Raw genomic sequence first — 72,089 nt, 5'->3', positions numbered from 1 at the left:
AAAAATAAAACCTATTCTATACAACCACTTTAAGAGCTAAAGCAGGAAAAAACAAGATTAGCATATATTTTCAGCTGAATCTATTGAGTTCTTTGACATATGGTTTCCACAGAAGGTAACATCTGCTTAAACTTTTTTTCATCACATAAAACCGATGTAATATCTTCGTGTCTACAGGTTTAATAGAAGGCAGTTTGGTATCTCACATTTGACATTTTTATATCCATATTCTAAGAAAGATGCTTTGGTTTACCAATGATTTAATTATGAAATTAATATATCATGTTGGACAGACATAAACATGCAAAAAAACCAGAAACACTAAGAGGATAAGAAAGCAATGTATTGTGGTGCAAACTTTAGGTTATCTGAATAAACACTTCCATAGACCCTACACATAGTCCAAGGTGAATTGTACTCTTAAATAGATGGCTTGCTGGAACTTAAAGTGTTACTAAACCCACAACAGTAAAATCAGTCTGTGTATGCAGTATAGCATGCTTGTTATGCTCACTGTGGAACCCAAGGGGTTAATCCTCTGCATTGTGTAAACAGGCCATGTGATCCTGTCTTCTCTGCTCCTCCTTTTGTCCAAATGTACACGTCTTATCTCTTATATTGCTAGAGAGGTTTTTTTTCTTGGGAGAGTGCATGTGATCAGCAAAGGGCCAATCAGCACTGTCCAGACAGAGGTCAGGGGTTTTGTATCCTCCTAGAGCAGAAAGAAAACTTCTTCTACAAGCTTTAACTACTTGCTCTCCAGAGGATTCACCCCCCTTAATGACCAGGCCTCTTTTTGCTATTTCACGCTGCACTATTTCAGGCGATAATTGCACGGTCATGCAATGTTGTCCTTTTTTTTCAAACAAATAGAGCTTTCTTTTGGTGGTATTTGATCACCTTTTTATTTTTCAAGCTATAAAAAAAAAAGACCGAAAAGTTTGAAGAAAAACTACCGTATTTGCTGGCGTATAAGACGACTTTTTAACCCATGAAAATCTTCTGAAAAGTCGGGGGTCGTCTTATACGCCGGTATACGGCAAGCCGGTGTCAGGGTGGCACTTTTTCGAGGGGCGGCGCGGTGGCGGAAGGGACACTAAGTACAGGGCCGGGCAGGGGGCTGCTGTACCTTACCTGGCTCCGGTCCCGGTCCCACGATGATCCGGTCCAGGAAGCGCGGCTGCTCCTTCTTTCAGTTCGGCCGCTCGATGGTCGCGCGGCCGCTCGGCTCCACCTCCTCACCGGTGATTGGGCGCCAGCACTGGAAAGGCACACAGGCGACCAATCACCGGCGAGGAGGAGGAGCCGAGCGGCCCCGCGAAAATCGAGTGAGGGAGCGGCCAGTAAGTGTGCAGCAGCACCAGCACACTCTTGGCACTATTCCTCTCCCCCACTGGCACTAACAATGGGGTACTGTTCCTCCCCCACTGACACCAACAATGAGGCACTGTTCCTCCCCCACTGACACCAACGATGAGGCACTGTTCCTCCCCCACTGACACCAACGATGGGGCACTATTCCTCCCCCACTGACACCAACGATGGGGCACTATTCCTCCTCCCCAATGACACCAATGATGGGGCACTATTACTCCCCCACTCACACCAACGATGGGGCACTATTCCTCTTCCCCAATGACACCAATGATGGGGCACTGTTCCTCCCCCACTCACACCAACGATGAGGCACTATTCCTCCCCCCACTGACACCAACGATGAGGCACTATTCCTCCTCCACACTGACACCAACGATGAGGCACTGTTCCTCCCCCACTGACACCAACGATGGGGCACTATTCCTCCTCCCCACTGACACCAACGATGGGGCACTATTCCCCCCCCCCCACTGACACCAATGATGGGGCACTATTCTCCCCACTGATACCAATGATGGGGCACTTTTCCCGCCACTGATACCAACGATGGGGCACTACTCCTCCCACTGATACCAATGATGGGGCGCTATTCCTCCCACTGATACCAATGATGGGGCGCTATTCCTCCCACTGACACCAATGATGGGGCGCAATTCCTGCCACTGATACCAATGATGGGGCGCAATTCCTCCCACTGACACCAATGATGGGGCGCTATTCCTCCCACTGACACCAATGATGGAGCACTATTCCTCCCACTGACACTAATGATAGGGCACGATTCTTCCCACTGACACCAATGATGGGGCACTATTCCTCCCACTGACTAATGATGGGGCACTATTCCTCCCACTGACACTATTGATGGGGCACTATTCCTCACACACTGACACTAATGATGGGGCAACGTCATTGGTGTCAGTGGGAGGAATAGTGTCCCATCATTGGTATCAGTGGGAGGAATAGTGCCCTATCATTGGTGTCAGTGGGAGGAGTAGTGCCTCATCATTGGTATCAGTGGGAGGAATAGTGCCCCATCATTGGTGTCAGTGGGAGGAATAGCACCCATCATTGGAATACCATACTGAAATAGCATATCATATTGAAATCAAATCTGATGTTTTTTCATTTTTATTTGGTGTGTGTTGGAAGAGGGGTAGTCTTATACGGCGAGTATAGCTCAAACCCTATATTTTAACAGGAAAAGTAGGGGGTCGTCTTATACGCCCAGTCGTCTTATACGCCGGCAAATACTGTATATTTTTTACTTTTGGCTACAAAAAATATATAGTAAACTCATAGTTAGTCATAAATTTAGGCCAAAGTGTATTCTGCTACATGTTTTTGGTAAAACAAATCCCAATAGGTGCATATTGATTGCTTTGTGTGAAAGTTATAGCGTCTACAAACTATGGTATAGATACTGCAATTTACGCCATTTTTTGCTATGCAGCGCTGCACTAGTTTAACTGAGAATTGCACGGTTATGCAATATGGTACATAAATTAAATTTTTTGTCCTTTTTTTCACACAAATAGAGCTTTCCTTTGGTGGTATTTTATCACATGTACGCTTTTTATTTTTGGCGCTATAAACAAAAAAATGTTTGAAAAAAAAACATGAAAAAACGATATCTTCTCATTTCTGTCATAGAAAACATCCAAAAAACTCAAATTTTGTCAAATGTAGGCCAAAATGTATTCTGCTACATGTTTTTTGTTAAAAAAATCAGAGTAAGTGTATATTGATTGCTTTGTGTGAAAGTTATAGCGTCTACAAACTATGGTATAGATAATGGAATTTACACAGCTTTTACTTTATGACTGCCCATCACATTTCTTGAGGTGCTAATATACCAGGACAGTACAAACACCCCCAAATAATCCCTTTTCGGAAAGTAGACAACCTAAGCTATCTGCTGAGAGTCATGTTGAGTCCATGGAAGATTTATTTTTTTCTATATGTTTTTGGAAAATGACTAAAACTTTTTTTTTTTACACAAAGTTGTCATTTAAATTATATATTTCTCCCACAAACCATGGGTATATGAAGAATTACTCCCCAAAATACATTCTGCTACTTCTACCGAGTATGGGGATACCACGTGTGAGATTTTTTAGGAGCCTAGTCATATAAAGGAGTCTGAAATCCAATGACCACTTTGAAAGCCTGAAGGTGCGTAACTTCCTTATTTCACTTCCTCACTACCTATCACAGTTTCAGAGGCCCTGAAATGCCAGGATAGCACCAAACCCTCCCAAAATGACCCCTTTTTGGAAAATAGACACCCCAGGGAATTTAAAAAGAGGCATGGCGAGTATTTTGCAGATCTATTTTTTTCTCACAAGGTTTTGAAATATAAAAAAATAAAAGAATAAATATGTTTTTGTCTTCTTTCTTCATTTTCCAAAAACTTGTGGCAACAAACGAGATCTGCAAAATCTTATCTTCTTATCAAATTTCTTGGGGTGTCTACTTTCCAAAAAGGGGTCATTTGCTACTTCTCCTGAGTATGGGGACACCACATGTGAGAGACTTTTTGGCAGTCTAGCCAAGTACAGCACTCCAAAATCCAATAAGCACCTTCAGGCTTTTAAAGGGCTTTATTTCCTTATTACACTTCCTGACTACCTATCAGTTTTGGAAGCCCTGAAATGCTAAGATAGCACCAAACTCCCCCAAAGACCCAATTTTGGAAAGTAGACACCCCAAGGAATTGAAAGAAGCATGGTGAATATTTTGCAGATCTCGTTTGTTGCCACAAGTTTTTGGAAAATGAAGAAAACAAAAACATATTTTTTCTTTTCTTTTTTTATATTTCAAAACCTTGTGAGAAAAAATGAGATCTGCAAAATACTCACCATGCCTCTTTTTAAATTCCTTGGGGTGTCTACTTTCCAAAAAGGGGTCATTTGGGGGGGTTGGTGCTATCCTGGCATTTCAGGACCTCCGAAACTGTGACAGCTAGTCAAAAAGTGTACAATAAATATAAATTCCTCCTGCGCTATTAATAAGTAGTTCACTAAGCAGCCAGCACTCAAGTGCCACAACCTAGGCACAACACACGTTAACAAGCAAATAACAAATAATAGTGCAGCGCTATGAATAGATGTACATAAAACTTAAGTGGAAAATACAAGGAGAATAGGACAATCAATACACTGCCCCTTCCAAACCCTCACGTATAGCAGGGGGTTACTCCTTATAACATAAACAGTCCCACATAGGTAGATATCCAATATATAAGTGTTGTAGGTGAAACACAGCACACTCTAAACACTCTTCATGCAGGTGCTTCAAACTCTGTGTGTATCCACATTAACAGGGGTGCCCCCTCACCTTCCTGCCCAGGCCCCTCAGGACCAATGAGCTAGATATGCCTCTTAGTGATCCTCCAGAAGGATTAAATCCTTCTTAGCTGGGGTGGTAGAGCTCTTTCCTCCTCTGGTGAGTGAATATCCAGATCTGTCTCCTAATACTCAGACGAGTATTACTCCATGGACATTCCCAGTAAAGCAAAGAGATCCAACATAGTGTAAAATCATTTAATTAAATCCTTCAATATAAGAAATGCTTACTCACATGTAACAAGTACAATCTGGCGTTTTCACCACACTATGGGTGTACTGCATACATGAATACTGTTTCGGGTGCACCAAGATGGCGCCCACGCCGGATATGACATCACTACGATACCTCGTTCAGCCCCTCCTACTGGCGTATCTACGCGTTACGTCACGATTAAAAGCACGTGACTTCGTCAGGATATACGCCTACCGAAGGGCAGAGCTCTATTTAACTCTCCTCCTGGCCAATGGCCTATTTGGGGGCGGTGACTCGGCGGCCCTACTGTTGTAGTTCGCATCAATGCCATAATACAGGGACATCTCTTGTGTGTAAGGACAGAGTGTGGGAATAACATATATAACCCGCTGGTAATGTATTTAATGCCCAATCTTAATAACGAAGAAATGGGAGTATAATCTCACCATTAACAAATAAAAACAGTGACTTTAATATATGGGATGAATAAAATCAATAAATAAAATCCTCATGTTGATATAAAAAGAATAAAAACTGCCCCCATAGGAGCATATGGGGAATGACACTATCAGCAAATACACAGATAGTGTGGTGTCACAAATGAATAAATCCAAAAGATCATAAAAAATCATAAAAACATAAAAACAGATATCACCTGAAATAAACCAGATCTATTAACATAAAAACAAGCTTATATAAAATATACATATGAACCCATTCAAATATACTACCTACCCACCAGTGCTGGATCCTTATTAAACTCTCCATTTACCCAATCCTTAGATGTTCCTACATATATCAATATACTCCCTAATAGCAAGCGGGATGGGACCTAAAAGTCACTGATGAAACAGTTAAGGTCGAAATCCACATTCAGACCTCTTGGTGTCTGTGATTTCATCAAAAAAATCCATTTGGACTCCGTCTGGCTCAGACTCTTAACTATATTGCTCCCTCTCCAGTGACCCTTATATTTTTCGATACCCCAGAACCTGAGTGATGAGGGGTCATTGTGATGATGTGTGGAAAAATGTCTGGAGACACTGTGCGTCAGATTCTTAATATTTTGCACATGTTCTCTAATTCTTTTCCACATAGGTCTCTTAGTCCTGCCCACGTATTGTAGGCCACATTTACACTCAAGACAGTATACTACCCCTTTTGTCCTACACTTTAGTCAAAAAGTGTAGTGAGGAAATAAAGCACTTTAAAAGCCTAAAGGTGCTTATTGAATTTTGGAGTCCTGTATTTCGCTAAACTGCCAAAAAGTCTCTCACAAGCGGTACCCCCATACTTGAGAGAAGTAGCAGAATGTATTTTGGGGAGTAATTCCTCATTAACCCATGGCATGTGTGAGCAATAATTTATTTAAATGACAATTTTGTGTAAAAGAAATTATTATTTTTCTGATCTCTTAGACTATACCGATGTTTGGCACCATTCTGGTCTCCAATCAGCTCTATGGTAAGCTGGCAAAACACCAGCTGCATTCTCAGGTTCACTCGATTGCACGGGACTGCCTTAGAAGGCCGTGGAAGGCAGCGGGGAAGGGGGGTCATCGTCCTGCTGCTTGTAAAAGCAATCCTGCAGCTAATTAGCCACTAGGATTGCTTTTACATGAAAGCCGATCATCGGCTGAAAAAAATGATACCAGGATGATGCCTTCAGCTGTAGGCATCATCCTGGTATAACCAAAGTCCAGTGATGTACAAGTATGTCGCTGGTCCTCGTTGCGTATATATACTATATTCTTTTTTTTTTTTTTATGAAGCCTGTGGGCTGAATGAAAAGAGAAAAAATCTATGCCAGAAAAAGTGTGTGGTATGCCCACCATTAGAATATACCACCCTGCATCCACCCGCTTCTAATGGTGGGCACATATTAGGTCGCACGGTGCCACATGCGCCAATTCAAACAAATGTACAAATGTTTAAGTAGTGGCACGCTTGAATAAACATTCTCCACATATAAGTGGTACCCCATATGGAAAGAGGATGACACCAAGTCCCAAACTATCTTGCCAGTGTTCCCATGTAGTCTGGGCATCCGGGGGGCTCCACGTGACTATCTTTTCTCTCATAAATCCGAAATCTATATGTATAGCCTGTTGCCCTCTCACAGATCTTATACATCTTGTCCCAATATCTGGCACGCTTGATGGGGAGAAATTGTTTGAATGCAAGGTGGCCAGAAAAATTAATGAGGGACTCATCAACACAGATTTTTTGCTGGGGAGTATAGACATGTGCAAATTTTTGGTTACGGTGATTTAAGAGGGGCTGAATTTTGTGGACCCAGTCAAATTCAGGATCACCCCGAGGACAACAGAGTGTGTTGTCATTGAAATGCATAAAACACATTATACTCTCATATCTATGCCTGGCCATGGCAGCAGAGAACACGGGCATATGATGAATCGGGTCTGTGGACCAATACAACTGCAATTCAGTTTTTTTAGTAATGCCCATGTTGAGGGTTAGGCCCCCAAAAAAATTTACATTTGGAAACCGCAATAGGTTTCCATGCGACTGGTCTGGCAAGGTTTGAATTTGAGTTGGCGGCAATAAATTGTTGTGCATATAAATTGCTTTGATCCACAATCAATGCATACAGATCTTCCGTGAAAAACCACTCCAAAAAATCAAGGGGAGTAGTTAAATTTGCTGTTTCCACCTGAATTCCTGGTTGGGCAGTGAATGGGGGAAGTACGGGTGCTATATTACAAATCCAATGCCGAGTAATAATCACTAAATTAGTGAATGCAAATAGTATTTATTTAGAACACATACACAGTGTTCCAAATTATTATGCAAATTCTATTTAAGTGTCACAAAGATTAAATATTTTGTTTTTCAGTTTAACTCATGGATGGCATTGTGTGTCAGGGCTCTTTTGATCACTGAAAACAATCCCGGACACCTGTGATAATTAGATTGGCCGGTGAGCCCAATTTAAGGAAAAACTTCTAAAGGAGGGCGTTCCACATTATTAAGCAGAGCACCATTTTCAAGCAATATGGGGAAGAAAAAGGATCTCTCTGCTGCCAAAAAGAGTGAAATAGTTCAATGCTTTGGACGAGGTATGAAAACATTAGATATTTCACGAAAACTTAAGCGTGATCATTGCACTATTAAGAGATTTGTGGCTGATTCAGAGCACAGACGGGTTGGTGCAGATAAAGGCACATTGAGGAAGATTTCTGCCAGATCCATGCATCGGATCAAGAGAGCAGCTGCTAAAATACCGTTACATAGCAGCAAACAGATATTTGAAGCTGCTGGTGCCTCTGGAGTCCCACGGAAATCAAGATGTAGAGTCCTCCAGAGTCTTGCAACTGTGCATAACCTTCTATTCGGCCACCAATAACCAATGCTCAGAAGCAGAAATGGCTGCATTAGGCAGAAAAATACATGAAGACTAATTTTCAAACAGTCCTGTTCACTGATGAGTGCCGTGCAACCCTGGATGGTCCAGATGGATAGAGTAGTGGATGGTTGGTGGACGGCCACCCTGTTCCAAAAAGGCTGCGAAGTCAGCAAGGCGGTGGTGGAGTCATGTTTTGGGCTGGAATCATGGGAACAGAGCTGGTCAGCCCCTTTAGGGGCCCCGAAGGTGTAAATATGACCTCTGCAAAGTATGTGGAGTTTATGACTGACCACTTTCTTCCCTGGTACAGAAGGAAGAACTATGCTTTCCGTTATAAAATCATCTTCATGCATGACAATGCACCATCTCATGCTGCAAATAATACCTCTGCATCAATGGCTGTTATGGGGATAAAAGGAGAGAAAGTCATGGTGTGGCCTCCATCCTCCCCTGACCTCAATCCTATTGAGAAGCTTTGGAGCATCCTCAAGCAAAAGATCTATGAGGTTGGGAGGCAGTTTACATCCAAACAGCAGCTCTGGGAGGCTATTCTGACATCTTGCAAACAAATTCAAGCAGAAACTGTCCAAAAACTCACAAGTTCAATGGATGCAAGACTTGTGAAGCTGCTATCAAATAAGGGGTCCTATGTTAAAATGTAAAGTGACCTGTTAAAATGTTTAAAAAGTTAAAATGTTGTTAAAAGTTTGATTGAAATAGCTTTTGATTTCAGTAAATATGCTGCAAACACAACAAATGACAATTTTCAGTTCTTTACAACCTATAAAGTGTTTTGAAACTGTGGGGTTAGCTCAGGTGGGGGATCTCCTTCCCTGGGACAAAGGTAGACCGCACAGCAGGCTTTCGTCAAAATCTGACTGGATGTCAGTTTTATTAAAAAGGTTTGCAAGAAATATCAAAATAAACATAACATCAAAATAAACCCTTGCCATCCAGGCACTAACTAAACAGCAGATGATTCCTCTCTCAGAGGTGAAGGGCTTCTCCCTGTCACCAAAACAAAAATAACAGCAAACCTTTTCTTGCAGGTATAGTCCATACACACAGCTCTCTCAGAATACCTCTGAGTCCCAGGCCACGAGCAACTCCTTGCTCCAGCCCTGCCCTTTTTATATCACCTGTTGGTGGAGATCAGTGGAGTCCAAACTCTGGTCCGGAACCACCTGCTTAACTGTGGCCCCAAAACCCGGAGTGGACTCCACCTAAACAGTCAGGTATGAGCATATGCGAGGTGACACATAGCGTCCCTCTATCACCTCGCCGTTCATCCTATCACATATCCCCCCCCCCTGCTCAAGCCCCTGCGGCTGAGCAACTGTCCCAACCAGGCAATGGACCCGGGAGAGGGCATCTACATTATTTTGCAGTTTCCCCGCTCTGTGTTCCACTGTGAATTTGAACACTTGTAGCGCGAGAAACCACCTTGTCACTCGACTGTTTTTCTCCTTATTATCACACATCCATTTGAGCGGGGCATGATCAGTAACCAACTTGAACGGTCTTCCTAACAGGTAATATTTCAGGGCCTCCAAGGCCCATTTGATGGCCAAACATTCCTTCTCCACAATGGCATAGTTTCTCTCATGTTTGTTGAGCTTTCTACTTAGGAAGGCCACAGGGTGCTCCTCCCCATCTCTGATTTGGGACAGTACCGCACCTAGTCCCACGTCAGAGGCATCAGTCTGTACCACAAACTCTGTTGTGAACTCTGGGGTCACAAGCACGGGTTGAGCACAGAGAGCTTGTTTCAGCCTTTGAAATGCGGTCTCCGCCTCAGGATTCCACTTAATCATGACTGACCCCCTACCTTTTGTCAGATCTGTCAGTGGGGCTGCAATGGTGGCAAAATTGGGGATAAACCGCCTGTAGTACCCCGTGATTCCAAGAAATGCCCGGACTTGTTTTTTATTTACAGGTTGGGGCCACTTTTGAATTGCCTCAATTTTATTGATCTGAGGCCTAATGAGACCTCGACCAATGATGTAGCCAAGATATTTGGCCTCCTCTAAGCCAATGGCACACTTTCTGGGGTTGGCGGTAAGACCTGCTTCCCGCAGCGAATCTACGTCCGCTTGCAAGAGGGACAAATGAGATTCCCAGTCGGGACTGTGGATGACGACATCGTCCAAGTAGGCAGCTGCATATTGGCGATGTGGTCTCAACGTCTTGTCCATCATCCTTTGGAATGATGCAGGAGCCCCATGCAAACCAAACGGCATCCGCTTATACTGAAAGGACCCCTCGGGGGTGGAGAATGCTGTCTTTTCTTTTGCAGCTTCCGTTAACGGAATCTGCCAATAGCCTTTGGTCAGATCTAAGGTGGTTATGTACCGAGCCGTTCCCAACCTGTCAATGAGCTCATCCACCCGAGGCATCGGGTACGCATCAAACTTGGACACACTGTTCAGTTTCCTGAAATCATTACAGAAACGAATGGTTCCATCTGGTTTTGGGACCAGCACTATGGGACTCGACCACTCACTGTGAGATTCCTCAATCACTCCCAACTCTAACATGTCCTTTATTTCCTTTGCCACCGCTTCCCGCCTGGCCTCGGGTATTCTATAGGGCTTGACATTTACGCGGACCCCGGGCTGGGTAACTATGTCATGCTGTATGACAGTCGTCAGTCCAGGTAGGTGGGAGAAGAAATCTCCATTTTTCCTCACAAACTCCTTAACCTCATTTTGTTGGGCTACTGACAAGGTTTCCGTTATAGGTACCTGAGGGGCCACGGGAACCATGTCCTTTTGGGGTCTTGGTACTGCCAACAAACTTTCCCTGTCTTTCCAAGGTTTTAAGAGATTCACATGATAGATTTGTTCAGGTTTCCTTTTTCCTGGCTGGTAAACTTTATAATTTACTTCCCCCACTTTCTCCCTAATTTCAAAGGGACCTTGCCACTTTGCGAGGAATTTACTTTCCACGGTGGGGACTAGCACCAGCACTCTATCCCCAGGGTTGAAGGTACGGATCCTGGCACCCCGGTTATAAACCCTTCTCTGGACCTCCTGGGCTTGCTCCATGTGTTCCCGAACAAGTGGCATGACAGCTGCGATTCTATCCTGCATCTGTGAGATATGCTCGATGACACTTCTATAGGGCGTGGTCTCTCCCTCCCAGGTTTCTTTTGCGACATCTAGCAATCCCCTGGGATGTCTACCATACAGTAATTCAAAAGGTGAATATCCTGTAGATGCCTGAGGTACTTCTCGTATAGCAAACATGAGATATGGTAGCAAAAAATCCCAATTTCTCCCATCTTTGTCCACCACCTTTTTTAACATATTCTTAAGGGTCTTGTTAAACCTTTCCACAAGCCCATCGGTTTGGGGGTGGTAGACCGAGGTACGGAGATGGGAGATTTTGAACAATTTGCATAACTCTTTCATAACTCTAGACATAAATGGCGTGCCCTGATCCGTTAATACCTCCTTTGGGATACCTACACGACTAAACACCCGGACAAGCTCTTTGGCGATATTTTTAGCGGAGGTATTACGCAAAGGGATGGCTTCAGGATACCGGGTGGCATAGTCAAGTATAACCAGTATGTGCTGATGGCCCTGGGCAGACTTTACTACTGGACCCACTAGGTCCATGCCCACCCTTTCAAACGGTACTTCAATTATGGGTAGAGGTACTAGCGGACTGCGAAAATGGGGTGAGGGCGCAGAATATTGACATTCCGGGCATGACTCACAATGTGCTTTGACGTCTCCATGTAAGCCTGGCCAAAAGAATCTCTGGGTTATTCTCTCCTTTGTTTTCTCTACGCCCAAGTGTCCACCCATTATATGCCCATGGGCTAAATCTAGTACCATCCGGCGAAAGGGTTTGGGGACCACTAACTGTTCTACCACCTCCTCCCCTTGCTTTACCACTTGATACAGCAAGTTATTGTTAAAAGCCATGTAGGGAAAAGACACCGCTACATCATTTTCAACTGGTTCCCCATCAATCATTTTAATGTTTTCACGGGCTCTATTAAGTGTGGAATCTTTCAGTTGTTCCGTACAAAAATCCTCTTTTCTGACCTCTAGGTCAGGCACCACATTCTGTCCACTCTCACTAGAGCCAGCGATCATCTCTTGTTCTATATCCTCACTGTCTGGGGTTGGATCAAACTCCTCCTGCTCCCCAGCCATTACAGAGAAAGGAAAAAGATCTACACCTTCCTCGGATACACCAACAGTTTCCCCTTCCACCTTGCCGTCAAAGGGGTCAGGAGTGAGTTCAGGAGTTTTCGGCGTTTCCCCAGCAGGGGGAGCTCGGTCCTCCTGACTCCCCTCCTTATCCCATAACTTCCAGAAATGGGGAAAATCTCTCCCCACTATGGCTTCATGAAGCAGAGAGGGCACCACCCCCACTGAATGGGTCACAGGGCCCCAGGGAGTACCAATCTCCACCAGAGCAGTCTGGTAATTACGTGTATCACCATGAATACAAATAACCCCAATCGTGCTAGGGTGTAACCTTGCAGGGTTTACCAAATCACCTTTAACTAAGGTCACAACACTACCCGAGTCTAGCAGAGCAGTCACTGGCCTCCCATCAATGGCAATCACACACATTTGCTTTTCCATGCGTTTCTGACATGCTGCAGTACATACCACCTGTGCAAAAAGAGACATGCGTTTTCCTAAATAAGCATTTTCACATTGCATGGGTTCATCATTTAAAGGACAGTTTGCAGCAATATGGCCTAACGCATGACAACGATAACATATTATATGTTCAGTGCTTAGACCTCTAAACGGCTTTGGGGACCTTCCTGACCTATTTGGCCAGTCTCTAGGTCCTAATCCTACAGTCTCATTATCTGACACAATAGTCTTATCGTTTTTTTCTGAGCCTTAGGCCCATGGAACAGTCTTACCGGATCTTCCGGATAGTTTTCCACCCCTAGTGACATTGGGGTACGGCCCAGGTGAATGGAAAAAGTCCTCAGCGGCTGCATATCTCTCCACCAGGTCCACCAGCTCGTTTGCAGATTTAGGGTCTCCACGGCCGACCCACTTCCTCAAAGTGGCAGGGAGTGCACGCAAATATTGGTCCATGACCACACGCTCCACAATCTGAGGGCCTGACAATACCTCTGGCTGGAGCCACTTTTTGGAGAGATGTATCAAATCGAACATCTGAGATCTGGGTGGTTTGTCAGCCCTGAAATGCCACTGATGCACCCGCTGAGCCCGGACTGCAATGGTGACACCCAGGCGTGCAAGGACCTCAGCCTTCAATTTCTCATAGTCCTGGGCATCCCCTGGTTCCAGGTCATAATAGGCTTTTTGGGATTCACCTGTCAAAAACGGTGCAAGCAGTCCTGCCCATTGCTCCTTTTCTCATCCTTCCCGAACAGCAACCCTTTCAAAAGTTGTGAGGTAGGCCTCCACATCATCCGCAGGTGTCATCTTCTGCAAAACATAGCTGGCCCGCGCCATTTTCTGCTCCACTGGCAGCGGATCTGCAGATTCCTTCTTTAATTCTAATAGGTGTTGGGCCACCTGCTTAAGGAGCTCTCGGTCTGCTTGTTGGGCTTCATGTTGTGCCTGTTGGGCTTTATGTTGTGCCTGTTGGGCTTCCGCCAACTGGCGATTTGTCTCCCGTTGTGCTGCGTTGGCCTGCAGCAAGGCTCTTATAACTTCCTCCATCTTCCCACTTGCTCAGGAAGTTGCCCGCATCCTCCACCATATGTGGGGTTAGCTCAGGTGGGGGATCTCCTTCCCTGGGACAAAGGTAGACCGCACAGCAGGCTTTCGTCAAAATCTGACTGGATGTCAGTTTTATTAAAAAGGTTTGCAAGAAATATCAAAATAAACATAACATCAAAATAAACCCTTGCCATCCAGGCACTAACTAAACAGCAGATGATTCCTCTCTCAGAGGTGAAGGGCTTCTCCCTGTCACCAAAACAAAAATAACAGCAAACCTTTTCTTGCAGGTATAGTCCATACACACAGCTCTCTCAGAATACCTCTGAGTCCCAGGCCACGAGCAACTCCTTGCTCCAGCCCTGCCCTTTTTATATCACCTGTTGGTGGAGATCAGTGGAGTCCAAACTCTGGTCCGGAACCACCTGCTTAACTGTGGCCCCAAAACCCGGAGTGGACTCCACCTAAACAGTCAGGTATGAGCATATGCGAGGTGACACATAGCGTCCCTCTATCACCTCGCCGTTCATCCTATCACAAAACTTACTGTGCGTAATAATTTGGAACAATGCGTTGTAAGTTTTTTATGTTTAATAAAAATACTGTTATCATTAGGAGGTTTGTTCAATAAAATGTGAATTGTACTCTTAATAGTTGATAACATGAGAATTATGCTGACTATTATTTACATCAATTATTTAGGTAAATGAGAAAAATATAATTTGCATAATAATTTGGAACACGGTGTAGATCATGGAAAGGTTGACATTATATCATGGTGAACAGTTTTCAATCATAAAAATAAAATTAAAAAAAATATAAAAACAAAAAACGTTCTGCATTCTCCACTTAGCTGCATGATTGAGCCAGATATGATAAGCAAAGACTACTTCTGTATTCATCAATGGAAAGTCCATGTAGAAAATCCAGGTATAAGTAAATCTTCCATATCAGAATCTGTATCTGTTTCAATTCCTCTAATAAGGTAGTGAAGGCTTGTACAATAAAACTCCTGGAGAATAAATGAATGAACAATGAGTACATGAAGTCCCTGAAATGACTATATATCTGTCATAAACCTCCTGTTTCAAAATGATTCCTAAATAACAACAAAGTGGCTTCAAAAATACATAAATATATTGATCTGTTCAGACACTATACTAGCAAATAGAGGTGTATTGTGTATGAGCGTGTTCCTGACAATCAAGGGGTTAAATGTGATTACTGGTGTACTGACAGGCAATCTGATGCTATTTGGGAGGGGCGTGAAAACCAAGAGAGTACGAATCACATATATATATATATATATATATATATATATATATATATATATATACACATGATATAGCTCACCTGTAGCAGTATTTCTGCTATAGGGTGGTCAGGAAGCAGTTAAAGAAGCGGTTTGCGTTACGGCACTGCATTACTTTAACTGGCAATAGTGTGGTCATGCAACACCGCACCTAAATGCAATTTATGTCCTTTTTTCCCCATACATTGAGATTAATTTTGGTGGTATTTGATCGTCTGTGTGTTTTTTATTTTTTGCACTATAAAAAAAAAGACCAATAATTATGAGAAAAAACAATATTGTGGACTTTTTGCTATTAAACATGTCCAGTAAAAAAATTTAAAAATCTAATTTTGTCATAAATTTAGGCCAAAATGTATTCTGCAACATATCTTTGCTAAATAAAAATCCCAATACGTGTAAATTAATTGGTCTAAGTAAAAGTTATAGTGTTTACAAATGGCGCTTTAGATACTGGAATTTTGTTTTTATATTAATAAAGGCGGCTATCAACGACTTATGGCGGGACTGCGGTGGGCTTTCTGACACTGGGGGGAATTGACTTGGTGTCCCTGACATCCCCAATGACACCAATACAGTGATCAGTCGTAAATAAAAAATCACTGACACTGTACTAATGCCACTGGGCAGGAATGGGTTAACTTTGTGATGGGAGTGGTTTACTAGGGGGTGAGGGGTGTGTTCTCTACTGTAAGCACACTGTTCTGGATGGCTCTGCTCAGCCATCCAGAGCAGTGTGCCCAAACTGACAGGGAGGAGGACTGTTGGTAAACAAAGCAGCCCTCCTCCCTGTCGGTGATCGCCGGGTAATCACCAGCCGTGACCCGGTGATTAACACCCGCAGCCACAAATGGCGGTATTTCCTACCCAGAAATGCAAAATGACATTTATATATGTGATTTTGCGCACAGTGGCTGCCCTGTACCAAGTATATCTGCTATAGGGCGGTCCTTAAGCGGTTAACCAGTGCTCGGCTGGTTCGGCTGCTAGAAGTCACAAGACTGCTCTATATTTATATAATCCTCCCGCGCTCAGAATGTTAACCTCTAAATATAGCCACTAACACCCTACCACATGCCACAATGGAAAATATTGAAATATAGTAACTTGGTGCTGCACTAATAATTAATCCTTTGGAATAAAATAATCAGAAAAATATCACAAAAAGAGCATATAAATCTCAAAAATAAATATAGAATAGAATACATATGAAAATAATATATAACCGTAGAACCCCCAAAGTACTAGATCTAGAGTGTTACCTACATGCACATTAAATAGGTGACTAATGGATATAAAATTATATATAAATATATAGAATAGAATACACATGAATGTGCAAAATCATATATGACGGTGAAACCCCCAAAATCTATCTAAGGTATAACCCAACTACACCCTAAATCGGTGATTTATAAGTGACAATCCTTAATAAGTGACAAATGAGTGATAAAATAAAATCCCACCACTACTGTGCTAAATTGCACAAATAGTGATGTAGAAAATATTATTATATTATTATACAGGACTTATATAGCGCCGACAGTTTGCTCAGCGCTTTACAATATGGAGGGAGACAATACAGCAACAATACAGTTCAATGCAAGAGGGATTAGAGGGCCCTGCTTCTTGGAGTTTACAATCTAGGAGATACCTATAGGTATATTCCGTGCCAAACTCGTAATTGTCAATAAATCTACCTGAAAAAACACTTATAGTGCTCATAAGTGAAGAAAAAAGTGGTTAATCGTGAAAACAAAAAAATCGTGGTAAACAGGGTTTACCTTGATGAAGTCACGTGTTAGCGTGATGTAACGCGTGGGACATGGTGAAGCAATTTCCTGTCATGCTGACGTAATTTCCGGCATGGACGCCATCTTGGGACTCCAATAGACATCAATGTAAAGTACACCCACAGCATGTGGTTACACACAGAGCCTATGTAAAGCCAGTTACATGTGAGTGGGACTTGTATTACCTTAGTAATTAATAATAAAACGTTATTACACTATGGGAGCATCTTCTTTTCTTTCTCTGGCTGTATGAGGATAGGCTATTTCCTGGATATCTCTGCGGAGGCTGCTTGCGGTGCCTTTTTCCACCAGTGAAGGGGATTGACTCTGCGTTGGACCTTGTGCCTGTGGGAAGGACCCAGGTTCCAGAATGGTGCGGCACTATTTGAAAAAGCTCTTTGACCCTGTGGAGTCGTTTCAAGGAGGTGAGGGGACATTTCACTCAGTGCAGGATTCCCTATGTCTAACAGTTCATATACGTATATACAATAAGGACTACAAAACACCTCCACCATTTAGGTGGTTTTGGACTTTAGGTTTATTTTGGATGAGATTCACTACAAATTGGATATAATTTTATATAATTTTTGTTTTTTTTATGTCACAGAATCACGTATATATCACTTATTTCCAATTTTTATCCCCTCATTTGGGGTCACATTAAGCAGTTTGTCTTTCCTGTTTTTTATGTTTATAGGCTTCACTACGTACAAAGAGTCTATTAGTGTCACTTAGCCACTCATTTTCACTTTATCCCCAATTAGGGGTCACTGCTATATGATTCTCATTTTTTCTTTTATTAGTCATTTATCTGCAGAATTTGGATGTTCCATTTTCAATTATGGCAGAAAAAATCCTCTTGCGCTAAAATGGAGCCCTAACCCTCAAGCAGCTGACACTAACCTCTTACCAATAGAGTAAAGTGAATAAATATATATTAAACAGTGCAGCGCTATAAATGTGAATAAATAAATATACATAAATATATATATCTCCCAACCAATACAACAAACTCCCCAGTGTACAAAAGGGTTAAACTATTAAAAGTGCAACATGTATATTCCCATCGGGGAATATGTGAATGTGATCCGTGTCGTATCAACACTCAAAAATCAAAAACATCAAATGATCACTCTACCGTGAATAAATTTAGCACAATAATACAACACGTCAAATGTCCATAAAAGATGCTCAAACGATAATATCCATGCAAGTGCTGCTAAGTGCTCACTCCGTGCAATTCCTCAAATAGCCGAAGTGCCCCCTCACCTCCTTAAATCGATAACACAGGGTCAGCTCGCTCTGAAAATCAGAACCCCTCTGAATGGCCACAGGATCCTGTTCACATCCACTCCCAGGTCCTCCGATATGCACAGCTTTGTCAGCAGCAACCCCTCCGGATCATATACAAACAAAAAACCTCCATAGTGTAAAACCACATATTTTTTATTTGGTAAACAGTAAGGAATAAAATGCCCACTCACATGCTGTTTCTCCTTTGACACAGCTCTTTACCTCATGCTATGGATGTATTGCATGGGTATTAATACAGGGATTTCAAATATTGCCCCCATGCCGGAAGTGACGTCACCGCGCTCCCGGAAACCTCCATAGTGTAAAACCGCACATTTTTTATTTGGTAAACAGTAAGGAATAAAATGCCCACTCACATGCTGTTTCTCCTTTGACACAGCTCTTTACCTCATGCTATGGATGTATTGCATGGGTATTAATACAGGGATTTCAAATATGGCCCCCACACCGGAAGTGACGTCACCGCGCTCCCGGAAATGCCTCCTCGTGTACCGACGCGTTGCGTCACACTGCCATGTGACTTCCTCAGGGTAAACGCCCACGGAGGCAGAGACTCAATAAATAGGTCCCTAACACCAATCACAAGCAGGAGGCAGACCCAAGTGGCCATTTTCTCGAAGTCCGCTCACATATTCCCCGGCTCTCAACCTAGAATACCATGGTGGTACTTATAAAATTACACTAAACGGATAAAACACGGAACTTACTCCTGGAATATATCCCTCTTGTATCCCCTAAATACCACACAATAGGCCATACCAAATACCTACTGTATATATTAGTGGAACCAAGTACTCAGTGTATATATATAAATACATATATACACAGGTTGGGGCACTCAAATCTAAATATTAGGATATTAAAATCACCCATACCCCCCTTTTTATATATCACAACTTTATTAACCCCCCTCAATAACAACCTCCCTCAATTCTTTAATAATACATAAAATGACAGCCCATCATAACAAATCGATAAAATATAATATAATAGAGGGAAATAAAATTAATATTAATATTGCAATTAATCACGGTGCAGAAACATACCCATAAAAACCTCCATAGCATGAGTTTACAATAACATATAATAATACATAGATAATACAACCTAAACAGATCACTCCATAAAATCAATCTAAGATAGGGTGTGACCATCTAAGTGTACAATTTTTATTGCACTAAGAGTTAAAAGAATAAAATACACTTGCATGTAACAGTATGGTTATGGGCAGATCATCCTAAGCATTGCCAGGGCAATCCAAGATTGTAATGCATAGCATGATGATCTGCCCATAACCATACTTTTAAACGTAAGTACATTTTATTCTTTTAACCCTTTGTGCAATAAACATTCTATAGTTAGATGGTCCTGCCCTCTGTACTCTTCATTCAAAAACAAAAAACAATGTCAATGTGATACCTTTTAGCAAATAAAAATATTATTAATAAAATACAAGCTTTACAACTTTTGATTTATTTGTTAATAACAATCTATTGTATTTGGTTCATGTCAATTTGTAAGTTAAAGTGATCCTGTCAAGTTTATAAAATGAATCTTGAGGCCAGTACCCTTCAACAGAAGAAGTATACAGTATATTATACTCATCTCTGCAATGTCCTATGTCTCCTTTTCTCAATTCCAGTGCTGCAACCTTTATTAAACTCTTTGGCATTCAACACTTTGAGGTGTTGAATGCCTGTGCACTCTGTGGTTACATCCTCTGACCCCTACGTCACTGCTGTGTCTCCTAATGACATGAGGAAGATGGAAGTGTCAAGTGCCGAAGAGTGACAGAGAAACAAGCCACCGGCTAGGTGAATATAACTCTTCTTCTATTGCAGGAAACTGGCATTAGGGTTTTGTTTTATTTTTTTTGAGACATAACAGGTTCACTTTAATGCAGGGATCATACCATCCATGATTCTTAATATATATTATCTGTATTCAATGTATTTGTTCAGAGAGTGTACACATTTTGTACTCTACCACTCTGGTACCTGTCAATAGTCCTAAGTAGCAAACTCTACATGAGTTCCAGAAACCTGCACTTTTATTTTTTACAGGTACTTATATAGTGCTGTCAATTTACCAAGTGCTTTACATATATATATATATATATATATATATATATATATATATATTGTACATTCACCTAACCCTCAAGGGGCGTACAATCAAAGGTCCCTAACTCACATTCATACATACACATATTAGGGCCAATTTAGACAGGAGCCAATTAACATACCAGCATGTCTTTGGAGTGTGGTAGGACACTGGGGCACCTGGAGGAAGCCTGCGCAGGCACAGGGAGAACATGCACACTCCAGGCAGGTGGTGCCGTGGTTTGGAACCAATGACCCTAGTGCTGCCAGGCGGAAGTGCTAACTATTTAGCCACTGTGCTGCCACACTTTAAATTTTAATTAGTACTAAAAGGTATTACGTTCACAATTTTCTGTTGCCTTTTCTACCTGAACATTAAACATTTTTCTATTTTTCTTTATCTTGGCTTCCTGGTTTGTTTGTTTTTTTACCTTTCAATTATCTTGTTTTGACAATTTCACTTGATTCTATTTATAATATTGTTTAAGCAAACAAGTTCTGGAGGAAGAGAACTGAACAAGTTCTGGCTACACTCTCTGTTTTATGCAAACTGTATTGTCTGATATGATGTGTCCTTTTTCATGTAAACACATGGTCTCACAATATCATCACGAGGAAAAATAAATGATTGACAGCATTGGAGAGAGGGAGACAGGTGTAGGGTCAGTGACCTCAGCTTCTGTCCCCAGCTGAATAACAGGAAGCTCTGTTTCATCGATGATATGATGATCCCATGAGAGCTTAGCCAACGGATGTACACAGTAACTTGCTTTTTTATTAAAAAAATTGTTTATTATCAGCAATGCCTTGTGTGGACTCCTACAGGTTTCTTTCATACTTATAAGTTCTTATACAGCAGTAGATAAAATGTGCATTTCTGGCCATTTAGGTTTTTCCGAAAATGCCACCTTGTCTGTTCCTATTTCAATAGTGTTTTGTTTCTGAATTAAGGCTGACCTTCAGGGGTCTCCTGGTAGATTTGAAGACATACATGTGTCCTATGTGTCTTTAGCCAATAACATTGTTACATTTCTAGTACCAAATTATACTTTCTTTGCTAATGTCAGGAATATATCCCTGACAGTCAAACAAAGATGGCACAGTCAGTATGTGGTTCTAATATTGCTTATACATATAGTTCTCATTTTGTTGAGCTAGTCTCATGAATAGCATTCTTCATAAAGCATTCTTTCCATCCTTAAAATGTACGGCTTTCTTTAGTAATATGTAATAACTGATTTCAGATGTTCTTTTTTTATGGAATAGGATACATATTACTGTTTCTACTATTGTATTACTTTGAAGGACATATTCACTTATGGTCACCCTACTCCAGACTCAGAACTGAGTAAAAATAAATGTAACGATCTAACATTTGTGTATTTTGAGTAAATTGTCAATGCAATTTATAAAGGCACCCCAACAAATAGGCAGTTTTCCTTTTTGTTATTTTTTTTTTTTTAATTTAAATATTTATTTATTTTCCATATAATATACACAATTCTTCATCATTTTCATATACAAAAAACATTTTCCAAACCCTTAATTACTTTTCTACCCCTGATTTATTCCCTCTACCTCCCCAGACCCACTCTAAAAGCCCACCCACCCCCTACGATATCCCCATTTCCCATTAATAGACCCTCTCACTCTGCATACTTCTATTAACTCTTTTCCTAAATAGAGTATACAAGTTCTTCCTCCTCTTTCTCAATTGTTACTTCGTAGTTCTCACTACAAAATCTTCCCATTTTCTCCACTTCTTATAAAATAGCCTCATCTTGTCTTCTTGCGTATAATATAGTTTCTCCAACTTACATGTCTGATTTGTTCTTTCTACCCAATCCTCCTCCCTCGGCGTCTCTGGTCTATGCCAAAACCTAGGAATCAGACCTTTTGCCGCATTCAAGTAATGCCATACACCAGAGTCTTTATATCTATTTACTGGTAGATCTGTACTATGTAATAGACACACCTCTGGGTTCAATTCTATTTTTATCCCAGTGATTATCTCAATTAATTGGACTATTTTCTCCCAGAAGGCTTGTATCATTGGGCACTCCCACCATAAATGATATAAGGTACCTATTCTTCCACATCCCCTCCAGCACTCTGAAGCCTTTTCCCCATTCATCCTGTGTTCCACGTTCGGTGCAATGTGCCATCTCGTTAAACATTTATAATTTACCTCCACCTCTCTCATACTTATATTCTCGTGTATCAATCTATATATTTTCCCTTGTTTATCCTCATCTATCTCTATTTCCAGATCTCTTTCCCATTTTGCTATATACATTGGCTTTGTGTGTGTGTCTAACTCGGTGAGAATCTTATATACCTTAGCTGTGCCCCGTTTCCCATCTCCGCGTGCATCCAACAACCTCTCAAACGAGTTCCAATCCTTTCTCATTCTCAAAGGTTTCGGAAGATTTCCAACAAAGTGTTTTAATTGGTGATATCTCCATTCATCTATTCTAATAAAAAGTTCTCTTTTATCTTTTTTAAATCCTTAAGTGTTCTCAACTGCTGTCCATCCATAATATCTCTCAGTTGAATATCCTCTTTTTTGAACCATTTTCCTATACTCTCTTCCCTACCTGGGGGGAAAAAATCTGTGTTCCTAAGTGATATTAATTGTGAATTGAAGTCCCATTTCATATATTTGTGCAAATTATCCCAAACCTTTAAAACATTCAATGTGAAAACACTCGTGGAATCTTTTAAACCTCTATGTTTTGCTGGGACCCATATAATTTTACTCAAGGTAGTTCCGCTTAATTCATTCTCAATCTTAACCCACTTTTTCCCCTCTGGGTTATGTGTCCAGTTGTACGTTCTCGCTAGGATTACAGCTCTATAGTACCTCTTAGTATCTGGCATTCCCAAGCCTCCCTTCTCCTTATTTCTGCTCAGTAAGTCATATGATATTCTAGGTTTTTTGTTTTTCCATATATATCTTGTTAGCATCTTTTTTATTACTTTAAATAATACATCCGGGATTTTAACTGGGACCATCTGAAATTTATATAGGATTTTAGGTACAATTACCATTTTTATCAGATTTATACGCCCTATCCAAGACGGGTTACCTCTTCCCAATTTCCTTAGTTCCTCCTTAATCTCATTTAAGAGTGGGATTTAATTTAACTTGTATAAGTTCGTATATGAAGCAGATAATTTAACCCCTAAATATTTTATCTCTCTGTTTTTCCATATAAAAGGGAATTCTTTTTGTATTTTTTCTTTTTCGCTACTTGGGAGATTTACGTTTAAAATCTCAGTTTTTGTTGGATTAATTTTCAGGTTTGATAACTCCCCATATTCCTTTAAGCTCTTCATTAAATTGGGAAGTGTTATCTTCGGATTTACCACATAAAACAACAGGTCATCTGCAAAGGCTGCCACTTTATGTTCGTCTCCTCCTATCTGCACCCCTGTTATATCTATATTCTTCCTAATTGTTGCCAGCAAAGGTTCCAACGACAATACATACAGCAATGGGGACATTGGACATCCCTGTCTAGTTCCATTTGACATTCCTATAGTTTCCAACCTCTCCCCATTAACCACAATGATCGCGGAAGGTTCTCTGTACAACTTTCCTATCCACTCTCTCATTCTTGCTCCCACTCCTAAAGTCTCCAGAGTATCCATCATAAAGCTCCAGTTTACTCTATCAAATGCTTTTTCAGCATCAATCGAAAGCACCACTACCGGCGTTTTCCCCTTCCTAGCCTTCTGGATAAGCAACAGAGTTCTCAAACCGTTGTCTCTACCCTCTCTCCCTGGCACAAATCCCACCTGGTCAGCCTGGATCCATTCTGGCATTAGGTCTTTTAATCTATTTGCTAGAACCTTTGCGTATAACTTTGTGTCAATGTTCAGAAGTGATATTGGTCTATAACTGGAGCATTGAGAAGCATCCTTCCCCTCCTTTTGAATTAGTACCACATGGGCCTGTAAAGATTCCCGCCTCATCTCCATCTCTCCTCCCAGGGCATTCATATATTTCTCCATTTTTGGTAGTAACAAGTCACTATATTTTTTATAGTACCTCACTGTATAACCGTCTGGGCCTGGGCTTTTCCCCTTTATGGAACTTTTTAATGCACTTTTTATTTCTTCCTGCGTAATTTCCATATCTAGGGAATTCAATAGATCCTCACTTAACTTCGGTAGTCCTGCGTTTTTAAAATACACTCTTCTTTTTTCTCTGCTCTCTTTACCACTTGTATTTACTAGGTCTTGGGAGGCAATGTTATACAGCTTACTATAGTATTCTTTGAACACCCTAGTAATCTCTTTAGTAGAATAGACCATTTCTCCTTTGGGATTTCTTATTTTTTTCTATATAATTCCTATTTTTCTTTTCTCTCAAAGCTCTCATTAAATATTTTCCTGGTCTATCTGCCCATCTATATCTCTCACTGGCAACTTTGCTAAAGACTCTTCTCTTCTCCTCCTCCAACAATAACCCCAGTTCTTCTCTCTTTTTTACTACCTTCTGTCTTATCTCTTCTGTTCTTTTATTTTTATGTATCTGCTCCAAATCGCTTATTTCTTTTAACAGCCCAGTAAGTTTCTCTCTTCTTTCCCTTTTCTTTTTTGCCCCAATCGCAATCAATATACCTCTTATGTAGGCCTTATGGGTCTCCCACACTGTGGCCACCGACACCTCACCTGTCTCATTCTCCCGAAAAAATCTTTCGATTTCTTCTCTAATTTTCCGATCCACCTCCTGGTCTAGAAGGAGAGCCTCATTCAACTTCCATCCTATCCCTCCGGACGAACATCTCCCCCACCTCACTTTCATTGTAACAGGAGCATGATCAGAGAGAGACGTCGCTTCTATTTCTATTTTGTCCACCATTTCTATGAGTTGATGATCAACTAATATGTAGTCCAATCTGGAATACATCCCGTGGGCATTAGAGAAGTATGTATAATCTCTCTCTTTTCCATGTGTCACTCTCCAAATATCTACCAATTGACACTCATGTATCACACCCTTCAGAATTTTCAAAGCTCTACTTCCCTCTCTCTGCACAGATGAGGTCGTGTCCATTTGTGGGTCCATACAAAGATTCAAATCCCCCGCCACTATCAAAAGACCCTCCTTAAAGGCCATCAATTTTCTCAAAACTCCCTTCAGGTATACCTCTGGTCTCTTATTTGGGCAATAAATATTCACAATTGTACATTTCTGTTCTTGTAATCTACCCTTCAAAAATAAGAATCTCCCCTCTGGGTCTATTTCTCTCTCTTCAATCTCCCATCTTATATTTTTTGCAAACCCTATTGCTACTCCCTTAGCTCTTCTAATCGGGGAATCGGCACAGAACCATGTTGGATAATTTCTTGAGTACAACTTTACATTTGACTTGTTCTCTAGGTTAGTCTCCTGCAGAAAAACCACTGAAGCCTCTCTATGCTGCAACTCCTTGAATACTTTAAATCTCTTCCCAGGGCAGTTCAAACCTTTTACATTATATGTTATAAATCGCAAGTTTTCCATAAATCTTGTATCGATATTTTTTTCCCCCGATCTAACGTGCAGAATCTTGTCCCTAGGACCCCCCCCTATCCCTCTTATCTTTCTAACCATATCCCTCCACCCCTCTCCCACTAGTCCCCTCCCCCCTCCCCCCTCCTACTCGCTCCACCACCCCCCACCCCCCCTTCTTAGGCCTTCAAACTGCCTATCAATCATTTGTGGTGATAAAACCACCTTTGATTTTTTTAAACCTTGGGGTTGAACTCCTCCCATGTACGGCTTACCCACCCTCCAACCACCACGATTTCCCTCATTTACTTTAATTCTTTTAACCTTAGCGGTGCAATTTAAAGAGAAAGATAGGAGTAATATTGAAAAAAAAAAAAAAAAACTCACACTATCCCATCTAACTCCTCGCTACCTCCCCCCTACCTACTTCCTGCCATACTTCTTTTCCCCCAATGCCAATTTCTATCTCTGTTTCCCACCCACTAATCCTCGTTCTCTGCAATTCCAGTCTGTCACAGAAGTCTCTTAAGTCCTCGGGAAATCTCAAATATGCTGTAACACCGTTGTTCCATCCGATTAAACACTCTGGGTTACCCCATCTATATTGCACATTCCTTGTTCTCATCTGCTCTAATAGGGGCCTCAAGGCTCTCCTTCTCCACAAAGTCTCGTACGATAAGTCCGCAAAAATCTGGATATTTATATCTCCATACTTAATAGTTGTTCTTCCTTTAGTCCTTCTCCAAATCTCTTCCTTATCTCCATATTTGTGCAGCTGAACAATCACATCTCTCGGTTTTTCCTTCCCGTTACCTTGTTGGAACTTTCCTGATCTATAGACTCCGTCCAGTTTAATTGCCTCTGTTTCAGGTCTGTCCATAATGGAGTTTAGCATTTTACAGACTATTTCTTGCAGTTCTCCCCCTTTCAGGATATCTGGGATTCCTCTTATCCTCAAGTTGCTTCTCCTAGACCTGTTCTCCTGTACTTCTATTTTATACTGCAGTTGTTTCTGCGTATTCCTCATCATAGCGGACCTTTTTTCTAAGTCTGAAATGAATTGGGTATGTTTGTTAATTTTTCCCTCCATTTCTTCCGTACTCATTAACAGGTGCCCTAGATCCTGTCGTATATTTGTCATTTCTTGCTTAATAGTTTTTTCCAAATCCTTAAACATTTCGGCCATCTCTCTTTTGTTCGGCACTTGTAAATCTTTTTCAAGATCTTTCCTCCCTGGATTTTCTATCCACTGTTGGCTCCTACTATTCAGGCCCAATGACATTCTAGGGCTATTCTCCAAGGTGGTTTCCATTTCCCCATTTTCATTTCCACTATAGGCCCTTTCTGGAGTCGCATTCCCCTGGGAAGTATATTTTTTAATTGTACCCGTCTGGGACCCTTTAAGCCTGCTTCCTTTAGCGCTTTTATTCTTCATGTCTTCTGCACTTGGCTTTGCTCTTTAATCAGCGGGAAACTTTAGGCTGTATATTGGGGTATTGATATTAATCAGTCTCTATCAATTTAACACTTCTTTTCTTTTCCCACTTCTCTTCTGGAGCCACTTAATAATTTCTCTTTCCCTCTTCTTTCTATTTTCACTTTCCAGATCCCCTGGGAATCCCCCTTCTCTCTTTATGAGCAATTTGCAGTCCTTTCCCACAAATCAGCATAGTTATACAGTTACATGTGGGTTTTTACATGTGGACTCACCCTCCTTCACTCGTTCCCTCACCCAGTGAGTCGACTCAGATCCTCAGTCGTCCACTCGTTACTCTTAGCTGGTGTCTCTGGGGGATTCCTGCAGGGTCTCCTGTGGCCTGTGGGTATGTGTCCTATTTCTCTTTCCTCTCCTGTGCAGCAGGTTTAAGGATTGATCCGGCGTCTCTGCTCTCCTGTCAGGGAGCCGGCACTTGTCAGGGAGCCGGCCGGCGCCTCTGCTTCCCAGTGCTCCTTTGCGGCCAACCAGCGTGATCACGCCGCACTGCTCCATCTCCCCGGCAACCCGACAGCTGATCACAGGTCTCCGCAGCGTGATCGCCTCCCGGAGCTCCGTGTCCACACTCGCTCTCCTCTCCCTTCAGTGCTCCGGCAATCTCTCCCTTTGGGGGCCTCCTCACTCAGGTAGGGCTCCGCTCTTCAGACCATAGGGGTTCTCATGGTGGTCTGCTCGTGGGTTATCGGAGAGCACTCACATCGTGCTCTCCGGCGCCGCCATGTTTAGGCTCCTCCCCTTTCTCTTTTTTGTTATTAAACAGGAAAATGTTCACTTTCAAGTATGTCTTGTGACCAGTTGTTCTCTATTTTTAGGCACTGTGCCTAAAATGTAGAGGTTGATTTGCTGACAGCCTAAAGATTTACTGCTGCTCAGAGGCTCTGGACTTCTGCAGAATGGCAGCCTCCAGCAAGAAAAAAACAGGAGCAATCGTGGAGGCAACTTACAGCACACACTAATTTTGGTAGCATGGTTATTAATGTGGAATGTACAGTATGTTCCTTGCTAAAGAACATTAATTTTTATCAAGCTGTTACGGGTAAAGTTCCGCTTTAACAATGTAAGCCAGAACAACAAAACAAAGCCTGGGTATAAACTTGTAAACAAGTTATATTTTGAAACAGACCCAAACTTACTAGAATGGAATCTGCTATTCAATGCATGAAAACATGAAAATGAATAGCTCCCAAATGTTCCTCATTTGGAGGGACACTCTGTTTTTGAACTAAATCCGTGTCTGACTTTCCTCGTCATTTGTCTCTCTTGGCCTGATATATGGACCTCTATTAAAAAAAACTACTGAAAGTGTTAAATTACACAAAACATTTTTATTCCAACATTTAAATGACTGCATTTGTTAATATAAAAAAGTTTGTATAAAGTAAAAATTGGGATGAAAAATAGCATTCGTGTTTTTAACCAATTATATTTTGCATACTAATTCTTCATGATCTATGTAATTAGGGCCATGGCAGGGGTGCATCCATTGCTTCCATACAAGGTGTCCCTCTTTGCCATCTCAGAAAATTGAGAAGTATGAAAATGTTTTTGACGTATCACAATACATATGGGATGATACTCTGTATAGGAATAAATAAATATATACCAATGTAAAACAGTACTAAAAATACAGTAATAATCTAATGGTTAATTTTGAAACATCACAAGAAAATGTTCCGGAAATTCTAGAGATAGTGAAAGTTTTCCATGATAAAGTTATTTTATGTCTACAGAAAAAAAATGACAGATAACTCTAAATGAAAAAACCACATATGATGTCATTTTTTCATGGAAATGTAGAATCATATACTATCCACATTCAGCTGGATTATAATAGGTTACTTACATACCTTAAGTGTGAAGACTAAAGCAAAGAAACAATATTATGGGGTTCTATTGCACCACTTAATGCTAATTAAAATAAGTGTGTTACTAGGCTCTGGTATAAGCAAATGCATAGTATTAACATCTACTATAAGAAAGGACATAATGCCACACTATAAATAAAATAGGTGAAGGGTGAAGCCAATGTTTGACAAGAACTTGCTAGTTTTTGGTTCTAAGTTGACTGCTTTGGTCATCTTTCCTTTTTTATTGTTTTTATTTTTCTATAGATTGTGGAAGGTTTAAAACCCCCTTCTGTGTTTTACTGCTGCCTGTGTTCCACTGAGGAGAGTCACCCTGGTCCTGGTGACCATTGTTTCTGGTGCTTGAAGCACCTACTAAATAAAGTTTTAACTTTACATACATTTCAAGGAAATTTTTAAAAGAGAAGTATGGCAAAAGCTTTTTGGCCACAATTCTCTAGTGGGTCACAGAAGTGCACTTACTTGAGCTTTCCTGTGACCAGAATCAGCTGACAGTGGGCTAAAATCCACCACCAGATGACATCACAGGGCCACTTTAGGCTCTGGAGGGATCCCAACCATATTGTCGTCATCTACCCAGATGCCTGATTGACGGTCAGTCACAGACCGAGAACTGAACGATCAGCAGTTATGTCAGTGCTCAGTTTCTGGGGGACAACAGCAACGGTAGCATAAGACCAATTCTGCAGCATCGAGGCAAATATAAAGGTTTACTTTTTAACAACCTCAAACTTATCCTTTGATGAGTAAAATGTAAGCCACCATTACCGACATAAAATTCCAAAATTGTCAGTTATCTCACCTGCTAAAACAGAGGCTTCAAAGACACAAACCAGGAATGTGCACATTAACCAAACCACACTCTGCTTGCATTTTACATTTTATTTGTAAATCGCAGGGAAATAATGTGGACCATGTGCTGTCTTTTGGTGTGTTTTCTGTATAATGTTGCAGAGGACAGGGGAAAGCCCTGTCACATGTGCTGTCAAAATTATGTGAAAGGTTTCCTCCTGCTCCTAATATATTTTTCTTTATTTCCCCTTCATTTTAAGATCCTGAATCAAATGAAGCAAAATTGCATTTGCTAAGTTTATCACTGTGCTTTATTAATGTAGTAGAGTGTTTTTTATATAATGCAGCAATGTGGCTTCAGTTAGTCTATACTGCTGATTTATAAATGAGCCCCTAAGTACTGACTTTACTACAACTTTATTTGCAGACTACCTGTTTCAGTCAAAGACATCAGAAGCCTAAGGTGCTTTGTAATGCAAATACTGATTTATACTGACGGCAATGAGGTTCAGTGAGTCCCAAATTGAGCTGTGATGAACCTTGTTATTCTTAAATTCTTCATTCAGTGACAAAAATCATCAGATTTTTTAACTCATCTTTAGACAAATCTCATATCACCCCTTCCTAACAACAACTTAGCTCAGCAGATTCAGTTGAATAAACAAGCGTTGAGGAAGGGGGTTGGAGTAAGCTACAAACTACTTCCAACTAGACCCCTCTTAAAACTACCATCTCATAAGTCCTCTATCGGAAAATACCACAAGCTATAATATACCCTGACTAGAACTGGGGGTCATTACATCTCCAGAGTCAATGCTTCTGAATAGTTATTGTTAAAGAAAGTTAAAAGATTCTTTGGTATGGTATTTTTGTAAATGTAGTTGGCCAACGTAAAGCCATTAGAAGCAATCCACATTTGGAGACAGGCATCATCTGACCTGAAAATGCCCAGTTCATACAACTCCGCTTTCCAAAACCAGTTTTTTTTTATGAATGCTGAACTTATGAAATGATATTAACAACAAGTGATTGCATAAATGTATAAAAAATACAGAACCATTTAATATCAAACATGACTACACCAGTCAATACTGCTAATTAGTAAAAAATAAATGTCATAAGAGATCTGTACATTGGATGTATATCATATTTAGTCTTTTCCAAATAATAATTTAATTCTGTTCAATGATTTGATGGTTGTTGGAATGAAAAACCTGGCCATTTGAAGATATAGAGGCATCTTAAAATCTGGCCAGGTGAAGGGTCTGCTGAAATTTTATATAGGCTTTAGTCCTCCCACCCCACACCCCTCACCTCTTTTGATTAGATGAGTGGGGGCTCAATGACACCCTCTAGAAGGTCCACCAAAAGCAGATGAATTGACAATTGGATATCTCAGTTTTTCACAAACGTCGAGGGGGAGATTTACTAAAACTGGAGAGCACAAAATCTTATTGTCAAAACTTAACTGAACAAGCTGAAGTTAGAAGCTGATTGGCTACCATGCACAGCTGCACCAGATTCTAAGTGTACCATTTTTAGTAAATATTCACCTGAGAGTCATTCCGAGGGCTAGATTGGACTCTGCTGGAACTAAAAACTAGGAAAACCTTTTGAAATACCGATACTTTTTGCTTTTATTCCCATTTATTTTACTTTAGCCTATTTATTTTTGTAATATCTTTTTTTGTAAATATTTTTATTGCACTGTTTTTGTCTTTTCATTAAATATTATCTAAAAATTGTTAAGCTTTATCCCCAAATGCTCTAAACCAAAACTTACCACTTGTCAGAATTCTTGCCACCTGAAAAAGCTACAATATGTTGAACTCGGTTTCATCCTTGGCCGGCTTGTCAGTGGATGTCGCAACATTTCTTAAAAGTCAGGAATGCTATAACAGGTACTGTAAATTGTGCATATTTCCATTAAAACACATGGCGGTCGCTATTTTTTAATGTGTGTAAAAGGTAACTGTAGAGTTAGCCAACTCCAGTGAAGGGGGGGGGGGGCTTGGGAAAAAAAAATCAGTTGGCTGTACACATGCTGCGGCCATGGAATTTTTTACCCGGGCTGCAGAATTTGGAAGGTGGCAATTTATATACTGTATATACAGGGCCACTGTTAGAAATCATGGGGCCCCATACAGCCTACCTGACAGGGGCACGGCTTGAGCCAGACCACCCCCTCCCTAACCTGCAGGCAGCAAGCGGAGAAGGAGGAGGTGACGTGGGCTGTGTGCCATGGAGTAATGTGGGTGTGGCAAACGTTTGCTAACAGTAGATGAATAGGCAACAGATGTATGTATATCATTTACAAAGTGCACGTCAACAACATGAAATGTACTGAGTGAAGGGGTCAGGACTATGTAACTTACACAGCATAGTTTCAGGAGTATGTACCATACAGTTTGCAGGAGTCAGGGATACCGTATGTACATAGTACAAGGGTCGCTAGTGTTTAATATACAGAGCACAAGAGTTGGGAGTGTTTGAGATACAGTGTACAGGGGTCTGGAGTTGGTAATGTACATAGTTCAGTGGTCAGGATTGAGTCTAGAATTTATCCTGCAACCAGGATGAATAACCCCTCCAGTGGGTAGCCATCAGGGGTGCTGTTTAGGGAAGCCAAGCAACAAGCCCAATTGCAAAATTTCCAATGTACACCTTAGTTAAGATGGCTGTTCAGTGTTGGTGGGTTTTGCAGTGACCACTAGCTAGGAACCATAGACACTCAATATGAAGAAATGTCACCAGCACAGCAGCTATCTAGACAATCACATTGAAGCCCGACCTCTTCCCGGTCAATACATCGGGGCAGGCCGAGACTTAATTGTTGGGAGAAAATTAATGTACCTAAACCCAAAAGTGAATAAATAGTCCCCTTTCTTCCCCTGGCCCTCAGCTGCGGAGCAGGGATTACCACATTGGCATATTTGGGAGTACCTGCTCTACCTCTGGGCCCCCCCTGCTGAGTTGGCAGAGCAGGGTACAGTACAGGAGGGCTGGTGATACCCCCTTATCAGCAGCCATGTGTTTATACATATATATACTGTGTATATACATATTGTAGATAACATGTTTGTATGGTTTGTTCCAGAATGGGAATATTTCTAGTTTTTAGGCTCTTACATGACCTCTTAACCTACAAACATAATGTTGTATAAATTTTCATTTTTGGAAAATATAACCCATGTTTGAGGCTAGGTGAAGTCATAATGAAATGTAACTATAGGTGGGGGCTGTAGTTAATCTAAGACAACACAAGATCTGTGAAAATGTTGTTGTATCCTCATTTCCCCTGCTTATGGCCTTAATGCAGATTGTAAGCTTCACAGCTCTCCTGCCTACTGAGACATCTGGATACAATGTAAGCACCAGGAACCTCTACATTACAGTCTTTTCTTGTGATATATAAGGGGCTTGTGTTCCTGGGATGTATGAAATAAACTCACAAACATCACTGGTAACAGGAAAATGTCCAAACTGCATATATTGCTTCATTATTGTATCATCAGAATTGGCTCTAAAGCAGTCCAAGTTACTTTTAATCATATTCCATGTACTTATCTTCATTTCTTTCATGCCACTGCAAATAGTTTTTTTTTTTTGTGATGTAAATCATGTCAGTTTTCTAGCCTTCAATAAATATCCAAATGTCAATAAAGTGTCCAAAGGGGGGTCTATTTATAGGGTCTTTACCCCTTTTCAACTAATTTCTCACTTATTCACTAGGTCAATTATGATTTATTATCAAATCACACAAGATTCTTGCACTTGCCACTCTTTACTAGGTAAATCCTGTTATTTAAAACAGATACAATCATGTGAAAAAAGTAAGTATACCCCATGCAAATTGTTGATTTTTTTTTTTATATCATATTTGAACAGGCAAACATTAGCTCTTCATTCATACAGTGCCTAAAGTTGATAGATGTGAAAAAAATGACAAATGACAAAAGTGGAGATTTGTCATGTGTAAAAAGGTTTTCCAGTTAGAATCTCTTTAGGGAGTATGCAGTTGAGTCCTGGCTTATTTAAGGAATAAGTTCACCTTTCGTAACATGTTACACCCATATTCAGAGTATAACATGAGTATAACTGTGTGAGCGCTCTCCCCCCCCCCCCCCCCAATCCCCCATTGAGACAGCTAGCAGGCGATCTTTTCCCTCTGCTAGCCAGCACAATTTTGTTAATCATTCCTTCATAGAGTTTTGGGAAACTAGAAGTCCCAACAGCCTTTGCAGCTGTCGGCTTGTAGTTCTCAATGAATTACCACAGCTCTATTGATTGCTGTGGTAGATCATTGATTCTTCTTGTCAGTGTAAAACTGCCTGCTTGTATGAGGTACTTTCCACAAAAAAATAGTAAATGCACATTTTTTTTTTACCTGCAAATGTGCATTAATTATTTCTTTGTTAAAAGGTGAACTTATCCTTTAAACCTCAGATATCTAGGGTCTAGTGTCTTTGCTATTTACATTTGTGGTGTCATCATACCAAGGTCAAAATGCTGTCTAAGGCCCTTAGAAAGAAGGTTGTGAATGCTTATGATTCTGGCAAGGGATTTAAAAAGATTGCCAAATTCTTTGAAATCAACCATTGCACTGTAAGGAAAGTAATCTACAAATGGTGTAACTATAAAAAAAAAAAAAAACACTAATTTGTCCGATACTGGCTAGCCCATCAAATTCAGTCCAAGAGCTGACTGTCGAATGCTAAAAGGAGTCTCCAATATTCCCAAACTTTCATCATGGGATTTCCAGGTAATTCTTGCAAAGTTTCAAAGTGCATGGACCCAAAGTCAGAAAAAAAGACTGTTCTGATTTAACCTGCATTGGGGTTCTGCCAGGAAAAAATTATAATGATCTACAGTAAACCAGCAAATCCACCATGGATTGTCCCAAAAAAAGAAATGGAGTGCCCTGGTTAAAGCCCTATTTTGAATCCCATTGAAATGTGGAGTAGGATTTAAAAAAAGCAGTTCATGCAAGGAAACCCACAAATTGTAACTGAAGGAATTTTGCATTGAGGAGAATTAGTCCATGTCTGAAAATCTTGGGCAGGTATGAAAAAAACCTACAAGAAGCAATTTCTGCTAAAGGGTGCAATACCAGTATCTGGGGCCAAAAGGTACAGTACACTTAGTTTTTCAATGTACATCATTACATCTATTGATATTTTTGTTGAACAAAATTATTATAAAAGCAGTATTTCCTTGTGTTTTTAAATATCACCTTTATCTGCAGGCACTGTTTGAGTAAAGATTTATTCTTTGCCTTTTCAAATATGTTAAAAAATTCAACAGTTTCTATGGTGGGTATTTACTTTTTCACTCACTTGTAACTGCCGCTTTGAAGCAATAGGGATTTATTCAACAAGATCCCATTGTCATTTTCATTGACAGCGTTTCCGATTTGAATACTGAGAATGCTGTTCTCCTGTGGAGCTCCCTGGGCCGCCAATAACCCAAGTTTCTATGATATCAAAAAATATCCAGCTTCTGTTTGTGCTGGTTCTGTCCCACCCCTCCTACTTCTTGCCCTTTGCTTGTGTTTAGGGATAATAGCATCATGCTCATGGGCCACAATAAACGCATAAAAGGCTGAAGAGGAAAGACCTGAGTCTGTGACCACAGAACCTGGTCTAAATTAGACCATATTTCTAGGGTCCCTGGTGCACTGCACTTGGGATCCAAAACAAAAGTTTAGGTACCAGAAAAAGTGTCTCTTTAAAGTGGATTTTAAACTCTTTGAAAACAAAAAGAGCTGACAGGTAGGATTTTTATGACAGAAGAGACCCTATTGTCATATTACTACATTGTGGCATAAAATTTCCAGGGCCATTTTTTAATTTTTGTTTCAATCAGGTTTTACCTGCATTTAAAACTTATCAGCAAGAGTCACTATGCTCTTTGGCATGTGCCAACATGTATGCTTTAAATATTATTTCTAACAGTTAAATGGAAACACACTATGAAAACCCTATTCCAAGAATGTCATAATAGTGTTATGCTTTTTTTATGACTTTACCAAGACTCAACGTATTTGCCTTAAATGTGTTGTTAAAGGTAGATATACTGTATGCCCTTTTCTTATTATGGATTACTTTTAATATACAAAATAAAACAACTCTGAGCTTGAATAAAACTCTCATGGGTTACAAAATTACAGAGATTCTCAAATGGATTTTGTACATCAATCTGCTCAATTGCATTTGGATAGAGTCAGGAACATCCTTTTCCTGATAGTGAAGATGTCTCCAGAAGGTTGCCATTAAAAATCAGACAGTGTTTTGTCTATAATCTCCTGAGAGATAATTAATTCACGTACACATATACTAAGTATACTGTCTTATTCATACTACAATTAAACTTGTATTCTTAATACAGCGAAACAGCTCCAATCAGGAACACACTATTATGCTAATTCAGTTATTAACAGAGGGGTGCATCTGCAGGTGGGGGGCATATGTCTAACTGCCTCTTCCTCTCTGCCAATGTGTCCACAATATAAAAAAGCAACCCTTCTTTCCTTTTTTGATAGTCTGAAACAATATAAGGCACGTTAAATAAATATAAAAGGCAAAAACACCATCAAATTCTATATTAAACGAGCAGTTTATTCGGGAAGCCACAGTCACAGCTTTTGCGGATGACCTGATCTTGTTTGTCACGAATCCTCTTACATCATTGCCAAACATTTTACAGGCGCTTTGGATGTATGGCCCCCTATTCAACTTCAAGGTCAGCTTGTTGAAGTCTTCCATTCTTAACACGATCCATGGCCTCAGACCATCCTTTCCCTTCAGATGGGCTTCAGAAGCTATTAGGTATCTTGGCAGGAACATCACCACTGATGCCTCTAAATTGTATCTGGTTGACTATGAACCACTTCTCCTCAAAATTAAGGAAGATCTCTTACATTAGCATTCGTTAACATTGACATGGTTTGGACGATGCACCACCCTCCAGATGACATTACTCCCTAGAGTTCTCTATCTACTGCAAGTCCTTCCAATACGCCTTCCCTCAATGTCCTTTCCCTCTTCCGGAATTTTGTCTGGTCACATGGGAAGCCCCATCTAGCTCTACACCGCTTGACCCTACCCAAGATGTCTGGGGGCGTTGGCTATTCAGGCCTATTACAGGGCAACTCATCTTACCAGATTGGTGGACTGGCACTGTCATGGGGGGTGCCAAACACTGGGTTGACATTGGAGGACTCTGGGGGTACTATCATGAGTTGGCCGTGGATCTCCTCTCCGTTACCCAAGGAACTCTGTGCACATCCTACCCTTGTCAGCACTTTACTGGTTTTAAGGGAGATGTTTCATACCATCCCAGTCACCCCAGTCTCTCCCAGCCTTCCCCTATGATCCCCATCATAGGTAACCCAGAATTTAGCCCGGGCCTTCCCCACCCTCAATTTCTCCACCTTAAATCCTCTGGCCACATTCACCTGACTTATTTTCTGACCTCGGTGGGCACGCTCATTTCCATGGACCTTACTTGACTCGTTGACCCTCCCTTGGACTTTTGGGGCGGGTTTCTGCTGAGCTTTTTTCTCTGCCAACACTCTATCACTCCAGGTATCTCCAGATCTCTTACAGGTTTTAAGTCCAAATGTCATAAGGGGTATGCCATTTCCTCTCCCAGATATATGTGTCCCTGATCCACTCTGGAGCTGACTATGTACCACCTTTTCTGGCCAAATGGGAGGCAGACCTGGTCCTACACCTCACTGCACAGCACAGGAAGAAAATTCTCTACTGCTCCCACAAATCCTCTATTGCCTCGAGGGTTCAGCAAACTACAAAATACTCACCAGGTGGTATAAGGTCCCCACTATGCTCCAGCGCATTTCCCCTCAGATATCTGGCTCCTGCTGGTGCTGTGGGGTGGGTGAGGGATCCATGGTCTACATCTTCTGGCAATGCCCACTAATCGAGCCTTTCTGGCAGGCAGTGATCACTATCATTAAGCAACTCACTGCGGTTGACCTACACGATGACCCCGCGGCCTGCCTGCTGCACCTGACAGGGAGACCTACTAAAAAGTATAAGCACTCCCGTACTATACAACTCTTGAATGCTGCTAAACCTTGCATCACTCTCCACTGAGATGTCAACCCGCTGATGCATGCTCTATGGCTTACAAAAGTCAGTGAACTCCGGGACATGGAAGACTTTACGGCCACGCTGCACAATACAGAGGAAGTGTTTACTGAAACTTGGAGTCCTGGCACTCTCATGTACACAGATGCCTACCTCAGTGAATTAGCCACAACCCAGTGACTCTAATCCCATGTCTTCCAGCATTCAACCCGGGAGAGGGATGCCTCCCTCGTCTTTTTCTCCCTTACCAGGAGCCCCGGTGTGTTTCCTCCTCCCTCATTGTTCCCCCCTGCTCCTGGAAGCACCTCTCACACTGTTTTTACACTTAAAAATTTGGTAATTGCTTATTAAATACCATATCTGGGATTAGACTATTGCAAGTGTCCATGTTTTCCCTAGACCCCCTTTCTGTGATCAGTGTAATATCTTTTATTGTATGCCTCCGGACTACGCTCCGGTATCATATTGTTCTTTGGAATTAAGTTTTCTCAGTGTTACTTTGACAATTAACGCCATTATCCATGACATGGCATTTTTCTAATGTACGACACTCTGTTATGTGTCTTTTGAACCCATATCTATAAACTGTTTAACGTTTGTTAAAATAAAGGAATTACAAAAAAAGTGAGCAGTTTACTAGCCAAGCCTCAAAGATTCTTAATGGGACATGGAAACATAATTTTGGAGTGGGGCTCAGTGACTTTTTATAATAAACATGAATGATTTTCTTCTGGGCCTTGTGACTTATTTAGTATGTGTGACGTACTTACCTGCAATGTGTTTATTCAGCTGGGCGACACCTCTGTGTAGCAGTCATATATCTGGGGCATGGTCAGACAGTAAATTGTCATCTGTGATGTTGTAATTGTTGACTCATTCGGGCAGTTCTCACTTTGTTCCTTGGTGCAAGGGTTTTGCTGCTTTTCCTTACAACTTTTAAATTATCCCATACTACAGATTCCCTTCATGTTCCCACAGCATAGCAACATTCTATTTATGCCCTTACTGTTCCCCTACAATTACTGTTCCCCTAGAGGGGTTGCACACCTATACCCCAGCAGGCTTTGGAGCAGAAGGTATGTCACCAGCACACCTAGGGTCTCCAGAATGGGTCCAAAGCTTTATTCAGCAATCACATCATAGTTACAGAAGCCAGCGGGCTTTGGTGTACAACTTGTATCACTCTCAGATTGCTCACCCTAGGGTTTGTTAGCTTGCACTGATATTACTGACCTAGCTTGTACTCTGCCTTCACATTTATGTGATTCTTTACTATGTTTTTGCCACACAGGTGCTGGTTAGTGCCAACAATGACCTCTGGCTATAATCTTAGCCTGAGTAAAAGCAATGTGACTTGTGGGCTCCTCACAGACACAAGATTGCTGCACAAACAATACTTTTGGTCCAGTTGGATGAATGTCAGTTTAAGTCTATTAGTAGACTATCTTGGTAGGATGTGTACATGGCTCTGTAAAAATGGGCTTGTTTGAGTTCTGTTTAACAACAACAGACTACAATGTAGGTCTTTTTATCTAAGCTTATAACCAAAGTTATAGTGACATATTTAAACTGATCTATGAAAAATACGTGGGACAAAAAGTGAAAATGACACATATAACTACTAGACTTATGACGTTTACTAGAAGAAGTGAAATGGTTCAGCTAATAAAGTATACCAAAAGGATAGGAGGTAAGTACTAATTCTTTTTATGGTTTAAGCACATTCCTTCCTTTGCTTCAGAGAAAAGGTGATACCAGTATTTTTCTGGAGCTGGGGTTTGCAGTATGGGTATCATATCACCTCTGATTTGTGACAACAGCTAACCCTGTGGCACTGGACAATGGTGTATATTTGTAAAGATATCAATGACAACATTGCAACGGGTTTGATGTGGTAGTTGATATGAATAATTGCTGGTGTTTTTCAAGTCCAATAGTACAACCACAAAACATCCACAAAGCCTTTAGGAATTAAGCTAGGCTCAAAGCCACCGGTTGGACTACTCTGCTATAAAGGCACAATGCCCAGTCATTTTTTTTTAAATCTCACACTTAGCAGAACATATTTGTATACCTCCTCTCAGTGTATTAATTATAGCCTGCCTCAAGCTCTTATTTAGACATAACATTTATTTTGACATTTTCCTTAACATGGCAGATATCTGGATTAAAGGAGCAGGTTTTATGTGCCTTGAGCCTCCAAAAACCATGCTATTGCCTGCCAAATCCTTTGGTAATCATTTAGCTTGGCTTACTAAGGAGAAATGTATGGTTTATGTCAATAGACTTTGTTTGACAAGTAATTAGGTGTATATAACTGTTAAGGCTTAGCACATACAAAACAGAATGCATTGCCCAGTTTCTTTTTCACTCAACAAAGAAAACAGAAAATAAAACTTACACTCATATTTTAATTCATTTAAGGTTCCACTTCATAGGAAAGTCCAGGGCTGCTCAGAAAGTTGGATCAAAATGTGTGATCTTGCTAAAAATAAGTGAAATAAAATACTCATTCTGCAAACAAAGAAAATTAAACTTGAAATTCTTGTTAGGTTGGCAGGAAATTTGGGCATGCTTTGGTTCATCATTTTGATTGGATTAAATTATGTTTGCGTTTGTGTTCCAAATGTACTAGTTGTGTCCAGAAACGAGATCGTGGTGTAGTGACTGGAGTCTTTGCCCGAGAAACAACAGATAAAAGAGTTTGCATACCATGGATAATGAATGGTGGCCAGCAACACAAATATGTTGTAGTCAATAATTTTTTCCCCCTTAAAATGTTCCAGTCATGAAATATAAAGCTTCTCAAATGCATACTCTGTGAAAGAAATACTTACCTTTTCTGCTGTCTTCACCGGCAAACTTTTTGAAGTCTGCAAAGAAACTGACACTTCCAGGAGTGTTGATTTCCTGGGTCCCACACAACTCTCACTGTTTTCATCCTGCTGACCTACACGTAACTGCAGTCTACTGTAATGACCATTATTGCAAAAAAAAATATTGTATTCTGATAACTATATACAGTTAATTCATGCAATGAAAATATGTAGTATATATTTTTTCTTTCATATGCCTTTATGTTAAATGTTCTTTACCTTTACATGTGTAGCGCTAAGACACACCTCACTCAGCACTTACCGACACACTTCACTCACTCAGCACTTACCAACACACCTTCAGGTATTTAAAAAAATGTGTTAGGCCAAGTATTACATAAAAGGAGAAATGATTAGCAAGTGTACTTATACAAACAATAAGACCATAACATTACTCTGAGAGATATTGTTAAACACCTGCAGTATTCTAACAGTAATTAACAGAACTGAATTGCATTTACTTAGCAACAGCATATAAAAACAGTCCTAACTTGCTATAACAGTCCCAGTTTTATCCCACTGGCCAATGATTGTGTAGAAAAAAGAGTTGGCCGGGAAAGTTGGGAACTTGAAGAAGCACAACAGTTCCCTGGAGACAAAAGATTTTAGTCTCTTACCAGTCCCAAGGCACCCACTCCTGAGTCTCCAGACGTGTTCTAATTCAGTAAAAGTCAACTTAAAGTCAGGCAGGGATAGAAGTTGCTGACAATCTCTCTTTCAATCCTGCTTACAAGGTCCCTATTTTCCTTACTTACAAGTGGTGGTTGTGCTCTCTAGCACAGTCTGATCTCACCAGGCATCCAAATCACACCCTCCCAGGGAGACGGTTCTCGATCTCTTTGCTTCTCTGACTTCTCACCTGCTTGTGGTCTTCTATGCAAGGGATCCATTCATCCAGCAGCAGCAGGTCAATCTCTGATCAGCACTCTTCTCCTGGGCAGTACAGCATCAGATAGCTCCAGCAAAAACACTGGCCACACACCACTGTTTCCCTTTCACTACAGTCTTGTCATACTCTTCCAGCTGCAGACCTCTTGCTTTGTTGCATCAGCCAGTCAACTCCATGATCGAATCAGACCCAGCCAAAATGGCTGCCCTCTGCACTAGAGATAGTCCATGGAGGAGCATTGCAAAGCAGTTTGCTTATAGGTAGCTGCTGCACTTCTGAATTAATAGATATTCAATTTACCCTGTCCATACTGCAGAAGGGTAATACAGCAGCAACATAGGAAGAAGTCCGGCAGCAGTTAGTAGCTACAGACCAGACATGGAAACCAATCTGACCAGCAAAACCTGAAACAATTATAACACTATGATAATGTTTAAATCAAAAGTAAAATTTTCTTTAAATTAGAAAAAGCTTATTTTTTTCTTTACTCCTGTTTTCCCTTTATTATATAGTAGAGATAACATAATTTTTGGAGGAAATACTACCAAAAGAAAGCATTGTTTGATGTCTCTGACCTGCAACAAGTGTGCGGTAAGGAGTTCTGAATTTGCGCTGACTTACCTGCTTGTAGGCTAGTGACTCAAAAAGTACTGAGACAATCAGGCAATGAGCATTTTCAAATGTAGGTCAACAATAGCAGGTTAGAAGTTTTTTTCAGTGCAGGATTTTTTTCAAACACTGTACCCACAATATGGACTTTGCAGAGTATTCTGGTTTTGTACAGTAGTTTCTCTCTTTGTTTCACGCTTTTTAACTTAAAGTGGTTGTAAACCTCAGCTATGAAATATGAAAAAACACATCCTTCTATACTGTGCACTTATCTCTCTCCAAAGCACTGAGTGTCATTTCTCTCTGCTGCCTGGTTCATCTGTTGTCAGCATGAGTCACCTCTTGTCAGGTTTCTGTGGTAGTGAGCCCTTGTAGAGCGCCAACTCACAGTTCCCCAGGATGTGTATTCTAAGCCCCAGCCTACTTTTTCACCAGGGCTCCTGATGGAGGGAATGGACTTGAACTAGAACTCGGTCTCCAGGTACGCGCAACTGACAATGCGGATATCACTTGAATGTGCAGAGTACAAATAGAGGAGACAGAAGAGGATCCCAGAAATGAGCTGAGGTCAGGGTGGCTGGCAGTAAACTGGCCCTTTGTTTAGACAGTTTGGAGACTCCTGTCTTATGTACTGTGCATGCTGCATATCCCACAAACACCCATTCCAGTATATGACTACTCATCTAATTTACAAAATGTGTATATAATTATCATTCTGAAGGAAACCATTATATAAAAATACAGATGTTTCCCACGAGTGGGTACATGTTTGTTTTGCTTAATTTAATGTATAGTTTTGGATTTGAGCTGAGACCTTTACAGATATAAGTACAATTTCAAATTTGATAAAGCATTATAGCTTTATTACTGTGCCGGTCTAGAGCCACTATGCTTTAGTTTTTAGCAGAAATGACTTCTATGTTTACATACAGTATAAAGTAAATATAACTGAGCTCTTGACTATGGGCTCTCCTGGTACTTTAAGCAGATCTTGTAATATAATTGACTCAAACCCTATTTATTATGAAAAATTAAAAAATAAATATATTAACCAAGTGCTGCAGTAAGAATCTTTAACCTTTTCAATGCATTTCTCATTTTTAGCTACCAATTTTACTCATATTTCATCCCTGAGGTTAAATTACAACCACTAGGAGTAAATCATTCTATAGGTTTGGTGATCTATAAGAGTAAGTAAATGACATCATTGGTGACAGTAGGAGGAATAGTTCCCCATTTCTGGTGTCAATGGGAGGAACAGTACCCCAAAGGCCACATAAAGTCATGCAAAGGGCCACATCCAGCCCACGGGCTGCAGTTTAGAGGTCCCTGGCATAGAACATTGGGGTTAAAGTAATTCTAAATGTTCTCACTTTTTGTTTTGTTTTTTTTTTAATAACAAACGTGTCAACATGTCTGTGCAATGGTTTTGCAGCCTTAATTCTCCTCTTCTCAGGTCCCCTGCCGCTGCTCCTTTGCCAAGTGCCCCTATAGTAAACCACTTGCTAGGGGGCACTCATGCGTGCTCACTCCCAAGTCAGCTCTGTGCATGCATAAGACACACAAAGCATTGCTAGGCCCACCTCCAGCTCCCTCATCACTGGATGTGATTGACAGCGGCAGTAGTCAATGGCTCCTGCTGCTGTGTTTAAGCCAATGAGGAGAGAGCCTCTGCTCTCGTGCACATTGCTGAATCAAGATCGGGCTCAGGTAAGTATTTGGGGGCTGCTTGCAGAAGGTTTTTTTTACCTTAAAGTGTTGCTAAACCCAGGACCCTGCATTCACTATATCTGGTCTCCCACAATACACAGAACATGGAAATGCAATTATTTTAGTAAATAAAACTGCTAAATACCTTTTCTCATCAGCAGTTAGAGCCATCCAGCAGAGAACTGGTTAAATCTTGTTAAATCTTGTAGGTTAAATCTTGTAGGAGTTTTCATTTTGAAATATGAGGATGCAGAACCCCAGACCTCTGTCTGGACAGTGCTGATTGGCCCTGTGCTGATCACATGCACTCCCAAGAAAAAAAAGAAAAAACTCTCTAGCAATACACACTAAACTGAGCATGTGCATGTGGCTACAGGTACAGTCTGTCTTATCAGATGGACATTTGAACAAGAGTAGGTACAGAGAAGTCATGATCAAACAGCCTATTTACACAATGCAGAGGATTAACCCTTTAGGTTCCACAGTGAGTATAACAAGCATGCTTTACTGCATATACAGACTGATCTTAATGTTGTGGGTTTAGTAACACTTTAATGCAGAAAATGTATTAAGGTAACAAATCTTCTGCCTTTAAAACCACTTTAGGGCTTTTCACAGAGCAGAGGACACTGCAAGGAACATACCGATCACAGTGCACAGGATATAGTGTGGTATATACTTTACACAATAAAGGTGACACTACATATACTTCAGAACATCAGAATAAAGATAAATGCTTACCTGTTTTCCTGAAATCATGAAATTTGCCATGTTTCAGCATAAATTCACCATTTCACTTTTATTTTGTCCAATAAAGTTAATTTTAATAATTTAATATATGCTTACATAGCATTTGTTTTAAACTTTTTTTGCATCTATATTCTACATTATACTGATCAGCTACCAAATTTAGATTGACTGATCCATTTCAACATTACCATTGATTCAGTAGTGATTTCTTTCCTATGTTTTACAGTATTGGCTGTGCTAACTGCCCACTGTTTGACAATTACAGACACCAACAGAAAAAAATTGATTTTATAGGCAGTATTGAGAAATACACACAGCTCTGACAATAGTTAACCTTTCACCCACCAGGAGTGTTTTGGAATTTTATATAAACAATGTCTTCAAGGATTTTTGGAAAAAAATATAGATGAATGTACTTTACGATTTGCAGTGATGAGTAAAGATATTTTGTGTTGACTGCCATTGTCACTGATTGCAAATGAAATCAACTGCAGTTTTGTTTCACAGGAACTAACTGTAATATAGCTATAATGTAATTTGTGATGCCCTACATCATAGAAAATACCTTACGGCAATCATTAAATATCATAAATGCAGGAATTGAAGTATGAGTTATTTGGTGAAAAATGATTCCAGGTAACACAAGATAAGGCATTTTTATTAGAACTGACCCCCAGGATCCTCAAGGAAAACAAGAAACAGATCAATGTCCCTGTCTGTTTATTCTCAGTATGATGTCATCTCTGCATTTATCCTTGATGAGAACAATGGATATGACCCTTAAAAGTAGATAATATAACAGGTCATATGCAATAGTTGTTGGAATGTTGATACCATCCCATGCCAAACCAAATTTCTTGAACATACACGAGAAGCAATTAATGTACCATGGAAGAACAGCGATAGAGATAAAATCTGGTGGCAGACACTAAACGTTTTGGGAAAGTTTGTATTAAATTTACACCTGAGTTTTCCACCATACCATTAATTGCTACATTCATTTCTTTTCTTTCCACAATACAGAGATCTCAATGGGTGGCACTGAATGATTTCATGCCAGCAGAGGAACACCATATTTAATATTACAAAACTATCAATAAATAGGTTAAAAAACATATCCAGCAAAGCTGGATTCTAGTAGATAAAAATAGACAAATGAATGCAGTACACTAGAAGCAATATTTAACATATGACATGGTTTTTAATTTCACCTTCAAAATAGAAACCAGCAAAGAATATTAGCAAAAAAAAAAAAAATCTGGTAAGGCAGAACCAGGAGATTAAAAAACGTTGAAACATAGGCTTTTTACTGAAAATCTAAAACTAGACCCAGATTTTTCTATCTCAGAAAGAATATATTGCATCAGTAAATTACCGTATTTGTAACTTGTACCTGCATATGCAAAATTCCATCCATATAAAGAAGTACCAATAATAAATCAGTCTTAAAGTGCTCATATTGGTTTGTATGACAACTACTTAGTGGTTTTCCTGGGGTTCTACTTTAGGTTGATCTCATAACATAACCCAACTAAAACCAAGAGAGCAAATTTAGTCACATTGGCACTATCTCAAAGGACCTTTATTCTATTCACAAAATATTACAATTGTTAGGTATTTTCAACATTGAGCCTTTCATAGCAACAAAATGGCCAAATAAGTTAATTTTATTAGGTCATACATTCTAGACCAGGGGTCCTCAAACTACGGCCCACGGGCCACATGCGGCCCGCTGAGGACATTTATCCGGCCCGCCGGCAGGGGTGTATTTTCCGCGAGGAAGGGACACTAAGTATAGGGGCGGGCAGGGGGCTGCTGTATCTTACCTGGCTCCGGTCCCAGTCCCACAACGATCCAGTCCAGGAAGTGCTGCTCCATCATTCACTCCGGCCACTCCCTCACTCAATGTTGGTGCTGCCGCTCGGCTCCGCCTCCTCACCGGGGATTGGGCGCCAGAACTGGAGCTCAGGAAAGGCACACAGGCGGCCAATCACCTGCGAGGAGGCGGAGCCGAGGGGCCCTGCGAACATCGAGTGAGGGAGAGGCTGGAGTGAAGAAGGACAGCTGACAGGTAAGCGTGTCGTACAGATGGTGCTGCTGCAACCAGGCTGCAGCAGCACCATGCTGGAACAGGGGTCAGCAAGTTAAGTGTCATTGGTGTCAGTGGGAGGAATAGTGCTCCATCATTGGTGTCACTGACACCAATGATGGGGCACTATTCCTCCCCCCACTGACACCAACGATGGGGCACTATTCCTCCCCCCACTGACACCAATGATGGGGCACTATTCCTCCCACTGACACCAATGATGGGGCACTATTCCTCCCCCCACTGACACCAATGATGGGGCACTATTCCTCCCCCCACTGACACCAATGATGGGGCACTATTCCTCCCACTGACACCAATGATGGGGCACTATTTCGCTCCATAAGACACACTTGGGGGGAAATGTGCGTCTTATGGAGCGGCCGGCCCAGTATTCCCGCCGACGTTGTATGTCCGCAGTCTCTGGTCATCTCCTGTACTGTGTCCGCATTTGTTCATAGTTTTTTTTTTTAAACTAGTCCGGCCCTCCAATGGTCTGAGGGACAGTGAACTGGCCCCCTGTTTAAAAAGTTTGAGGACCCCTGTTCTAGACTTTCAGGTAGGAGAAAAATGTATTCATAGCATTGTAGAAGCACACCAACCATTTCAAACATTGCAAAACATGTTGCTCATGTTTGAAGTCTGGTTTAGAAAGAACTGTTTTAGCTTTTAGAGCAAAACTTCTGTATTATTGAAGACACCATGTCTTTATTTACAGTCTGTTACCCCTTTGTAACTGTTTGTGTAATACAGGTATGTAACTTACACTATCAATAAGGCTAACAAAGTTGACCACCATGTAAAGGCCTTCAATAGATCTGGGCTGAAGGAATGAATGAAAAATGAATGTTTTTTTTAATATAATTTTAAAAAAATTAATTTTTCAAGATCATTTATAGTAAGTAATATATCTGTAAGTATAACTTTTAAGTATTTATTACCCCTTAGAGATCACGACACTGAAACAATGTCTTAATTTGCTTGTCTCTACAAGAACTGGGACATCTTTGTTCAGGCATCATCCAGGGTCTACTTTCTGGACTAAGATGCTGGCTCATAGATAACAAACGTATGTACTTGCCAGAGACTGTAAAATTATTGGTTGTGTTCAAAATTGTCTGCTAAAAATCAGCCACCTTTGTAACTCACTACGAAGTTATAATGTTGCTGTCTGATAACATGGAGAGGAGAAACACTTCCACTTACCTGTAGAAAATTGATGACATCTAGACAAAGTCGCTTGGCTAGAGCTCAAGGACTGCTCCATAATGATAAATGGCACAGTTATTGTAGCTATGCAAGTTTCTATATTTCTGAAAGCTCCATTTTTATTTGGTAACTATCGATAAGGTATTTCCCTCTGCCTGGTAATTCGTATCAGTATTCAGCAGAGGCAGCTGAGAACCTGCTGATCAAATTGGTAAATTAAATATACTTGTAGAGACTATTGCAAAAGCACTGCAACCCCCTCGCTCTTCAAAAAAAAAAATAGCAAAAGGGATGGTTTCCAAAAGGTGTTGCCATCGTCAAAAATAACATCTCAGGTAAAGATTTAGTTTATCTTCTATTGTGGCAGCTACATTTAAACAGTCTTAAGATGTAAGGGACCATCTCTAATCCGGAGATTTTCAACCGGGGTGCTGCATAGAGTCCTCAGGGGTTCTATGGCAACAGCACTTTCTGAGTGCTATCCTGTGTTATTTCCGGGGCACTGCAAGGAGAAAGAGCGAGAGCACAACCCACACAGCTGTACTATTGCCAGCAAAGCAGAAAGATGTGCGAGCCACCTGCCCATGTCCTCCCACAGCTTTCTGTTTTGCCGGCAATCTGGATAGCTGCAGTCAGGAGGAGATAACTTTCTCTCTGTGCATGGGAATTAACACTGTTGCTTTTACTTCCCAATGTGCAGGGTTTGCTTACTGCCCCATCTCCTTCCAAGCTGCTCCTGAATAGGCAGCATAAAATTGTGGGTGGGGACAGGTAATGGATCTGAGAGCAATCCATATTAACTACAGCAGGGAGAGGAGTTGGGGGGGGGGTGAAGAGTGAGAAGAAAGCACAGCCCACATTTGTGCTAGGAAGGGGCATGTGGGGGGTTGTGCCAAGACTGGGGACTTGAAGGGTGGGTGTTGCACTAGGATGAGGAATTTGGGGGTGTTTGTGCTAGGAGGGGGGATTTGGGTAGGGGGTTGGTACTAGAAGATCACTGAACTCTGCCTCACAGGCTACATTTTAGGGCTTGCTCACACCAATTGCAGTGAAGTAACGAGTGAAATCGCACATTTTCCTCTCTGTAACGTATAAAAATGCCATTTGCAGTCACACGTGGTTGCCATTATTTCTTAACATACATTTGTACGTTCATGCCTGTTAAAAAATACGTGTGCCAACACGCAAAAAAGTGCATGCTTGAACACACTTGCTGGTGTAAACATGCCCTCAGACTGGTGTGCCCTGGGATTGTGCACAGTTCTAAAGGGTGCCTTGACCGAAAAAAAAAAAAAGGTTGGAAAACACTGTTCTAATCATATGTCTACCGTAAATCAGTTTGCTCTCCAGTCACAAGTCAGTATGCAAGCAATGCCACTGTAGAAAGAAAGAAATATATTTGTAGGTATGCAGACTTAAAAAGGAAAATCAAACCAAAATGCTTTGTTTTTGATTAAGGAAGGTTACATAGTTGGTAAGGTTGAATAAAGACACCAGTCCATCGAGTTCAACCTGTGTGGATGTGTGTGTGTTCATGTCAAATACATTGCCTGTATCCCTGTATTCTGTGTTTGTCAAGATACTTGTCCAAGAATTTTTTAAAACTATCAATGCTTCCTGCTGACACCACTAATTGTGGAAGTGAGTTCCACATCCTTACTGCCCTGACAGTGAAAAACCCCCTTTAAGGTTAAACCGCTTCTCCTCCAATTTTATCAAGTGGCCACGTGTCTTCTTAAACTACCCGAGACTGAAAAGTTTATTCCCTATGCTAGAATCACCATTAAGATACTTGTATATAGCTATCATATTCCCTCTCAAGTGTCTCTTCTCCAGGGAGAATAAGTTTAATGTATGCAGACTTTCCTCATAACTGAAGTCCTCCAGCCCCCTTATTAACTTTGTTGCCCTTCTCTGGACTCTCTCCTGTTCCTGCACCTCCCTCCTGAGGATCGGTGGCCAGAACTGGATTGCTTACTCCAGTTGTTTCCGAACCACAGTTTTATAAAGTGGCAGGATTACAGTTTTATACCCGTTTTAATGCATGCTAATATTTTGTTAGCTTTGTATGCTGCAGTTTGACATTGCATGCCATTGTTGAGCCTGTTATCTACTACAGTAATACCCCCAGAACTTTTTTCATCCTGGCTTTTCCAGAGGTTCTCCCCCTAGCAAGTAATTTGTTGTCATATTTTTAGCCTCCAAGTGCATTACTTTACATTTTTCAACATGAAACCTCATTTGCCATGTCGTTGCTCACCCCATTATTTTAATGAACTCTTCTTGTAAAGTTTCTATATCTTGCTGTGAAATTATTGCCCTACTTAGCTTTGTATCGTCAGCAAACACTGAGATTGAGCTATTTATACCAACCTCTATATCATTTACGAAAAGATTAAACAGAATTGGTCCCAGGACAGAGCCCTTGGGTACCCCACTTACCAATTCAGTCCAGTCTGAGTATTCGCTATTTATCACCCGTAGAACCTCTCTTGAATTTTATTGCTGTTTCTGTTGATGAGATTTTCCTTCCCTTGCTGTTCTGCAGATATAACTGTAAATATCAGATGAATGATCATCTGTTTTTTTGCATGCTAGTCTCATATTGAAAATAAAGAGGTTACTCAAGTTATGACAATTCTTGTACGACAGAATAAAAATTTGGAAGTGATGTAATGTATTGTATTTTCGGACAAAAACTGTACCGATTGGATGAAAATTGTACAAGCTGGTATCATACAGGAAATATTTTTGTGCTTGTCCCTTTGAATAATTTCAGTCAAAAGCTGTGTACTAAAGATCAGATTCTTGTAGGTGGTGTTTTTCATACAATTTTCTGATCGTGTGTATTAGGCTTAGTGAGAGGAAATTACTGGTAGATTCTCCTTGGCTTCTATTCAGGAAAAATAAAACTGGCTGCCATTTCACTATAAACACTCCTAAATATTACCTTAGGAAGAACAATCTAATAACACTGTACATTGAAGTCTACAGTGTTATTTCTTCTGGTACCTTACTGAATTCCTTTGTTGTTTGGCATAGCTAGCAACAATATACTGTATTTCAATTTTAACATGCAAAAAACCATACCTTTTGTGGTAAGGATATACCTTCTTTTGTATTTTGGATAACATCAGTATATGATAATGTGCAGATCACATACTGTATGTGTCATGTTTTACAGGATTTAATCATCAAAAGTTAATTAGCTTGCAGGAGGCAAAATCAACAATCACGAATCAATCATCCAAACATCGCTCAAATTATCTACAGGCTAAGAAACAAGGTGAGTGGGGGACATGTGGAAAAGTTTTTATCCCAGGCTACTAATTTTGGCAATCTACTCATGCTGGCTGTGTGTTAAGCCATGCAAGGCTGGGTCAGCTTACCAGATGTTAATCATTATGTAGTACTTGGTGAAGGCAAAGAGCTGTTCTTTGAGATGGGCTTATACTTTTAGATTAATGGGACACACCAAGATCCCATAAAGTGTATGCTGATACCTTATTGTTAGCTGTGTTGTTGTATATTGCATATCATTATACACAGACTTACAGCAAGAAATTCGGAGATGAATTCTGGTATAAAGATAGTTCCTTTACTAACGCGTTCACAAGAAAATACATGTTAAAGAGTAACTACACTTAAACCTTAACACAATGACACCCAAATCCAACTTGACCCCCAACCTTCTCATCAAAGTGTATGCATAGCCACACGTTTAGATGGAACCTCTTTCAGGCTTTTATTGCTGTCTTTGTCCCTCTCTAATGGTGACAATTGCCTCTAATTGTGTAGCCATTCTGGTACATGTACAGATGAGACTATGGTTAATCCTTTTCACCCTAGTGCCCAGTACTGGGACTGCTACATCACTTCCTGTTAGCAGAAATTCCACAAGCAATGGAGCCAGAAGGTTAATCATAGCACCACATCCACCAAATTTATTATACAAGAAAAAAGAAAAAACGCTCCTGAAGAGCTTTGAAATTTAAAGGTGCAAAGTCATTCTAGAGATAACTGTAAAGTCCCAGCTCTTGAGGAGCATTTTTTGTCCTTTTTTCTTGTATATTCCTTTTAGCAGAGTGGATCTAGTTCTTCTCACAGCAGAGGATCTTGAGACCTGTAGTCCTATAGCCAATACATCATGTATTCCTATGTGCTGTGCTGATTGAACTACAACTACCAGAGAGCTGGCAAACCAAAAGGATGCTGGGAGAACAGATACATTCTACACTAAGGAACTAGCTCACTCTCTTGAAGTGGGATTTAGAGCTGAACTCAGGGGGACTGCAGTTCTCTTTCAGAGACAGATTGTTGGCCTATTACTGCAGGGCTCTGCACATCAATTCAGCACAGCGGTGATGCCAATTGCCATACTGGGATCACATCAGCTTCTCTGAATCTAGACAATCAGTGTCCGGTCTTCACACAGACATCTCTGCTCGATGCGCTGACAGGCCTTCAGGCATCAACTCTGCACATCACTGTAAAGAGCCCAGAGCATGTGCAAGAATTCTTGTTCCTAGGAGGCCGTTCTATCCATTGGATTAGTGAGCAGGCGGATGCCCAACCTCTTTCTAGCACCACTCTAGAGACTTTGCATGCAGACACCTTTACACCTCAGTATCAGGAGATCTTTGCTTTGAGCAGTACCACAGCTTGTTTAACTTCATTGAATTACCAGTATTCACTACTGTTTATGGGCCCTGCCATTACTAGCAGAAGACACCACCATATCAGGAACCTAAAACAACCTAAAAGTTGCAATCTCTAGTTAAAAGGACCTCTTATAAGGCCATTGTTATTCAAATTAGGGTACCTATATCTACTTATGTTAGAGTATGCATTTACATAATTCTATGCATCCACCACTGCAGCACTGGTGGCCTAGATGGAGCTGATAAGTCAACAATCCTTTTCTTTCCCCTATTACTGCTGGTGTTGCAGTTTACTAGTTGAAGCTTACTATTCATGACTGTTGTGGCAGAGCATCCCAAAGTAACCCTGGGAAAGTTCTGCTCAGAGTTTATAGATCTCCCAGGTTCCTTACCTTTAGGGATCTCTGATATGAGGTCCAGTGCAGGGTTTACCTCTCTCTCCATGGGCAATTAAATCCACCTGGGATCCACCTGTAGCTAGAGCTCTCGGTTTGGGGATCAGACAGTCCTGTCTAGAAAGATTGGTGGAAACGAACAAGCTGCGTGTGTTGCAGCTGACAAGCGGTAGGCTTGGTCATTCTGGTAGTTAGGACCTGCATCACTGTGTAGTGCCAGGACACAGCTCGGTTTTTGTTTGATATTTTCGTAGTCTCTTGCTTTTGCAGACTCCAGATCACAATAGGCCTTCTGTGATTCTCCAGTAAGTAGAGAGGTGACCAATCCGGCCCACTGGGTTTTTGTCCAACCTTCCCTCTCAGTGGTCCTTTCAAATGATAGCAATATGGCCTCTGGGTCATCATCTGCAGTCATCTTAGAAAGGAAGCGACCCACATGGATGGCTGAGGGCCTTTCTCCAACATCCTCACTTTTGGCAGGTGACCACTGCACCAGCATCTGCACAACCTCAGTCAGGGTTTTCCTATCCATTTCTGCAGCAGTGGCTAGCTGTTCAAACAGCCTCTGTGTTTGCCCCTGAACAGCACTAATCTGTTCACAGAGCACCCTTGTTTGCTCCTACACAATAGCATGCTTGCTGCTGTGCAGAATTAGATAGCACCAACTGTTTGAGGATTTCCTCCATGTTTTAGCCACTCTAGGTACTGGCCCTTTAAATAGCAGTTCCTTGCTTTGAGTGCCCGCATTCTCCACCATATGTGAGCTGGGGATAGGCAGCCAGGATATATGCTTCCTGGGGTAAGCAGTCTTTCAGGCACAGATACCAAATCCAGTGAGATTAGTGGCAAACAGTGAAGGTGTTTATTAGTGCTATTTACAAAACTATACTGTATACAAAGGGCTGTACAGTGTTTAACCAACATAAACAGGGCAAGAAAATATCAAACAAAAACCTAGCCGTGTCCTGGCTCTCACTATACAGTAATGCAGGTCCTAACTACCAGACTGATCAAGCCTACCTCTTGTCAGCTACAACATACACAGCTTGTTAGTTTCCACCAACCTTTCAGCTCTCCAGACAGATCCCAGGTGGATTTAATTGCCCATGGAGAAAGGGGTAAACCCTGCACTGGACCTCATATTAGAGATCCCTATAGGTATAGGTAAGGAACCTGGGAGATCGATAAACCCCGAACAGGACTTTCCCAGGGTTCCTTTGGGATGCTCTGCCACACTGTATAATTTGTTAAACACTCGCAATTGGCTATGCCTACTTTACTAGTGTTCTATTCTTATGCGTTAACTGGGGTTGTATATCCTAAACCTACTCTTTAGTGGTACTCTTTTGAACAAGACTAATACAGAAAGAATTGTGTCTCATGCATTATTACCCTATACTGTTGAAATATGTCTGAACCCAGAGTGTCGGAGGTCGGGAGGCTTGCAAGGTCAGGGAAACCACTGGGAACAAGCATTATCAAGCGGCCCATAGTGCTACAAATGTTTAACCACTTGCCTACAGGGCATTTATACCCCCTTCCTGCCCAGGCCAGTTTTCAGCTTTCAGTGCTGTCACAATTTGAATTATAATTGCGCGGTCATGCGACACTGTACCCATATGAAATTTTTATCATTTTTTTGAGAAAGATAGAGCTTTCTTTTGGTGGTATTTAATCATCATTAATCACCAAAAACAACTGAAGATTTTGAAAAAAAAACCCTGTTTTTTAAGTTTTTGTTATAACATTTTGTAAATAAGTGATTTTCTCCTTCACTGATGTGCGCTAATGTGGCTGCACTGATGGGCACTGATAGGTGGCACTGATGGGCATTGCTGATGAGGCACTAGTAGGTGGCACTGATGGGCATTGACAGGCATCACTGATGGGCACTGAAAGGCAGCACTCATATATGGCACTGATAGGCGGCACTGACTGGCACAGATAGGTGGCACTGACTGGCACTGTTAGGTGGCACTGACTGGCACTGTTAGGCGGCACTGATAGGCAGCACTGACGGGCACTGATAGGTGGCACTGATGCGCACTGATAGGCTTTACTGACTGGCAGTGCTAGGCGGCACTGACTGGCACTGATTGGCAGCACTGATAGGTGGCACTGACTTGCACTGATAGGTGACACTGAAAGGCAGCTCAGATGGGCACTGATATGTGGCATTGATGTGCACTGGTAGGCACTGATATGTGGCATTGATGAGGCACTGATGGGCACTGGCAGGTGGCATTGATGAGCACTGACAGCTGGCATTGATGGGCACTGACAAGTGGCACTGCTAGGGCTACACTGATCATCAGGGCACACTGATCATCAGTGCCCTGATGATCAGTGTACATGTCCTCTCTGTGGAATGCCGATTACCTGCTCTCCTCTCCTCTGAAGCTGTCCATGTGACAGCTTGTGAGGAGAGAATTGCCGATAACTGGCATTTCCCTATTTACATGCGATCAGCTGTGATTGGACACAGCTGATCACATCACCGAGCCGACATATTCAGCTCTTTTCGTTGATCGGTGATCCTCTGTGTCCGAGGGACACAGCGCACCACCAATCGCCATGCTGCGAGCTCCCGGATCTGCGCATCTTATGACGTCCTCCCAGAACGAGAGAACTGCCTTGCGCCCGTCATTACCTTATATGGCGGGCGCGAGGCAGTTAAAGGGAGTCTTCAGTGTCCCCCTAGAAAATTTTAATTCAGCAGCTACAAATACTATAGCTACTAACTTTTAATATAAGGACACTTACCTTTCCAGGGATCCAGTGCTGTCCTCACCAGAGTTGGTTCTTTCTTCACCGGTCTTTGTATCCTCAGCACCGGCATGTGGAATCCAGATGTGAGTCCTGGCGGCTTGTGTGGAATGTGCGGTGAGTTGAACTGCACTTTGTGAATGGTCTTGCAGTCTTCTGGGACCTGTGACATGTTTCAAAAAGCTGTGAGCAAAGAGAGGGGGGCAAATCTTCCGCTTGGATCACTTAGGTGGTCTGAGTGGAAGTGGTCAAAACTAGGTACTCACTCCCCCAACAAAAAAAAAAGTGTTGGGGGTGTGGAGGCAGAAAAGTGGGACTGCCTCTTTTGGGTGAAGTTCCACTTTAAATTGTTACAGAAAGAGGAAGTTAGGGAAAATCTTCTGATTGACAAAGCCTGGTCACAGTAAACAGGGGGTATACCTAAATTTAAAAACAAGATCCACCATTACATCCTTTAATGTCTCTAAGACAGAAAATGAAGGGGAATCTCTCTGATGGGACACAGATAGCAAAAACCAGACAAATTAATAAAAAACAGTGCTCTTACTACAAATTATTCTACTCTAAAAAGTTTTAGCTTTACACTTTAAATTGTAGACCTTCGATACAGCCAAGTCAGAGTTCTCACTGCTTTGTCTGCTGTTGTATGATGTTGAACTCCAGCTGTGCAACACATGCTTTTTCTGGAAATAGTATATTATGATATATACATGTAAAATATTTCATATTTACCTCACTGAAAAATGTTGCATTTTTTAGTTCTAAACATTATAAATTATAAAAATACAAATTACAAACAAAAAACTTTATAAGGAACAAGGATGTTTTATTTAGTGTTACATGGCCCAGGTGCAGAAAAACTTCATTAATTAAACAACTAAGTGACAAATTCTTTTCGACCCTGCTACATTAGAGTTCCATAGCAGATGTAAATATTTCCAGCAATTTCAAACTAGAAAAAAATTACTTTGTGTCCAATCCAGTGTAACATGGCCCTAAAACAAGATTCTTCAAGTTATAATGATCTCTTTGACAATTCAGCTCAAGCAATATTTTGTAATAGTCATCATTATTAAGGGCAATAATGAATTGCAGTCATCTGTAGAAGGAGCAGACGTAAATAGATCCTCCTGATCCTAATGAGGATTTACTATTTTATAAAATCTATAACAAAGCTCCGATGTCAAGCAAGAAATCCTAAAAATATACAACTCTCAGCATTCTCAACAAGTTCTAAATGTTTATGTAATAACATTTGTCTTCAGAGGCCCAATGAATAAAAGACTATAAGGAATTACTCACTGTGTGAAAAAAAAGAAAAAAGAACTAAAAAATAGTTTTAGATCATTAAAATGCCATGTGTGAAATAAAACTACCTTGAATAATACAGAATGGAACCAGGGGTATATCATTACAGCAAGTGCTGTAATTTATTTTTGGAACCTAAAAAATATAAAGCAACTAAAATTTTAACCTACAGAATCCTGATCTTTGAGTAACTGAGTATTTATAAACTTCGAAAAGAAATTCAGATTTGCACAGGGTTAAATATGTGAGAAAGTGAAAATGTGGCTTATTATTTTTATACAGTTCCAAGCACATTTTCCTTATTAACAGTTTGTCTGAACCCTTCTTTTGTTCTTCTTTTTCTGCGAGTAATTGTGTGTTCATGAACAAGATCATTTTCAATTGAGGTTTATGGAGTTTTGTGCACTATTATATAGCACTATTAAAAATAATAAAAATGCATCTCCCAATATCATACCTTAAAAAAGCACCCTGGAATATAAAAAAAGTGGTGAAAATGAATGACCCGAAAGGACACACTGCACACATGCCATAGTCTTTGTAGCCATGTTAGGAATCTCACAGACACACATAAACCTGAATAATCATTAAAAAAAAAAACAGAATTTAGACAAAGAGCTAACACTCCAAGCATTGTCTGAACCTATGCTAAACAAGACCTTCATTAAACCTCAATTGAACTTTCAGATGAACCCCTTCATGTCGACGTAAGACAAATATGCGGCCTCACAGAACTGGGCTTTTTTCTGTGGGGCCGCATATTTGCATACCTGTCTTTATGCTGGAAGCGCGGCACTCAATGTGCTCCCAGCACAAAACCAGGGTGGCACTGAGAGCCCCGGGTCCCGTTCTAACGACCGGGACCCAGGCCTCCCGATTCTGGGTCACATGATCGCTGTAATAGCCTCTGATTGGCTATCACTGTGATCAGTCACTGTACAGCCTGCCCACCTTGGTTTTTGTTTCCTCTATGAATGGAGGAGAGAGATATATTGTATCTCTCTCTCCTTGCATAGAGGAAAAAATACTAATTGTTAAAAAAGATAAATGAATATTAAAAAATAAAGAAAAATTACCTAGATCAAGGTTTGATCTAGTTCAGTGCCAGGGTTAGTGTTTGGGTCAAGGTCAGGGTCAAAGGTCAGGATTTTTACTTTTCTCTAAAAAAAATTGGTGTCAGTGTCAGTTAGTGTCAGTGTGTTTTAGGTTACAAAAAAAAAAAGAAAAAAGAAAACGTGCACTGTTATTTCTGGGCTGTACTGTGGGTACAAACAACAAATAACATACAGATGTATGGTATCGCTGCAATCGTCAAGAGCTAGAAAATTTAGTTGTTCTTTGGTGGTAGGTTATGATAGTAACAAGAAACACACAGATACATTTTAAAAAATTATTTTTTTTTTACTTTTTTGGGCCATTTTTTTACTTTGATAATAAAAAAATCAGGAGATATCCATTACCATTTACCACGAAATGAAAGCACAATTTGTCCTGAAAAAAACAAGATAAAATTCACCTGGATGTACAACGTAGTTGGGATGATATGTACGGTTTTACTAACACATGTCAAAAGTTGCAAGATTGTTCTTAGGATTTGTTTTAGCCTTAGTCGTGAAGGGATTAAATTTCAGGTGCATCAGAACAAAAAGTATACTATATTTTACAGGTTATTTTCTTTCTAACGCAGCCACAGCCCATGTACACAAGCATGTCCTCCTGCAGCTGTCCAGTGTCACCTTTGCTTTCTGTAGTTGAGCAGTTTTCTATTTGCAGAGGTTCAGCATGCTACCTGTTGTGTCAGAACCAGTTGAGTCAGATGCCCTAATCTGCAGGGACCATAAGCTTTGCTGATTGCAGACCTATAGACAGGGCTGGTTGGCCTTAATGCCCAGCTGCCACACATGTGTAAATGGGGGTTTGAGTGCTGAGAGTGAGCTGTCTACAATGGCTGAGCTGCCACCTACAACTCTTGGTTTCTGTTATTGAAAGCCAGTGGGACAGACTCCCGATCAGGTGACTGCTGTGAGATACAATCCTAGTAATCATACGATCAGGAACCTCCAGGGGTTAAGACCCACTTCATTCAAAAACTCCTATCCATTACAGCCAAGGAAACTGGCTGCCATCTTAGTCTCTATTTAATCTGTAGCTGCCATGGTACCAATCAGATAAAATAAAATAGACAATATTGACTGAGAGTGTAAAGCAGCTAACACCAACAGGTAGTATACAAACCTAAATAGTAACTAAAACATAAAGTGTAGTGCCAAACTTATAATAAAACTGAAATATGTCAAAACAAATAAATGTCCATGATATCACTGACCAGGAGTGAGAGCCTCACTCCTGGGGAACAGACAAGTCCTGTCTGAGAGAGCTACAAGTTTCCCAACCCTTATACAAAAGGAAGACTAACACAATTTCATGATTGATCAAAACTCTGTAAAAGACCATCATGAACCAGGGAATCAAGAAGGCAATTGAGCTTGACCAAACAAGACAAGGGGTCTTAGTGGCTGAGCAGGCAGGAACAGCAATATCATCTGATTGTGCCCGGCTAGACAGAATGGCACCCACCAACAGAGTCTCATGTCAAGATACATGTGCCTTTGGCATCTTTGTTTAAACACATGGGCATTTATGCTGTTGTAGTGGCAGCCATCATTTCTGGTGAGTCTTCAATTCACTGGGAGATGGTGACAGCAATTTTGAGTTGTATTGTTTTGCTGCAGGAAAGAGCACTTTATAGTGGTGGATGGACATTATTTAAAAAAAATTTTTTGCACTATTGTTTTTTGATATCACGTACATTTATTTGTTTTTATATATTTCAGTTTTATTATCATATGTTTGGCTTTATGTTTTATGTTCACTTTATGTTTTAGTTGCAATGGTGCTGCACATATACCCACTTATGACAACAGTGATTTGATAAATGTATAGAATGAGAATGGAGTATAGTCTGGAGAATGTGTCACAGTGCCCCTTATATTGCTGGCTAGTGAGAGGAATATATGCCACAACATCAGTAGGATGAAAAAATACCTGGTGTGAAAGTTAGTTGGAGTTCATTTGGAGGATAAAACACCCGGCATTGCTGTGAATGGTAGGAAAGATGCCCTAACTTAGTCAGTGGGGAAAACACAGATTCCTTGGGGGAAGGGGGGAACATTGGTGTCAGTGTAAAAAAATCTTGGTGCCAATGGAGGTATAAAATCATTGGTAATCATTGGAGGGGTGTACAGTGGTACAAAAGAAACAAAAAAAACTTATTGGTGTTCAGTGGGTTACTTACATGTACTCTGTGTCCCATACCACTATCTCATTCTATCTGTCTTCAGTACTGGAACTGTAAAAGCATGGTCAGGTATGAAATCACTCCACCCAACAACAACTGTATAGATTTGCTGCAAACTGCTAGTGTGCAAGACATGTCCTGGACCTGGGGAACCATATGTCTTTGTTGAAATCCTAGGACAGTCAGTAGATAAGAAAACAGACATTAGCACTTGCAAAAACAAATGGATGCAGAGGTTGACAAATAAAGATCCATGTCAATAAGTTCTTAAAGAAACCTGTGTGGAAAGAGACATGTAGACATCTAATAATGACTTAATTTTGAAAATGCTATATACACAATTTTAACTAGATTTGCTCTGGGACTTTAAATAAGGTACGCAACACACAAAACCACATTTTGTAATTAATACACATTACAGGTTTATTAATACATAGATACAATTTTCATCACTGTAAGATCCAGTTAAAATATTAAGCTGATTTATAATACATAAAGTCATACACAATTGCAACATTGTTATACATATACGTATTGATACAGTATATGTATCAATACGTATGTAGCAAGCTGCATCTGACAACTTGACACATTTTGCAAATCTGATTGCGGCCAGAGGAACAGATGCAAAATATATAAGGTAGAATATCGAAGTAAAAAAAAGTTGTAGTACCAAATATTGATATCACATAATCAAGCAGATTGATCCAAGGCCAAGAAATGGCCTCAGTATTTACAAATAAGCTTGCGAATAAAGATCATCAGGGACATCATCCCAGGAGCTGTGGCAGACCATTCAGACCAAAAGGCAAATAAAAGGCAGATGCAGTGCTGGGAAGATATAAATCCATTGTGGTATAATCCATAATGGCACCCACAGTAGATACCAATGAATTTCTGTGAGAAATATATGAGTATGTATTACCATCAATAGTGGTGATAGGCAACATGTAACTGTTACACCAGCAACAGAGGCAAATAAGGAGAAAATGAAGCAGAGTGTAAAATATCTGCTAGTCTTAACCCAAAAAGAGTCTGTCAGGAGAAAGAAAGTAGAAACCCAGTGACCATAAATGGAAATGAGGGTCTGAAAGGTCAAGTGAGGACACAAACACCATGGGCACCCCTTGCATAGCCTTGGGAATGTCCCACTTTGAGCCGCCTGGGATAAATGGTAGTGGCAGATGGGACATGCTTTCTTTTGCATCAGGCCATATGGACTACACTCTGGATCACAGTTCTAGTGATTTTAGACTATCATGGTGTTTGTGTCTGCACTCAACCTTTCAAACCCTCATTTCTGTTTTCGGTCACTGGGTTTCTACTATCTCTCTCTTGATAGTCTCATTTGTTTTCTGCCCTTTTTGGATTATGACTAGTACTGTCTTGAGTTTCAGTTCTTTTGCTACTGTGGTGGCAGTTTTGGTTAACATATATTTATTACACTCTTCTTCATTTTCTTCTTCTTTCTTCTTCTATAGCTGATGTAACAGTTACATGTTGCATATCGCTACTATTGATCATAATACATACCCATATATTTCTCACAGAAATTCGTTGGTACCTACTTTGGGTGCCATTTTTGGTTATAGCACTATGGATTCATATCTTCCCAGCACTGCACCTGCCTTCAATTTACCCCTTTGGTCTGCATGGGTCATACTGCCACAGCTCTCAAGATGAACATTCCTGATGATCTTTATTCCCGAACACTGTTATGTCTAAGCTGATTGTATGTAGTGAGGCCATTTGTTGGTCTTGGGGAACAATCTGCTTGATTATGTGATATCAATATTTGATACTACAACCTTTTTAACATAAATATTCGACCTTATAGATATATATTTTGCATCTACTCCTGCGGAAGCGAACAGAGATTTCCGTAACGTGTCAAGTTATCAGATGCAGCTTGCTACATACTCATTTATCAATATATTGAATGTGTATACAGTGGGCAAAAAAGTATATAGTCAGCCACCAATTGTGCACATTCTCCCACTTAAAAAGATGAGAGAGGCCTGCAATTGGCATCATAGGTAAACCTCAACTATGAGAGACAAAATGAGAAAAAAAAATCCAGACAATCACATTGGCTGATTTGGAAAGAATTTATTTGCAAATTATGGTGGAAAATAAGTATTTGGTCACCTACAAACAAGCAAGATTTCTGGCTCTCACAGACCTGTACCTTCTTCTTTAACAGGCTCCTCTGTCCTGCACTCATTGCCTGTATCAATGGCACCTGTTTGAACTTGTTATCAGTATAAAAGACACCTGTCCACAACCTCAAACAGTCACACTCCAAACTCCACTATGGTGAAGACCAAAGAGCTGTCGAAGGACACCAGAAACAAAATTGTAGACCTGCGCCAGGCTGGGAAGACTGAATCTGCAATAGGCAAGCAGCTTGGTGTGAACAAATCAACTGTGGGAGCAATAATTAGAAAATGGAAGACATACAAGACCACTGATAATCTCCCTCGATCTGGGGCTCCACGCAAGATCTCACCCCGTGGGGTCAAAATGATCACAAGAACGGTGAGCAAAAATCCCAGGACCACACGGGGGGACCTAGTGAATGACCTGCAGAGAGCTGGGACCAACGTAACAAAGGCTACCATCAGTAACACACTACGCCACCAGGGACTCAGATCCTGCAGTGCCAGACGTGTCCCCCTGCTTAAGCCAGTACATATCCGGGCCCGTCTGAAGTGTGCTAGAGAGCATTTGGATGATCCAGAAGAGGATTGGGAGAATGTCATATGGTCAGATGAAACCAAAATAGAACTGTTTGGTAGAAACACAACTCGTCGTGTTTGGAGGAGAGAGAATGCTGAGTTGCATGCAAAGAACACCATACCTACTGTGAAGCATGGGGGTGGCAACATCATGCTTTGGGGCTGTTTCTCCGCAAAGGGACCAGGACGACTGATCCATGTACAGGACAGAATGAATGGGGCCATGTATCATGAGATTTTGAGTGCAAACCTCCTTCCATCAGCAAGGGCATTGAAGACAAAACGTGGCTGCGTCTTCCAACATGACAATGATCCCAAACATACCGCCCGGGCAACGAAGGAGTGGCTTCGTAAGAAGCCTTTCAAGGTCCTGGAGTGGCCTAGCCAGTCTCCAGATCCCAACCCCATAGAAAACCTTTGGAGGAAGTTGAAAGTCCGTGTTGCCCAGCGACAGCCCTAAAACATCACTGCTCTAGAGGAGATCTGCATGGAGGAATGGGCCAACATACCAGCAACAGTGTGTGCCACCCTTGTGAAGACTTACAGGAAACGTTTGATCTCTGTCATTGCCAACAAAGGATATACAGGTGAAACTAGAAAAATTTGAATATCGTGCAAAAGTTCATTTATTTCAGTAATGCAACTTAAAAGGTGAAACTAATATATGAGATAGACTCATTACATGCAAAGCAGGATAGTTCAAGCCGTGTTTTGTCATACTTGTGATGATTATGGCTTACAGCTCATGAAAACCCCAAATCCACAATCTCAGAAAATTAGAATATTGTGAAAAGGTGCAATATTCTAGGCTCAAAGTGTCCCACTCTAATCAGCTAATTAAGCCATAACACCTGCAAAGGGTTCCTGAGCCTTTAAATGGTCTCTCAGTCTGGTTCAGTAGGAATCACAATTCATGGGAAAGACTGCTGACCTGACAGTTGGGCAGAAAACCATCATTGACACCCTCCATAAGGAGGGAAAGCCTCAAAAGGTAATTGCAAAAGAAGTTGGATGTTCCCAAAGTGCTGTATCAAAGCACATTAATAGAAAGTTATGTGGAAGGGAAAAGTGTGGAAGAAAAAGGTGCACAAGCAGCAGGGATGACCGCAGCCTGGAAAGGATTGTCTGGAAAAGGCCATTCAAAAGTGTTGGGGACTTTCACAAGGAGTAGACTGAGGCTGGCGTCAGTGCATCAAGAGCCACCACACACAGACGGATCCTGGACATGGGCTTCAAATGTCATATTCCTCTTGTCAAGCCGTTCCTGAACAACAAACATCAGAAGCGCCTTACCTGGGCTAAAGAAAAACAGATCTGGTCTGTTGCTCAGTGGTCCAAAGTCCTCTTTTCTGATGAGAGCAACTTTTGCATCTCATTTGGAAACCAAGGACCCAGAGTATGGAGGAAGAATGGAGAGGCACACACTGCAAGATGCTTGAAGTCCAGTGTGAAGTTTCCATAGTCTGTTTTGATTTGGGGAGCCATGTCATCTGCTGGTGTTGGTCCACTGTGCTTCATTAAGTCCAGGGTCAACGTAGCCATCTACCAGGAGATTTTGGAGCACTTCATACTTCCTTCCGCAGATGAGCTTTATGGGGATGCTGATTTCATTTTTCAGCAGGACTTGGCACCTACCCACACTACCAAAAGCACCAAAACCTGGTTCAATGACCGTGAGATTACTGCGCTTGATTGGCCAGCAAACTCACCTGACCTGAACCCCATAGAGAATCTATGGGGCATTGCCAAGAGAAAGATGAGAGACATGAGACTGAACAATGCAGAAGAGCTGAAGGCCGCTATTGAAGCATCCTGGTCTTCCATAACACCTCAGCAGTGCCACAGGCTGATAGCTTCCATGCCACGCCGCATTGATGCAGTAATTGCTGCAAAAGGGGCCCAAACCAAGTACTGAGCACATATGCATGCTCATACTTTTCAGAGGTCCGTTATTGTTCTATGTACAATCCTTGTTTTATTGATTGCATGTAATATTCTAATTTTCTGAGATTGTGGATTTGGGGTTTTCAGGAGCTGTAAACCATAATCATCACAATTATGACAAATCACGGCTTGAACTATCTTGCTTTGCATGTAATGAGTCTATCTTATATATTAGTTTCACCTTTTAAGTTGTATTACTGAAATAAATTAACTTTTGAGCGATATTCTAATTTTTGGAGTTTCACCTGTATAACAAAGTATTGAGATGAACTTTTGATATTGACCAAATACTTTCCAAATCAGCCAATGTGATTGTCTGGATTTTTTTTCTCATTTTGTCTGTCATAGTTGAGGTCTACCTATGATGCCAATTACAGGCCTCTCTCATCTTTTTAAGTGGGAGAACTTGCACAATTGGTGGCTGACTAAATACTTTTTTGCCCCACTGTATATAACAACATTGCAATTGTATATATATTTATATATTATGAATCCGCTTAATATTATTTTAACTGAATCTTACCATGATGAAACATGTATCTATGTATTAACAAACCTGTAATCATGTGTATTAATTACATTATGTGGTTTTGTGTGTGGTGTACCTCATTTAAAGTTCCAGGGCACATTACAAAATAATGGTGTCTCCAGATCACATCTTATACTAATTTTGAAAATGCTAGTTGCATAGCTGTCTTTGGCTTTAATTCTGAGTGACTGACCTGGGAAACACAGAAAATGAAGCCATTTGAACACTATGACATCCAGGCAACTAGCACCGATCAGCAATGGGAGCATATTTATTTCACCCATTAGTCAAGCACACAGTAATTATAATAGCCAGGTGCACACACACGTTTGCTGGTTGTCTCCAATGACCAGTCTAGGGGATGTTTGTTTTGTTCGTTTATTGGAGAACTTGGATAGGGATGGGGAATTTAGTAGGATACTCCAAGAAGAGAACTAATTACAAACGAGAACACTATCTGACTTCTAGTTGAGCTTTAGGTGAAGTTTTTGCTGGATCAGATAAAGACTTCTGCTTTGCAGTAACAGTAACTTCAGGATAAAGCAAAGTCACTTGCAGCAAAGAGTAAATGGACAGAGTTCTTCAGAACAATAGCTATTGTTCCCTTGTTTGGACCCTTAGCTGACTCTATAGCACCTTGAGGTCATTAAAAGCACAAGTCTATAGATCCTTTTGGTTGTCTGTTCTCTCTATATGACCAGGGATAGCTGGTTGCCTCCTTCCAACTTCCATGCGACACTTTGTACCAGTGATACCAGGTCAGATCTTCAATAGACCCTCAGCCAGCTCTCTGTAGAACCATGGTCTGACTTTAGGCGCTCATGATGTCCACCTGAGGCCACATGGCAGCACATGCTAGGGGAGGCAAGCCCATCTTGACCCTGGCTCAGTGCAAACCACTCCCGGAAAGCCACTGAGCCCATGTGCTCCCATAATATAAATATCATCTCCCAGCATGCAATGGGGCCACCCTCCCCTGCAATTTTTCAGAGCTGTATCCATATTCATGCTATTCATTTGCCTAGTTCCCACCTATGTTCTGGAATGCTCTTGTGACTTCCAGAAGGCAGGAGGAGTTCAAGGCAGACTCAAACAGCACCAGAGCATCATGAGCAGTCCTGACTAATTGCAGAACTCTGTTAAGCAGAATGCCAAACTGAATAGATTTACCTATTAGCTCTCCTGTTAGGCAGAAAAGCAAACTACACTAATCTAACTATGTACATCCTAGCACTTATCTATTAAGGTGCTACATCAAAAATAACAAACATGTTATACTTACCTGCTCTGTGAAATGGTTTTGCCCAGAGCACCCCCGATCCTTCACCAGCGCTTCTGGTTCCCTCTCTTTTCTGAGTGCCCCATAGCAAGCCCTTTGCACTTGTGAGGCACTTGTGCAGGCTAGATCCTGAGCCACACTGTGTGCATCTATTGACACACACAGGCTGGTTCAGCCCCACCCTCCTCTATGCTCACAGGAATTGATTGTTAACAGCAGGAGCCATCGGCTCCTGCTGCTGAGCCTCCTATGAGAAATGGAGAGAGAAAAGCAGTGCTACCGCTGACGGGTACAGCTCTGGATCCAAATCGGGCTCAAGTAAATATTTCAGGGGGGCTGACATGGAAAGATTCTTTACCTTAATGCAGAGAATGCATTAAGGTAGGAAAAACATTTTACCTTTACAATCACTTTATCAACATATCCATGTTATACCCATAAAATCCTTGGACTGCTTCCTAAAATACCACCAGGGGCGGACTGACTATTTGGAAACTGGGGTCAGCAGGGGGCCCCATGAGATGCCCCTGGTACCTTTTTCAAAGGCTTTTTTGAGTTTGGGCAAGGACACAGGGGCCCCATGATCCCCTATTGCCCGGGGCCCCATGAGTTGTCAGTCCGCCCCTGAATAACACTACTATAATCTTTCACTGTTACTGCAAGTTACATTTTACTAATAATCACAGATATTCAATAATTGTTAGGAGAATATTCAAACACAAACAATAAACTTGCATATATACAGTATACCACATCACAGCAGTGGATCATAAATTTTCATAAGAAAAGCCGTTTCTAAAAGGTTCAGAATTAAACAATTTTTCATATTCAAAGGACGTGCCTTCTTTCTGTACTTTTTTTTTTATTGTACTTCTATATTTCCCTCAGGAGATGCTGCATGATTTCCCCTAATTGTTTAATGGGGTAATTTGTGTGGAAGGCATCCTAGGTCATACCTCCCAATTACAAACACATGAGATCTGTGTATTGAACAGCCTCATCTTCACAAGAGCACACATGGAGGAGTGTAAATGACAAGGATGCAGTGCCGCAGGGATTCCTTCTTATCTTGAAGGGTGTAAAGAAAAATGACAGGCTAAAATCACATTTCCTAACATCCATGCTATGTTTCCTAATCACAAAACGTGCACCATCTGTACATTTTCTAAACATCTTTATTGCACATGCATGGAAATTTTTTTAAAGCTAGCATTGCATTTACGTGGTTTGGGTCATTTTAATGGCTAAGTTAATACATTTTTCAAACTGTTTTATATCTGTTTTATTATGTATATACAATCTTTATATTGCAAGAAAATATTTATTAAATGATGTACCCAGAGGTGTAATTAGCACCTTCAGGGTCCAGGTGCAAGAAACCATGAAGGGTTACATCATGGTCTGCAGTGTTCCTCCTTAAATCACAGTCTGCAGAGTACCCCTTTACATCACAGTCTGCAGTGCTCCCCCTTACATCAGTTTCCTCTTACATCATGTTATGTAGCATTCCCCTTTACATCAGAGTCTGCAGAGTTCAACCTTACATCAGAGTTCCCCTTTACATTACAGATCTTCCTTACATCAGAGTCCACAGAGTTCCCCTTTACATCACAGTCTGCAGCATTCCCCCTTACATCATGGTCTGCAGTGTTCCCCTTTACAGCAGAGTTTCCCCTTATAGCATGTTCTCTAGCATACCACTTACATCAGGGCCTGCAGAGTTCACCTTTACATCAGAGTCCACAAAAATCTTCCATATGTCAGTGTCCACAGAGCTCCTCTTTACAGCAGAGTCCACAGGGCTCCCCTTAAGAGAGAACTCTGCTGTCCCTAATGTAAAGGGGAACTCTGATGTAAACGGGAATGCTGTGGACCATGATGTAAGGGGGAATGCTGTGGACTTTGGTGTAAAGGGGAACTCTGATGTAAGGTGGCTGGTTACCAGAGCTCCCCCCCCTTACATCAGCGTCTACAGTGTTCCCCTTTACATCAGGGTCTGCAGAGTTCTCTCTTACACTGAAAAGGGAAATCCTGTAGACTTCGAAGTAAAGGGGATTATGTGGAGAGGGGACTCTGGTAACCCCCCCATAAACTCTGTGTGGCTTGGCTGGAGCTGTCACACTGACCTCACCTCACCCATTGCTCGGGTGCAGGGCAGGCTCAATCAGACAGACCTTATCTTTGATCCTCTTCTTTTCACTTCCCAGCTTTCCCACTGACCCTGTTTATATGACTGCCCATTCAGTGTAGTTTTTCATCTCTAATACTCTGTTTGGTGAGACACTGAAAAACATTTGTGCCATATTGTAGACCAGCTCTGCTCTGTGTATATGGGAAGACATCAACAAAATGGCACCAGCAATGGAGACATCTGCTTGGCAGGGGGGCCGAGCTCCTGGTGATGAGGAGGAAGGGGGAGATGTCCCATCCAAGCTGGTAAATGGAATGTGGCTCCGTGGACATTTGGAGGATTCTCATCTCAGCAGCTAGTGTGTGTGGAGCACGGCTATGTGTTAGCCTGCGCTCCTCCTTTCTACAGACCTCACCACACGCCTGCCCTGGCCCCTGATCCCGCCCGAGCCTGAACACCATCTGGCCGTCTTGGTCCCCATTCCCCACTCTCTTGCAGGTGCGATCTTCGCAACCCTGGTAGTTCCACCACTAGCCGTACCTATTAACACACATTGATCTTTGTCACCAGTCATGGACACTGGGCAGGCTACACATGCGAGAAAAACACACAATCCAAGTACACATAGAGCTGCATTTATTATATTATTTATTTTATGTATATATAAAATGTGTATATCAATTCACTTAGTGAAAGTGCAAATAGGGCAAAAAAAATGATATTAGGTTATTCCTTGTGCTGGTCGAATCTTTTTTGATTAAGGACCACCCACAGTACATTTACTGTTGAAGGGCGGCCTCTGTGCGCAGGATCACGTATATAATTCTGCAGCACCGTATTTCCCTCATTCACTGCCTAACTCGGAATTCAGGCGGAAACAGCACATTTAAATACTCTTCTTGATTTTTGGGAGCTGTTTTTCACGGAAGATCTGTATGCATTGATTGTGGATCAAAGCAATTTATATGCACAACAGTTTATCGCCACCAAATTTTTTTGGGCCTAACCCTCAACATGGGCATTACTAAAAAAATAGTCAATTGCGGTTGTATTGGTCCACAGACCCAATTCATCATATGCCCATGTTCTCTGCTGCCATTGCTAGGTATAGATATGAGATGATATTGTGTTTTATGTATTGCAACGACAGCACATTATGTCATCCTGGGGGTGACCCTGAATTTGACTGGGTCCACAAAATTCGGCCCCTTGTAAATCACCTTAACCAAAAATTTGCAGATGTCTATACTCCACAGCAAAACATCTGTGTTGATGAGTCCTTCATTAATTTTTCTGGCTGCCTTGCATTCAAACACTTTCTCCCCAGCAAGCGTACCAGATATGGGGTCAAGATGTATAACACCTGTGAGAAGGCAACAGGCTTAGGATTTATGAGGGAAAAGATAGTCACGTGGAGCCCCCCGGATGCCCAAACTACATGGAGATCAGTGGCAAGATAGTTTGGGACTTGGTGTCATCCTTTTTCAATATGGGGTACCACTTATACGTGGACAATTTTTATTCAAGCGTGCCACTATTTAGACATTTGTACAATCTTGGAATTGGCGCATGTGGCACCGTGAGACCTAATCGCCAGGGCTTCCCCCAATTGCTTGTAAAAAAACATTTTAGAAAGGGGGAAAAAGCCTGCTTGCAGTGAAGTGGAAGGACAAATTAGATGTTTTCATCCTGTCTTCCATTCACAAAGATACGACCAGCCAAATTACCATGGCAGCTGGTGTTGTTGAAAAGCCCTTCTGTGTCCACGACTATAATATTAACATGGGAGCGGTGGACTTCAACAACCAGATGATGAAGCCGTACTTAATTTCCCAAAAAGCCAGACACTGGTACAAAAAAGTGTCCGTTTATTTATTTCAATTGGCTCTATATAACGATTTTGTACTTTACAAAGCAACTGGACCAAGTGGATCCTTCCTAAAATTCCAGGAAGAGATCATCACAGCCCTTTTGTATCCAGAAGGTACTATGCCCCAAACCCGCATCCCAGATGCAGTTAGCCAGCTGCATGAGAGGCATTTTCCCGATGCCATTCCTGGTACCTTAACCCAAAAGGCACCCCAAAAAAGAGGTCATGTCTGTAACAGACATGGAATTAGGCGTGACACCCACTTTTGGGCATCCGGGGGGCTCCACATGACTATCTTTCCTGACCAACCTGGTCTCTGCCTCAAGGACTGCTTCTGTCGCTACCACACACTAGTAGAGTATTCGTATAGGATACAGCATGGCACAGTTCAGGGTACATAACTACACAGGGTCTCGAAAGATGTTAGGTAGTCAGGAAACTGTCTATCGCATTTGGAGAGACCCTACCATCTGTTTTAAAAAGTTAAAAAAAAAAAGTACAAATCCCAAAAATAATTAAAAATTGTAAAAACCAAAAATAGTTATAGTTTTTTCTGTTGTTGTCGTTGTTACTGTTCTACTGTTACAATTCTACTGTTTTATTGTTACTGTTATATTGTTAACCATTGCTGTTTTCTTTGCAGGAATGCCTTCAGCTGCAGCACCGACCTGTTTATTCTGACAACAACAGGAACTTGCTCTCAGAATATACATAAATAGATGTGTGCAGTGCTGTTGGATGAGATTTTTCATCCGCAGTTAAAAAAAAAGAGCATGTATGCTGAAGCATG

This window comes from Staurois parvus, unplaced genomic scaffold (genome assembly GCF_062004578.1).
Source record: "Staurois parvus isolate SC_StPar_1 unplaced genomic scaffold, SC_StPar_1.0 ptg000488l, whole genome shotgun sequence".
In the NCBI taxonomy this organism is placed as follows: Eukaryota; Metazoa; Chordata; class Amphibia; order Anura; family Ranidae; genus Staurois; species Staurois parvus.
Note: the sequence above shows the minus strand (reverse complement) of the source record.